This window comes from Urocampus carinirostris, chromosome 1 (genome assembly GCF_059441175.1).
Source record: "Urocampus carinirostris isolate Australia breed hairy pipefish chromosome 1, RoL_Ucar_1.0, whole genome shotgun sequence".
In the NCBI taxonomy this organism is placed as follows: Eukaryota; Metazoa; Chordata; class Actinopteri; order Syngnathiformes; family Syngnathidae; genus Urocampus; species Urocampus carinirostris.
In genome coordinates this window covers 52473616-52544713 of record NC_142349.1, presented here as the reverse complement: position 1 = coordinate 52544713, position 71098 = coordinate 52473616, and the positions used below count along the sequence as shown (strand labels likewise).

Genomic DNA, 71098 nt, shown 5'->3' with positions numbered 1-71098 from the left:
CTGGGGAGTGGTAAAGGATACAGATTTCTCCATTAATTCAGCTGAGGCGAGTAGGGAGGGGCTCCTTATTTAACTATTTTTTGCATGTGTTTGACTCTATAAACACAGAATCTTAAATTAAAAACGGAACTCTCATAATTTTTCCCATTTTTTTAGTAATCTGTGCTACAAAGAAGGTTGTTTTCAGTAAAAAACGAGGATTTTGATAACAATTCAAGGAAAACCTATTCTAAAATGAGATGTTTCTTGCAGTTTAGCACTTACCTGAACTGATTTAGCGCAACCAATTGTATGCCACTATCCAGAGAAGGACTGGGAATCGTGCACTTCCATGAACGAATTGGATCATCTGGAAACAAACGTTTAATCTGACGATTTTATCAAACTTTCGATAAAGAATAAATGAACAGCCTTTTATTGTCGTTATACAAGTATAACAAAATTGTAGGGGTGCTCCTTTCAATGCAAGTAAAACAAATTAAAAAGCTAAAACGTGCAAAAGGGAAAAAAAACATTAAAAAAATGAATATATTGATGTTACATAATATGTATGTGCATATTCATAGTGGCAGTTGTACAGAACATTATGCTCATGAACGCTGTAGATGGGAGTTCAGGATGGTAATGGCTCCCGGAAAGAAGTTGTTCCTTATTCTATTGACCAAAAGGCTACTCTGCATTATTTCTCCAGATTGTGCTAGATGTGGGCTGTGGCTCTGGAATCCTGTCTTTCTTTGCGGTCCAGGCAGGAGCAAAGAAGGTCTATGCTGTGGAAGCAAGCACAATGGCTCAACATGCTGAGGTACATACTGAAGAAATATTAAAAAAAGAAAAAAAATACAGTGGGACCTCGCGGTTCCACGTTCGCAGGTTCAGAGCTTTGCGGGTCTAAAAATAATAATAATATTAATAATAATAATAATTAAAAATAATAATAATAATTTTAAGCATTTTTTGAAGGGTCGTCACTACTTCGCGGATTTTCACTTTTCGCGGGTGGTTTTGGTCCCCATTAACCACGATAACCGAGGGATTACTGTAGTGATATGACTTTAAACTGCAATATGTCACACTCAAAAGCGGGTAAACTGTTGAGGTGTCCTTAAAAAGTTGAAAGTAGAATATTTTCTATGATTAAGTATGTGTTAACAATGCCCATCAGAGTTCAAAAAGTCTTTATAATTTTTTTCCCACCTCACCTATCTGGTTTCTTCCGACTTGTCAAGTCAAGTCACATTTATTTTTATAGCTCTTATTCACCAAATGTCTTGAGGGACTACACAGACCACAATTCAATAATCCCCTGATCTGAAACCAGTATGCGGTTAAGGAAAGACTAAAAAAAACCTCAGCATGAAAGGTATGAGCCGAAGGACTTGAGACACTGCAAAAATATTGTTTATGTACACATTAAAAGGTTTTGATCCCAACACAGATCCCTGTGCAACCCCACATTAAATACAGAGATTGTTTGAGCACAAATGTCCCATGCTAACATATTGTTCCCTGCCTGGTAGGTAACTTTGTAACCAATTTCCAGCTTTTCCCCGAATTCCATATTTTTCTAACGTACCTATTTAAATTGCCTATTCAAATGCCTTTTAAGATGTACAAAAATACGCTTTTAACTGAGCAGTTAATAATGGTTCCAACATCTATTTCGCCAATATGTCCTCTTCAGGTGCTGGTTAACAGTAACCGTCTTGGAGAGCATGTTATTGTTGTACCAGGAAAGGTGGAGGAGGTGACGCTTCCAGAACAAGTTGACATTATCATATCAGAGCCCATGGGTTATATGCTTTTCAATGAGCGGATGCTGGAAAGTTACTTGCATGCCAAGAAATTCCTCAAACCCAACGGTAAGCTATATTTTAATAGCAAAATATTTGATCAGTTTATGTTTTTGTTTGACATGACGATATAGTACATTTCAAATTATCTGTATGTTTTTCTCTATTTTGTTGTTGGCAGGTAAAATGTTTCCTACCATCGGGGATGTTCACCTTGCTCCGTTCACTGATGAACAGCTTTACATGGAACAATTCACAAAAGCCAATTTCTGGTGAGGTGAAAATTTAGTAGCAAAACATATAGTAATCAGTGGTTCCCAACGTGTTGTGGTTGGAAGGCAAACAAAGACATTTCAGTCTGAATATAAAATATCACAAGGTCGTTCATCTGGGCAAGTTTTAAAAAAATATATTTTTAACATACCCCAGACACCAAAATTCGGGTGAAACGATATTGAAATTTGGTTCCCCTAAGAATTTAATTAACTCTGAGAACTAAAATTGAAATGATACAAAATGTGCAAAAAACGTTTAGTTATTAACCACAGATAACACTATAAAATGTGGATTCAACCATTATTTAAAATCAACCTCTATTAACATTTTGGTTGATTGTCTTTACATTGAAAATAGTCTAAGGACTCAACATTAATTAAACACGAAATCATAATCAGGGTTCATGTTTGGTTTAATTTAAATTGAAATAGTCTGTTTTCGAATTTTAATTCACCATTATATTATTCAGAATCTGCATGTAATTATTATTATTATTATTATTATGTAGGTTTAAGCTTTTTTATCCCATACAGTATATCATATAGTTGCAGTTTCAATAATAATTTTTCTGGTTCATTTTTTGCATACCATCACAGTGACAATCTTAAGGAAATAATCTTAATTTAAAAGTTGTCTAAATTGTTACGTGCACATGCATTTTAGGGATGCAAGATAACTGTTCTTTCCTGCCGATACCGATATCATCACCAAAAAAAACAAAACAAAAGTAATTCCCAACAACCCCTAAGGTATCAACACAAACTTCTTTATCAACCGCCAAAAGCTAGAACCGGTCAGCAAATATGTAGGTGGGGTGCGAGTTTGACATATCCTTAAAAAATTGATGCTAGAGCGTTTTTCCTTTAGAATGTGATAACAATGCCCAACTGAGTTAAAAGAGCCCTTATGCTTTGTTTTTCATGTCAGCTATCTTCTTTTATCTTACTTTTATTAGGTGTGGCTGGGGCGGAGGAAACCCAGAAAAAGATGAAATGGGCAGTTTATTTGATCACGTCTAATAAATACACGCAATTCCTGTTACTCTGCTGCCATCTTCTGGCTTAAAGTGATTGTTCTGATTGATTGCAGCCTTAAGTTTTCAAATGCCACCGTCTACCGTATAAATTTCTTGAAGCAGTGCTATTAAAAGAGGGGTCAGGATCAGAAATGAGAATAAAACCCATCCATAGAGACAAGACTATTACGGTGAAATAAAAAAAATCAGATTCATTAAGCTCTTGTCACCTCCATATTTTACGCTTGCGAGTCATGGACTCCTACAGCAAAGATGGAAAGGAAAATCCAGGGCATGGAGATATGATGCTACAGGAAACTTCCAAGGCATCAATTACAAGCCTGTGTGACAAACAAAACAGTGAGCAACACCATTCGGGGACACATTGGACCCTACAAAGAACTGTTAACAATTCTGCATTGATGAAAACTGCAGTGGTACGGTCATGTCACAAGATCATCAGACCTGGCCATGATAATTCTCCTGGGCACTGTCCAAGGGGGCCGACGAAGAGGAAGACAAAAACGAACTGAACTGACAACATCAAGGAGTGGATAGGTGCCAACTTTGTCACGACCTAAACTCAGACCAGGAGGGTTAAGAGATTGTGAACTGCTAACCAATAAATTCCTCTGGAGACCAATAATGATAACTTAAATTTGCTTCTTAGAATTGCAGAATACGTAATGGACTTTAAAAAAATAATAATAATTTAGAAAAATAGTGTTAATATCCCATCCTTGTTTTCTTTCTTTCTTAGGTACCAACCTTCCTTTCATGGTGTAGATCTCTCTGCATTGCGGGGAGCAGCAGTGGATGAATATTTCCGCCAGCCAATTGTGGTATGTTTACAATGGATCTTCAATGTTTAGACTCCAGTGTGGTACCTTTTCGGGTCATTATAGTAGTAATTGAATGCTCACACAAAATGCACCGAAAAATGCCATATTAAATTACATGTGGAATCACTAAGACACTCGAGATGCTGTCATGCAGTTTTGTAGGTTCTGGTTTTTCCCCCCACACTATTTATGGGCCACGTAAGCGAAAAGGAAATGGACGCCATTCCACCAACATACACAATACATTGATTGACTAAGACATATGATGAATGGTATGCAGTGCAATTATTTGGCTTACTACCTCGAGATGTTGTATTTTTTTGTTCACACAAGATAAGGTTCGAAGAGAAAAATAACAGAGTTGGGTGAGGAGACGTTGTTGAACTGAAGTTTAAAGTATTGTGGATGCATTTTGCATGCATCTCTTTAAACCACTTAGTTAGAGATACCATTTGATGTTACAAATTATTTTGCATGAAGCCATGCTCCGAACATTTCATGTTAAGAAATTCAAAGTTAAAAAACTATTGATACACGTATTTAAATCTGAATAATATAATAGCTAATTCTACTCACGTATGTAGTTTTTTTTTAAGTTGTTCAATTCGCTTATTTATAGCTTTATTGATCAGATTTTTTCAAGTGCATTGTGACAATAATCAAATGAAAAGTAGTGAAATAACATTTAGAAGCAAAACAATTCCTAAATAAGTCGCAAGATATATTTTTCACAGTTTTGTGCGCTTGTTAAGAGTGGTGATGGCCTTTTTACAGTGGTTATGGATATTAATTTATGGCTAAGCTCAGTTTTCCATCCCTAGGACACCTTTGATATCCGTATCCTGATGGCCAAGTCAGCAAAATACACAGTCAACTTTCTGGAAGCCAGAGAAGAAGATCTGTATAGGTATGTGTTTATGCCTTTTTGGTTCTGGGTGTGCATGAAGTTAAAAAGGATGCTTCAAAAATAAGTTGCAACTCAAATCGCTATCCTTGAAGTGAGGGTAAGAGTCAACCTCAACCCCTAACCCTGCCAAAATTTTGTTTTTAAATATACAACATGAAACTTAAACTTTTTGCTTATCTTGATTTTTTTTTTTTTAAATCCAATAATGTTATGGAATTTTACATTTGTATTAAGGTGAACATTTTGTTAATTCTTATGTAAAAAATAATTTGCACTACGTACTCAGTGTTCTCGTTTGCCCGCGTCCCTGCATCCTATATGCATCATTTTTGCTGGGGACGCATAGTCTCAAATCAACGTGTGTCCCCAGGACGCAACTTTTTTGACACAAAATTGTCATTACTACCCAATTAAATTTTTTTAAACAGATTTACCGCACTCCAAACTTTTCGTCAGGCAGATCCGACAGATGTTGTTTTGGTCTCGCTGTTCGAGTTTTCGTCTGCACGCCGATCTCGAGTTGTGTGGTGAAAAGTCCGTCTCTTTTTAGAGGAACGGCTTTTTCAGCTCAACTCATTCAAGAGAGCCTGTTTTCAAACGCCTCTCTTGCTTTGATGCATTATATTACAAATTATTATGCTGTATAAAGAAGTTAAGAAAAAAAGCAAGTATAAAAGGAGAAAATCAAAAAAAGACAGGTTTGTGGTTATCCCTTTAATCGGTATATTACCGACAATAATTTGATGCAGAAAATGAATTAATAATTTGATGATTAAAACTGAATGAATATATAGATTTTTATTATGTATTTGTCACCGATTTACAATTTCAACCTCGATCACACTGAATTTTGGGGACCCATAGATCTCTGTTGGGATCCATAGATTTTTGAGCATGTGAGTCCTCACTCATCACTTTTCAGAGGTAAAATGAACACCGCGTACTATATATTATTTAATCCAATTGTTTTAATAAAACAAAAAAAACAAAAATCTATAATACTGAACCAAAAACAAAACAGCAGTCTTTATTCTTATTTTTGAAATACTTAAGATTTTTTTTTTAAATTTATTACAGTGTGAAATGCCTAATTGTGAATTTTTCAAATGTGACCCGGCTCACTTTTATACAGTCTTTTAGCCGTTACATGTCCGAGCTTTTACAACCGCGGACTGATCATCCAGTGACGGTAAAAACCTGCTTGCAGATGTGGCCCGCTGGCCTTGGCTTTTGTGCCTTCAAGGGACAGGGTGTATATTTTAGCGCCTCTTAGTGATAAAAATAACTTTATTAGTTAAGAAAAGAACACTGTTGATTTGCATAATAAGCAAAATTTTATGAACTAACGTACAACTTACATTTTTTAAATACTTATCGAGAAGTTAGCATTTATTTTACATAACATGAGCCTCACCTCAAGAAAGCTAAGATTATTGTCCGCCATCTTGCTGCTACAGGTACCCGTAATTCTTGTGGCTGTGCAAAAAAATCATATGTAAAATGGTGTGTTTCGATCACTTTTGAGACTCTGTAGTTAGTATTTTTCCTCTAGTGCTTTTAGCACTCATTTTCGGTTGCGCTATACCTTACAGTGACAACAAGTGGTCTATTAATACTTATTGTGCTTAGTGAGCTATTTCTTCTTTTCTTAATTGTGACACTTTCCACCAATAGTAGAACTTAACCTACATATTATTTCAGACGATTCTGCTCAGCAATTTTTAGGTTTCAAGTGGTTTCTTTTCAAGTTATAAACTTTTTGCCTCTCTTTAACTCCATATATGTGAGTGAGACATGATGCTGGTTTAATAAATGTTTTTTTAACTGTATTTTTTACTATTTCCCTCTTCTTTTAGGATAGAGATCCCTTTTAAGTTCCACATGATGCACTCAGGCCTTGTCCATGGTCTGGCTTTTTGGTTTGATGTGGCATTTATAGGATCAGCGTGAGTCTCATACCTCATTATACCTACACATTCTAAAATTTGCCATGGTCTTTGGTGAAAGACATCGTTAGCTTTAATTTGTATGTCATGTTGTCGTTATTTATCTATTTAATTCAACTACATTTGTTATAGAAGCTTATGACTTGTTTTCTCCTCATAGTATGACAGTTTGGCTGTCCACCGCACCTACAGAACCTCTTACTCACTGGTATCAGGTACGCTGTTTGCTGCAGTCTCCTCTCTTCACAAAGGCAGGGGATACGTTGTCTGGCACTGCAGTTCTCGTGGCCAACAAGAGGTATGGTTGCCGTCTGCTAATAAGGAAAAAAGCAACACAGAAATTGGGTGGTGTGCATATATTTAATGTACAGTTGTTAGTTACTGAGGGATGGGTACCTTTTTCATTTGATTCATCACTCTTCCATTCTGGGTAGCTGTGAATCAATACTGCTATGACTTTTATGTGCTTTTCTTCACTACTCAGTCTCATGAAAAAGGAGGTTTTACATGCTCGCTCCGAAATTTAATTACATTCTTAATTCATTTTGCGATATCTTTTTTGCTTTTTCCCAAAAACTCAATATCAACTTGAGACAAAAGTGTCCAAAGCAAGCAAATGGGTAATCATGCTAGAACATTTCAGGGACTTAAAAAGAAATGGTGAGACTGGAGAAATATTTTTAGAAAATCCCAATGGCACCATATTAACAGATCCATCAAAGAAAATCAATAGCAACCTAAATAAATACAACAGAAGATCCAAGTCTTACAAAATAGGAGCGCTCGCCCCAATTCGCCAACCCAATCAATTACCGTACTTTCCGCACTATAAGGCGCACCTACAAGTCTTAATTTTTTTCAAAAGCTGACCATGCGCCTTATAATACAGTGCGCCTTATATATGGCTCAACATTAAATCGCAAGGTCTCGCAACAGCCGCCGACTCAATTTTCCCCCGAACGTGGAGTAGTCCGCGGTGTATGCTGGGATTTATATACCGGCGTTTCATTGGCTAACCAATGTGTCAATCATCATTTGAATCGATCACTATTGGCTAAAGTTATTCGGAGCATCAGATAGGCTAGAGGGCCGAAACAAACCCTGCAATTGGCCGAAAAAGATGTGTCAATCATCCGTTAAATCGATCACTATTGGCTGAAGTTATTCGGAGCCTCGGATTGGCTAGAGCGCCAAACTAAACCCTGCAATTGGCCGAAAAAGATGTGTCAATCATCCGTTAAATCGATCGCTATTGGCTGAAGTTACTAGGAGCCTCGGATTGGCTAGAGGGCCAAAACAAACCCTGCAATTGGCCGAAAAAGATGTGTCAATCATCCGTTAAATCGATCGCTATTGGCTGAAGTTATTCGGAGCCTCGGATTGGCTAGATGGCCAAAACAAACCCTGCAATTGGCCGAGTTTAGCAATGGCGTAGCAAGCTTAGCAAGCTTGCTAAAGTACGCCATAAAGAAACATGTTTCATTAGTCTGTATTTGTACGGTAAATATTTTACTCTCCTGGATTTACTTCACTCACGGTTGTAAGAAGACCATGATTGCGTATCATTATTGAACGTGAGAACTTAGGTGAGCTATGCGGCTTTATATTTTCCCGGTATCTTGTTTTAGAACGATCTTGATGTTGCTGTGATGAGTTGAGTGAATTAAACTCAATTCCAAGTGTTTATTGTCATATGCACAGTGAAGTTGCGAGTGAAAAAGAAAATAGAAACTAAGAAATGTGTGGCATTTCTTGAATCCCAAGACTTTCCGAATGATATTTGAAATGATGCATTTGAGTAACATCGTACAGACACCGCATCCGCACGTGTCTACGACACTTATTTGCTTCTTTGCAAGCTTTGGGAATGTTAAGGGGGTAATCAGTTTGACTGAATCATCTGACTGTTTTGTCGACGTTCCCATTGTAGCGCCTTATAATCCGGTGCGCCTTATCTATGGAAGATATAGGACCAAAAACTATTTTTTGGGGGTGCGCCCTATAACCCGGTGCGCCCTATAGTGCGGAAAATACGGTATTTAATTATTACAGGAAAAAGAAATTGTCCAAAGACGAGACTAATCACATTGATCATGTAGAAATCTAATGACAGCCTTTTGTTTTATCCCCCTTTTTTTTCTCCATAAATGTTGAAATGGCCAAACAAACGATGACAACAAATCAAAAGGAAATAAAACATGTACAAAAATTGTTTTTTTCTCTTACCCAGAGGAGGGAGGTAGAGAGCCAAAGAAATGATGATAATGACGGTTTGGATTTAAAAAATGTAGGCTCTTACCTCTTCATATAGCACACTCTGTAATCAGTCAGGACCCAGCAAAGGAGCTCACTTTTGAAACAAAAGCAAATAAACTCGGTGCGTTGTTGATTTTGGTTAGCAGCAATCAATCAATGTCTGAAGTTAAATGCAAAACTTATACCTTATTTCTTGTGCTTGGGCTGCGTGTATTGATGTTCTTAAAGTGACTGATGTTTTGCGATGTTTGCAAAAATCCGTAGAACTATACGTTGCGTTTTTTTCATAGTTTGGCCGATGGGGTGCGACGTATACTCCAGATGCGACTAATATATGGTTTTTCTTTCTTAATTGTCCATTTTTTGGCTGATGCAATTTATACTCAGGTGCAATTTATAATCTGTAAAATACAATAATTAATAAAAAAATATGCACCGGGGATGCGAAAATTGCAACACAATATGGTGAGAGAACACGGTCATTCAACAAGTGGGAAAATAATTTAAGTATCATACATAATGGCTTCCTTTGTTTTGTACGTAAAGTTTATAGGTGTATCTGTATTAACTGTTTTCTTAAAAAATCTATTTCAACAGACAAAGTTATGACATCAGTATCGCTGCACAGGTTGACCAAACTGGTTCAAAGTCCAGCAACCTCTTGGATTTAAAAAACCCGTTTTTCAGGTGAGATTTAACAAAATGTATCTAAATGAGCAGCCTAACGTTGAAAATTGACTCTGTGGGAGTTTCTTCCGAGGGTTTTGAAGCAGAGTCTTCAAAAGGGGTTTTAAAAAAAGTTTTTTTCTCTACCCTCCCTAAAAATCGTTCCGAATTAATAATTGAAATAAATAACTGTTCATTGTCAATTATAGTTAAATAAATGGAAATACAAAGCCACATGATTCTGCAAAACGCAATATGGTCATGCCGAGCAGGCATAGAGTGTCAGTTATGCACAGCTGCCATTACAGTACCCTCTAAGCTGCGCGCGTGCACAATTGCGCACTGCCCAGTCCTCAGCACACAAGAAAATCTATCCAGCGCTTAAAAATCAGGGCTTGAAATTGCAAAATAAATTCCCTAGAAAATTGGCCAGGATTACAGTGCATGCAGGTTAGAACAATGTGTGGTTCCTCTGTGTGTTTTAGACCAGGTCATTTCAACATAATATCAACATGAGATTGAGTAAACTAATGTAAGCGCGCATGTTAACTGAAGCTGAAGAGAAGAGGGTGGGGGTGGGGAGACTTGAGAATAGTAGGTGATAAAGGAGATTATCCTTGGTGTTGAACTGGTGGATGCACCCTGTATGTAACATTCAGTAAGTTTCTGCATTTGCATAATGTGTTAAACATGTTTGTTTTTGCTTGATGGTTAAAAAACAACTTGACGTTTTAGCTTCTGTTGTGTTGTCAAACCCAACATGAGTCTGACTGTTAACATTTACATGAAATATTCTCTCCTTTTTCAGCTTATCGGTTGCTGAAAAATCTGGTGTTACATTCAAATTTATATCAAGTCAATGTATTTGCCAGCACTACTTTCACTAAAAAGCGTGACTAAAAATACCTCTGTATTGTACAATCGACTAAATAAATCCACAAAATGTTAGCATTATGTAAATATACTTTTTAAAAAACGGAAATGCCATGTCAAAGTTGTTGTAAAAAACAACATGTTTGTAGGCTGTGCAACCTTTCCAATAGTTCATTAACTAATTCATGTCATGATAATGATTTGGTTGCCGCGCGCAGGGTTGATGTTGCTCACATTGTTCCAAGCAATGCTTAGACTTTGTGTGATTGCTCAGACCTGTGGAAGCTGAGAGGAAACATTACAACCATGTAAAAGTATTTTGCTATACTTGTATAATATTTTTTAATGGCAGATGCCACAGTCAAGTCGCTGGAATTTAGCATGTTTTGGAGATTTCATAATATTACTGTATTTAAAAATGCTATTCTTATTTGAGGTGTTCAAATTTTTCAGCTTATTTTGATACTTGTCTTCCATAAGTGTTCTGTTTTGCCAAAGTGCATATGTGTGGTTACAGATACACGGGTACCGCCCCAAATCCTCCTCCCGGGTCTCATTACAACTCCCCCTCGGAAAATATCTGGAACACAGGTGTGGGCTACAGCATGAGTCAAGGGATGTCCTTATCAGGTAAATAACTGACATGAAGGTATGATGTCAAAATACCGTATTTTCTGTACTATAAGGCGCACCGGATTATAAAACGCACCCCCAAAAATAGTCTTTTGTGAAATATATTTTCATAACGCGCACCTGACTATAAGGCGCATGACGGTAAAACTAATAATGGCGTAAAAAAATCATCAGAAATGACTGAAAACATATTTCATAGAACATAAAAATCCTCCTGAGCTCTTGTTCTACCACTGAAATAATTTAATTAATGGCATTAAGTATTGTATATTTCCATTTTATTTAATGTAAATTTTGGCCTATAAAGCATGCTGGATTTTAAGATACACCTGCAAATTTCTGACAATTTTAAGTTTTTTAGGTTTGCCTCATAGTTAATAATAAAAAAGGCAAATAGTTTAGTGATTTCATTCCTGGGAACACTGCTCCAAAATGTCCTCTCAATTTCTAAGGATGAAGCTATTGCTAATATTGTTCTAATACAATATTAAAAATGTTGGTGGTGCAGTGCTCTATTGCCACGATAAATTATGTCTCAAAAAATTTGTGGAGTTCTGGTACCATGGTTGAGAATTAAAACCAAACAGGCTCAAAACAAAGCAATAGCAGAGAAAGATCTTGTTAAATCCAGAACAACTAAGATTGTCTATACACTCAAACATGATTCACGCCTGTGCTAGAGGCTCATAGCTCCTTTCATAGTTTATTGGCAAAGTTTGCATAACATTTAAATATTTAACAGATTTCACCTCCAATATCGCAGTTGTTAATTGGGGAGCAGTATATTTTCCTATCTTGACCAGCACACATTGGCCGTCGAGACTGCAGCAATGAGAGAAAATACATGAAAATGCTGATCACAACATGGTCATCAACTGTCCACAATTCCAGTTGCAAGGTCAACCTAATTGCACGCAAAATGAGCAAATTGGGCGTAGCCATGTTTTGACCTCATATAAATTTGGACGGTTGCAAATGGAGCCACGAAGAAGGAGTCCAATTAAAAAAGACAATTAAAAAACACAAGTACACACCCCGCCATGAATGCGACTTACATGAATGTCACTTCTCACGTGATCCGCCCTGTAGCAATGCAGGAGTCTGTCACTTGGAGCCCAGAAGGGATAACAGCTGGAACATTAACCCTTTCTGGTCGTCAAACAATCAACTGCACCCCCATGAGATACACTTTTGTTAAGTTTGAGGGTGTAAGGCAGGGGTGTCCAAACCTTACGGAAAGTGGGCCTGGTTATGTAAGCTGGAAATGTGTAAGGGCTATTCAGCCTTGCACTCTTTGAATAGTCTTTTATACATTTACCTGCTGTCAAAGGCTTGCAGTGCTTGGCGATCAGCGTTGCTACCGATTAGCTCGCTTTCGTAGCATTTTTATTAAACTCGCAGGGTCTCGTGAAAAAGTGCTGTTGTTCTGTTATCACAGCTTCCAATTGCTTCACCTTTTCAGGGCATTCGACTTCAGTTAGATTTTTGTAGTTGGCATGTTTTGACTGACCTCTTGATATTATATTCTTTCAAAACAGCAACAGTCTTTTTGCAAACTATTTAAACGCCGTTGTTTAGGATTCTCCAAGTTCCACTCGTCCAGAAATCTGTGGTCCTTTGTCAACTTTTGTTTTCCTACTTACAGTCGGCATTTTGGAAATGGGGTGGGCTAAATTGTCACAGAAAGCCAAGGGCAAGGTGGCCAAAGGGCTTCTGCCTTCATCTGGTAAAATAGTGATTTTTTTTTTTATTTTTTTTTTTTTTATTTTTTTTTTTTGTACAAATTGATTTTATTCTGTGTTTAACATTAGACCGATTTCATGACAGAGGCCGCGGACTAGTAAAACTTTGATCATGGGCCGTAACTGGCCCCCGGGCTGTACTTTGGTTTTGCCTGGTGTAAGGAGACAGAATCTTCATCAGCCAAATTCATTGCACGCATCTGATATTGCTAATTTTGGAAAGCAGTGGTAAAACTGTCAGTGTTAAACTTTGACATCTGGAACCGAACACGCATGTTGATGCAAATTGTAGACAAACAAAAAAATGTGAGAATTATTATTAAAATAAATATTTACGGCCCAAATGAAAACTGCAATTTGGGGAGCATGGTACCAAGCACAGTAAACCTTATGTAGCATGTGGCAAAGGCCTCATTGAGACTCAGTCAACAGGTCAAAAAAACACGGGTTTTGTAAAACCATAAGATGTAGTGACACAATTTGGGCATACTTTTTTTCTGAAATTCATAATATAATTGTGAATTTCCCTATGGGGATGAATAAAGTATCCATCTATCTATCTAAAAGATTCTAAAATGACCTGAACGCGATAATCAAGTGTTCCAATCATAAATATATTTTAAAAGCACCAACTTTAATGTAAACATTTTGCAGAGTCACTGGAATGTGAAAGCCCTTTAGGACATTGTTTCGCCCTATGGCTTCATGTGGTGTAAAAATCAGAAATGTTTATTTGTAGCATTCGTTTATATAATACAAAATGCTGTAATCGTTGGGGTGGGACAAATAATATCAACTGCTGTCATTGCTCATGTGGTGACGGTGAGGGGGTTGGACAGGGAGAGATAGGACGATCGTGTGGGAGGGAGAGAAATTTGAAGTGGTGTATTTGTATGGGACACAGGCTCTGGCATTATTATTATTTAATAGTTTTTTCAAATCATCAAACGTCACACGGTGAAACAAAATGTGCTACAGAACTAGCTTTTGTCTTGAGAGCGGGTTTAGCGCTTTTGTCAAATTTTGTCTTAAAATATGGAGTGGCTCTTTCCCCACCCAACATATCGAAATATTTTGCTTTTGTGGCTATTTTGGTCAAAAAAGTTCCAGATCCCTGATGTAATCGCTCATGTGTCTTACTCAGCAGCCCATTAAAAAGGGAGCGTGTCAACCAAGGGTTGTTGTCCTGTTCTAAACACACACAGTCTATAAATTTGGCTTCTTTGTCAATACCAATTTATTTTCACATTCAAGCTTCTCTTTCTTAGTATTGTAGCAAACTTTCATCTGGTGTATCTACTTCCTGTTCTGCTGGATGAACTTGTAGTTCTGCAATTAACGTACAGTGAGCAGCAGCTTTTGCTGCAACATCTGCCAATCTGGTTATTCAAGAAGCTATACATTGGCACACAGACAACTTTTTGGGTAATTGAATAGATATGATTTAATTTTGTAAATTTGTATGCGTCAGTGGTTTTCCAGTGCCTATTGTGTAAACAAGAGGCTGTTTGTGTAGATGGTGACTTTTATTTTTGGTAAATTCTCACGCTCTTGCAAAAGCCCTTAAAAGGGTTCGTATTGATGCTTGAAATATTTGAAAATTCTTGAATTTTAATGTTGTGTTTTCAATGATTAAAATGTACTTACATTTTAAGTGAAGTGCTTGTAAATGTTGACATTTGTGCTTAAAAATTATGCCGACACAGCTTCGCTTTGCCATCGCATTTCTTCTTACACTGCAGCTGACATTTGTACGGAAATTGTCCAATAAAGCGTCATCGCCCCCTACGGGTCGTGCCCAATAGAAGACGTGCATGCTACGCCTAGCAGGGCACTACAAAATGTGTATTAGTGAAAGAATTATGTATCAATTCTGGGCCATGTAAAAAACCTAAAGTAGCATTTCCCAGTGGTAAATCATACAGAAAATAAATTCCTGCAACTGTCTTATTTGATCAACACCTAATGGAGAGAGATTTGTCTCCAAAACAAATATTTGCGATATTGGTATTGATAACTATGTAGTGAACATGTTTACCAGATCAGATGTGGACTAAAACTTAAAAAATAAATGAATAACATTACAATAGATGTTACAAGTTATATAGCTTGTAGACTGGTCTCTGTTGTAAGTGAATCAGGAAATGGTGCAATGAAATTATATGGGACAGCAACATTGTGCAAAAATAAGAGTAAAGAAGTAAAATGTGCATATACATTTTATATACGTAAGATTTTTTCTTAATCTTCTTGTGTGCTTATTTATGGTGGTGGTGGCTGCTCTTGAGGAATGTGTCACCTAGCCGGTTAGCTCTTGTGTTAGGGATCTGAAGATTTTGCCAGAGTGAAGGAGGTCAATTGTTGTGGCCCGGGTGAGAAGATTCCTCGAAAATGTTGGCTTTGCTGTTGTAGTGCAAGCTGGCAATATTCTTTAAAATGGACAGAAAGCAGCCTATGATTTTCTGGACTGTGTTGATGACTCTTTGTAAGGTTGTTGCGTCTGCTACCACGCTCCCAACAGACCACACCGTGATAGCATATGCCATCATGCTCTCTCTGCTGTGGCTCTGTCGAAGGACACCAGCAGACAAGGAGAAGTCATCAGATATGTGCATGCCCAGGAGTTTGAAGCAGTAGAATCCGTACACTGTCTCCATTCGTGATGAGCGGTGGTGGGTCCATGCTTATCCTCCTGAAGTTTAGTTCATTGGATTTCATGTGTTAAGTACGAGTTTATTTTTCAAAAACCGTCACTGTCTGCATCTCCTCCCTGTAAGCTGCCTCATCTACATAAGAGATAAGGGCGATTATGGTAGTGTTGTCCGAGAACTTGACAATTTTGTTTGTGAGGTTTGTTGGTGAACAGCAGAGGGTTCGGATGGTTCTAAGTGTTAGGCGTGAGAGAGACGTAGAGGCCAAATTTTACGGATTGGGTGGTTTGGAAAAAAGTCCATAGTCCAGCGGCAGATTGAGAAAAGCCCTTGATTAGAACTTTCTTGTACTTATGGCAACATGCATTAATCAAGTCAAGTTCATTTATTTCTATAATCTTTAATCAAAAATGTCTCAAAGGACTGCACAGGCTACAATTACACTATCCCCTGATGCGGCAGGGAAAAACTCAAACCTCAGAATACATAAAAATAAGAAACCTTGAGAAGGGGCCATACAAGAGGTAATCCCCCCCCCTTCCAGGATGACCAAGCTGCAATCGATGTTGCATTGGGTAACAATACATAAATCTGAGTCAACATCAACAATGAAAAAGGTAATATGTAAAATTGTTGAAGAAGTCCAAGATAGCAACCCTTTAACATACAACAACTTTTAAAAATAGAACAAAATTAAAAGCTGAGTTTGGCTGTGCTTTATTTAAGTATTTAAGACAAAGTATCATATTTTCTAGACTATAGGTCGCACCAGAGTATAAACCGCATCAGCCAAAAATGCATAATTAAGAAGGAAAAACCATATATAAGTCTCATTCGGAGTATACGTCGCGCTCCTGGCCAAACTATGAAAAAACTGACTTACAGTCCGGAAAATGCGGTACTACCTGGTGTGGGCATGGTAAAACACACAGATAAAACAATCACAAAAGTTGTGTGGGACAAAAAACTTACTTTTTTCACCTGTATTCATCGTCATTCAAACCCACTGAAATCTTCCTCCTCTTTTTCTGAAATGAACAGCTGTTTAATACCAATAGTGTCAGGTCCACATTCTCCACTTTCCATTCAAACAAAACATATATTTGTATCAATGCCCCTACCTCACCAAAGCATTATTTTTAAGTATTGACGAAAAGACGCGGCATTCATTTTACAAATACCTGGTGATCCCCATGATCAGGGACCAAGTGGTGAATTTGCCGAGACCTATTGTTATCCCCCCGAATTTTATTATTTTCCAAAATGAGTTTTTCTGGGACGATACATATTCAATAACATCAAATTTTACAGTCTCATCGGGACCTGCACAAATGTATGCATTATGTAGTTGATATGGAAAGGTACAATAATAATCAATTTCTGATGGTGTTATTGAATCAGGTATCAACTCACTCAAGCATGTGAAAGTTAAATGAAGCAGAGATTTGAAGAGTTGGGTCAAAATTATGAGTTGAGTCAATGTTTAATTACAATTATTGTTTTGAACAAGTTCATATGCATATTAGTAATTTCGATCCCCATAAATATGTTTACAAATTCCAATATGATTTGAAACGAACGTCTTTGTTTGCTGCAGGAAAAAAACAAAAGGTAGTAATCCACCATTTGTAATATTTTGGAGGGGATTCTATGTATAATGCACTCAAATTTCCACTCATTTCTGGTTGTGAAAGATTTCAACGATTACATTGGGTAAGAAGGAATGCAAAAAATATATTTCTAATTCAAAACCCCAGTTTTGGATAGACTCACTGACTTATTGGAAGACTTTCTGCTTGCTTATTTTTTAAAAAGCAGAAACTGTGATGCCATCAGTGCGCACTCTAGTGCGACTGATATTTTTTTCTGTGTTAATATTGGTGATTGCTGTGTTTCTTATCATCCTATCCAGGAATGCCTGCAGCTTATGACCTTAGTACAGTCATTGCCAGTGGCCCATCAGTCTCTCACAACAACCTTATCCCGCTAGGTACGTCTTTCTACGTGTTTTGTCACTGTGCAACGCTAGACAGCATTGTCACATATTTGACAAGCCTCCCATACTAAAGAATTCTTCACTGAGTGTATCATCTATGAAGCAAAGATAAACAATTGTGGTGTCATTCTGGTAAATAGGTGCCAGCGAAGACACTTGATTAACACTTAAACCTCTGATCTCGGATGGGAGAAGCCTGCAAAATTTTGCAACCGGTAATTAATGTCTAGGAAGATGAGAATGTTTTTAACGCATCTTCATTGTTTTAAAACATAAATACAATCAAGCAGGCTGATGTAAATGAAAAGATTTGAGAATAAACAGATCACTTCTATAAAACTGTTGGCTGCTACGAGACAAAGCAAAATCAGAAATACTGTCTATTGAGAAGTGTTGTGATTCATCACAATTTGTTCAATATTTTGATTGTTACTCTTCAATTGGTAAAATGGAAAAACAATTACTTCAACGGTGGGGTTGAACTGAGTGGTTTTTTTTTACTTCTGACATGGGACTACTTGAATAGGTAATGGCCAAGGCAATGTCAGTATGCTTGACAGGAAATAGTGTCAACAAAGCGACAGATCTAACTTTAAAATACACTCAATGTACAATATCAAGTCAAATCATGTTTATTTAAATAGCCCTTAATCACAAGGAGTCTCTAAGGGTTGCACAGACCACAGATTATTGCAAACCACAGACTATTATTACACCATCATCTGATCTAAAACCTATACGAGGGCAAGAAAAAACTCAAAAACTTCAACATGAGGAAAATGAAGAAACGTCACACCAAAAGTTAATAAAACCTCAGGAACAAATGCCCCGCAATGCTTTTCTGTTTGTTATTTAGGATATCTTTATTCTGACAACACAAACTTTTGCAACTGAACTTATTTCTGCAATCATGTTTGAGGGCAAATTTTACAGCCTTAACAATTTTGTGAGGGTTATCTGTATATATGTGCATGTTTATAAGAGTGTGCGCGCCGTTTGCAATTCACTAATTATTGTGGTATATAGTGTAATTCACGCCATTTTCTGCTCTTTTCTATCACACTGTGCCACTTTTCATGCTTATTTCAAGCCTTGCACTCATCTGCATGCTTCTCCAGAAGCAACCTGTATTTTGGTTACATGGGCTGGTTACAAAGATAGTACATTTCCTTTAAAGGCATGCTGACTTTTATTACTTCTTTACTCAGTGAGATTGCGAAAATACGCCACTTAAGAGGTGTTCCCATCTTAAATGGTCACGTAATTTCAAACATGTGATCAACAGTTGAAGCATCTCTGAAAATGATTCATGGCGGCCGACAGTGGCGTCGATCGCGAACTGCATCCGGCTAATAGCGCCTCATCCGCACGGGGCTTTACAGCCAACGTGTCAATAAAAAACAAGTGAAGTAAATGGACTGTGAGCTTGCTCTCATTCCAGGAGCCCTGACATAGTAACATCAGTCTGAATTGGCTGTTTAGAAAAAGCCTGAAGCGCTGCAGTTGTGTAGACCACAGTTTTACTAAGACTTGAAGGCAGTCATGCCACAATTTTCTAATAGATTGTAGAAGCCAGCCCATGTCCAAAGTCCAATGTTCAAATTTTTATTGGCCGGTGGCCTATGTCTTAAAATTCATCATATGTGACCTGCCAGTAATGTAGATAGCAGAATAAAATACATTTTTACAAACAAATAAAATAATTAGCCCTTTGGCCACTTTGCCCTTGGCTTTCAGTGAGAATTTTAGCCCATCCCATTTCCAACATGGCGACCTAATGACCAAAAGGAAAGTTGACTGCCATGGCCGCCGCTTCCAGGACAAGTGGATTTATTTTTTCACCAAAATCCGAAACAACTGCGTTGGCCTAATTTGCCAAGAGACTGTAGTTTCCCAAAAATACAATATCAAAGAGGCGCAGCCAGGCGAAACATGCAGACTACAAAAAGCTAACTGGAAATTAAAAAAGCTAACTGGAAAAGGGTAAAGCAACTGGAAGCTGTTTTAACGGCACAGCAGCGCTTTTTCTCGAGACTCCGTGAGTCAATTGAAAATGCTGCAAAGGCGAGCTACGAGGGCGCCACGCTGATCGCCAAGCACCGCAAACCTTTGACGGAGGGTGAATTATTCATGACTGTTCAAAGAATTGCAGGCTGAATAGTCAAACCCTCACACATTTTCAGTTTACGAACTCTAGGCCCGCTTTCTAAGAAGTTTGGACACCCCTGACTTAGGCTAACATTTCTGCTCATACCTCCCAAGGACATAGAAACTGACAGTGCAGAGAGAACCTATGACGTTTGATGTCGTTTTAGCACAGAGAATGAGGACTTAGATGGGTTCAATTGAATGACGATTACCAGTAAATTTTGTTCAAGCTATATTTTTGAGCTTGATTCCTCTACGTTCTTTGCCATGCCTTTGCCTATTGATAATTTTTTTTAAAAAGTTTATTTTTGTCATCAATACTTAATAAATCTTAACTCAACTTAGTTTGTGTGTGTGCGCTGTTAGTGCAAGGTGATGTAGAGAACGCAATGGATTTAACAGACACCAGGATACCAGTAAAGGGTGAAGAGTTGGCACTAATGGGTTAAGTATTGGTGTTAAGGATTGTGTATGAAGCCTGTTTAACCTGGAGTGCTATGTTGAATTTCGTTGCATACAATGTTTAATGACAAAGACTGTTCAATTCAAATACAACAATGCCCACATAGTAAGACTATGCTTTTTAGTGCAGATTGTCTTATTGCCGTGAAAATATGGTATTTTGAAACTGAGTATGTCTCCATTCAAGTATTCAGGTTGTGTTGGCCCTTTGATTTTCGGGTTACTTTTGCATGTGTATGCATTCCAATGATCCTATTGTGTGTGTGTGTGCACATTACTGCCGCTAAGACAAGGGATGAATGCTAACACGCTAAATAAGCCTAATGTGTATTGGTTAAATCTTCCAAGACATTTTCATTTTATTTTCTGTCGAGTAGGCCTTACTTGGATTTTGTTGTTTTCAATATGAGGTCCCTTTTCAAACACCACATTGTCGGCGTCTCCACCTCTGAGATTACAAAAGTCTAACTTGAGACGGAACCATATCAAAGAAGGGAACGCTATTTTCAGGGGGGTTGCACCCTTTTTATCAAGGGTTTCCAACTCTTTTTAGCTCAGGGGGCAGCATGGTAGAAAAACCTATTCACACGGGGTCCGGTTTTGTAAATTCATGACGTGAAAAATTGTGCCTTATCTAAAAGGCTTTGGACTCTTTCCAGAAGCTCACAATTAAATGAGGACTGCAGTTTATTTAACACGGCAAAACTCATGATATGATATGATATGATATAAAGATGCTAAGGCTTTCTTTTTAGTACTGCAAAGTCACCCGGGTGGAATTTCCCCACCAACATTTTTTTAAATATTTTTCGTATTGCCTCAAGCGGCGAGTTTCTTCAATGTTCTCTGGTTGGTTATCCATAGTCAAATACACTCATTGGGTGCTCTGCGACTGGCAGGCATTCTGAACTGCAAGTCATTGTTTGACACATTGCAGCTTATTTTTCTCTTGTGCTTCTCTCAGCAACATTTTGCCGGGCCCCATAGAATAATGTGGCGTGCCATGAGTTTGACACTTGTGCCCAATGTAGGGTTTGTCGGGTGCTTAAAACCGTTGAAAATGCTTTTATATTAATGTGTTTTCAAGGTCAGGAAAATGCTTACATTTAAATGAAGAATTTTTTGATGACGTTGATAGGCCCACTCTAGTGGCTTGTCACCGCCCCCTACAGGATGCACCAAGAGAACAGCTCTGTTTAGTAAACCGGCTCTTTGGCTCGGCTTACTGAAAAGAGTCTAGTCTTTCAGCTCCCAACGGCTGCTCAGATTTTTTTTCAATTATTGAAATGATGTATTATAAATAATAATAAAACATTATGCCCCAAATTATTTAGTAATTAGTAATTTTCTGTTTTGCAAGGGACCCCTGGACACAAAATACAAACCTGTTTCAGCTTTTTACACGCTACAACAACAACACAAATCCCTTGAAAACAATAAAATAAAAATATAAAGTTCAGTGCTATAAATAAATAATAAAATGACCAAAAAATAACTTTACAATTCTATTTTACCCATTCAGAGGGAGATCCTCTGAAAACCACGCAAACAATATTAATTTGATTAAGTACAACAAAAAGCAAAAGACCAGCAGTCTTTAAGATTAAAAGAGCAATTAATATAATTAAATAAAGTCAAAATTTGGCTCATTTTTCTGTTTTTAATACATGCAGTACTTTCTCTTTTCGTCTTTAGTATTGAATTCAATTATTGCCCAAAACCTTTTGAGCCCTTTCCGTGTTTGTAAACAAGTGTGATGTAGCCAAGCTGCGCGAGCAATATTGAAGCAGAATGGTAGAATTCATGTCAGTTTATAGCAGCCCATGGACACAAAATGGGCTTTCAACGAAAAAAACCTTATTTTGAACCGCACTCTCATTTAAAGGGCCCTGAAATATGAAAAAATGGCCGCAAAAGTGCTTGAAAAGTGCATGAATTTGGCCATGAAATAGATGTACGAACCCTGCCTTATGTTAAATGTTTTGATCTCACAGCAAGTCCTGATTTTTCTCTTTTCTTTTTCATGGGATGAAGTGAACACGGGCGTCGTGAACCACACCCCCTCCAGGATGGGCTCCATCATGAGCACAGGAATTGTCCAGGGTATGTCCAGTTAACACAGTACAGAAACCTCCATTTGGTAAGCGAGGGAATTGACCTCACAAACAGTCCGAAATACTTTAAAATGTGATGATCTGTTCTCTCTTCAGGAACGACAACCAACCAATCAGGTCCTTGTAGCAGTGGCGCATATTATCCGGTCACCAACCAGTTCACCATGGGGGGAGCGGCAATCTCAATGGCCTCTCCCATGGTAATCCCCAGTAATACTATGCATTACGGCAGTTAAGACGAATACTTGGCAAAGACCCCGAAAGTCTGCCGATCTCTGCATGATGAAGACTTCCTTGTAAATAAAAAAAAAAAAAATGGGGCTCCTGAACTCCGACCCTTGGACAACAGCCAATACCAAAACTAGTGCTTTCCTGGCACTCGACTTGTTCAACGTCAATCTATTACCGTACAAAGAACTTGTCGTATCCGTCCGACTCATTTTTTTTTTATTTTTTTTTATCGCCGGATGTTTTTTTTTTTTTGGGTGGGGGGGGGGGTGTTTGATTCTCTGTGTCAATGTGCACCAATATATGGTGAGCTGCAGCGGTTTTGTCACCACACTCAAATCATTGAATTCCTAATTCTCTTCCCTTGTCATCATGTGTCTCTGGTGTCCCTAATAGGATGAAAAGAGTTCTCTACCACCAGATGGATTGTACTCCGATATGTTTTTTCAATTATATTTTGGGAGGGAGGGGGACTCATTTTTGTGTCATGTCAGCTAAAGATTACAAGGACAATTTCTCAACCTAGGTGTATAAACATATCATGTTTAATTGAGATGTCTCTCGTATGCTCATCATCCAATTTTATGTCATCAATGTGTTTCCTGTCTTTCATAAAAGTAGTCTTGCACCCCACGATCACAAGTTCAACATCTGTACTGAGCCATGACATAAATATGCACTTCTTATTTTCTCTTCCATTATTTTCAAAGAAGTATCCCATTTATACTGCAAACAGGTAAGTGCTTGCAAGATATCCAAATGGTTTTCATTTCTTTTGCACAGTGGCTTCTTAAAAACGCAAATCAGTGGTACAAATAGGTGGATTTATTTGGCAAGGTTTAACTTATCTATATCAAGCCTCTATATAAGCCTCAAGCTACTTTTTTTCTATCAATTATCTCAAAGGCTACCCAGTTTGTTATGAATTTCTAAAATAGCAACTTGGCTAGATGGCTTGCTAAAATAGCTAAATACTAGCTTGTTGGTTAGCTAGAAGGGCAAATAAACAGGTACAAAGCTAAAAAGGAGCTAGATAGCTACCTAAAAGAGTTAAAACGTCTAAATCGTTGAAGAAAAAGCTAGATAGCTAGCTAGAAATGAGCTCAACATTTACCTTGATGAGTAAAAGGGTCAAATATTAGCTCGATAACAAGCAAATTAATGTGAAAAGCTAGCTGGGTAGCTTGCTAAATAGCTAAAAGGGTAGCTTGATACTTAGCTAGAAAGGTAAACAGGTAAAAAAAAAACTAATGGGGAGCTAGATAGATAGCTAAAATGGTTAATAAACCATCAAAATAGGCGGATAGAACGCTAAAAACTAAGCTAGGTAGCTAGAAGGGAGTCCAAAATTTAGCTTGATGACTAGTAAAAGGATGAAATGTTAGATCAATAACATGCCAAAAAATGTAAAAAGCTAGTTGCTAAATAGCTAAAAAGGTAGCTTGACACTTAGCTAGAAAGGTAAACAGGTAAAAAAAAAACTAATGGGGAGCTACATAGATAGCTAAAATGGTTAATAAACCATCAAAATAGGCGGATAGAACGCTAAAAACTAAGCTAGGTAGCTAGAAGGGAGTCCAAAATTTAGCTTGATGACTAGTAAAAGGATGAAATGTTAGATCAATAACATGCCAAAAAAAAATGTAAAACGCTAGCTTGATCGCTTGCTAAATAGCTAAAAAGGTAGCTTGATACTTAGCTAGAAAGGTAAACAGGTGAAAAAACTAATGGGGAGCTAGATAAATTGCGAAAATGGTTAATAAACCATCGAAACAGGCGGATAGAACGCTCAAAACTAAGCTAGATAGCTAGAAGGGAGTCCAAAATTTAGCCTGATAACTAGTAAAAGGATGAAATGTTAGATCCAAAAAAAGTTGTTAGCTGGATAGCATGCAAAAAACACGTAAGAAGCTAGCTATATAGCTTGCTAAAAAGGAAGTTGTCGAGCTAAAAAAAGTAGCCAGATAGCTACCTTTTCAGAAACTGAACATTTTTTGCTCATTCACTTTCAAAAACCCATAAATTGGAATTTGGTTTGTTGTATGTCCTCTAAAATAATTGATTAACAAATATATCTATTCATCTTTTTATTAGATGAATTTACTCTCAACACTCTTAACTGCTTAAAAATAATTATCAATACTTGAATAGATTTTTTGTTCATGAAGCCCATAAGCTTGAATCTTTTTCAATTTCTAAAATAACGTATTTACTATGTGGTTACTTTGTTATTACCAGGTTGTTTAAAAATAGGGTCAAATAGACTCACTCAGCCAACAAAAACAAATGACTAGAAAATCACATTGACCCAGCACTAGTGAGCTATTTTCAGAACAGGTCTGCGGGCACCATGTTGGCGACCCCCTGTTCAATACGATAGGAGGGGCCTTTTTGGGGGATGAATTCCAACACCAAAAACATGCATTTCAATGGAGCCCATCCCAGCCATCAGTGGGCAGGGGACACCCTGAACTGGTTGCCAGCCAATCGCAGGGCACACAGGGACAGACAACTCATTCGCTCATTCACACCTATGGACAATTTGGACCGGCCAATTCACCTGAAATGCATGTTTTTGGAACGTGGGAGGAAACCGGAGTGCCCGGAGGAAACCCACGCAAGCACGGGGAGAACATACAAACTCCGCACAGGAAGTCTGGAGCTGGATTTGAACCCACGACAAGTTCCCATGACACAAGCGCTAACCACTGCCCCGCCGTGCTGCTTTTCATTGACGTAGTCTTGTACGTAAATTGGTTGACATTGCATTGGGACTGGGCCTACTGTTGTTTGCTAGGACGCGTGAAATTCCACGCAAATCTCCGCGTAGTCAAGAATGCTCACAGTCGCTGCTTTGGTCTAATTGTCGATTTAATAACAAGTGGTAGGACACATGCGACAGGAGTTCCTGTTTACTCGTGCCACTAGTAGATTAAAAGCGCAATGAAAAGACAAAAAGTAAAACTCAAGTAAAAAAGGAGAACAATTTGTATCATTTTTTTCTGTTTTTGTCTTTTTCTCTATTGTCCTTTTTTGTTGTATTCACCCCTACTTTTTATTCACATTTTCTTTTATTGTCTCTTTTTAAATTCCTCCTTCCCTTTTTCTTTACTATTCCTTTGATAAAACAAACATTTTCCCTTCTCAAAAAGCTGGATTATTAAATAGGGGTCCTAACGGGTGTGACCGTTAGGGGGCGGTGACCCTTCACAAGACAACGCCATGACGAGCCACCAAAACTGGCACCCATCCATCCATTATCTGCAGCACTTATCCTCAGTAGGGTCGCGGAGGTGCTGGAGCCCATCCCAGCTGTCTTCAGGCAGTGGGCAGAGGACACCCTGAACCGGTTGCCAGCCAGTCGCAGGGCACACAGGGACAGACAACTCACTCGCTCATGCAGACCTAGGGACAATTTGGACCGGCCAATTAACCTTGACATGCATGTTTTTAGAATGTTGGAGGAAACTGGAGTGCCTGGGAGAAACCCACACAAGTACAGGGAGATCATGCAAACTCTGCACAGAAAGGCTGGTAGCTGGATTTAAACCCATGACCCCAGAACTGTGCCTGATGCACTTACCACTCAACTGCCGTGCAGTACTGGGATATCGGCATTGAATTAATCTAATGAACTCACTCATTGGCAAGTATGCATTTGCAGGCCATTTGTTAAATGATTGCAAAAATTTAAAGTAAATAAAACACTTATATAGATTTTGCAGATTTTAGAGACAAATCAGGGTAAAAGAAAGATGCAGACATGAAATGTTGCAACTAAATTTTGTATTGCCTTAAACCAGGGATCTAAAACTTGCCACATGGGAGCCAATTGCAGCCCCTAAAATGACAGTTTGAGGGCCCTACCTTAATCCTCAATATGAAAGTTAAAGGCACAGTGTGTATTTTTTGACAGCTACATTGTGTTGTGCAACTTGTTTTCCAGAAAACCTTTAATCTATTTGTCCTTTACGTTCTCTCTCTCTCTCTCTCTCTATATATATATATAATGTGCAGCACGGTTGCGCAGTGGTTAGCATGTCCATGGCAAACTTCCGAGGTCATGGGATCAAATCCTGTGCAGTTTGCATGTCCTCCCTGTGCTTGCATAGGTTTCCCCCAGGCACTCCGCATATATATATATACACAGTATAACCAATTTTACAAATTAAAGACCAAATTCAGCACTTTTGCTGTAAATTCTGCCCTCATGTTGCTGCCATCTATATTGTTGTTCCTATTCAAGCCACGCCCCCTAGACACACTGCTTACCATTCGCTACTCTTGACAACCAAATATGTATGTTTGTATAAATTGACAACCAGATCACTATAGAAATATGACAAAAAATGACTACAGTAACGACTAAAACTACAATATTGCTCCCAAAATGTTACATATACTACAAGAATATCCTCCACTGAATAACACTAATACTAGAATACAAAACACTACATAAATATGAATCAAATGATATAACAGGGACCCATATTACCTTGCTTAAATTGTGCTTGAAAACCAATGGGATAAAATGAAAGATGGAGCCCTGTCGAAGATGGGCCGTCGACCAAATATTTCACCCCTACGAGTACTCCAACCCCCAATGGTTACCCACCTTTGCTTCAAAAGATGCTTAGCCTTACCGATAGAAATGACGCGTTTCAACAGATCTGTGCACGGTACCTGTATGTGCTGATTGTGGGGTTCCTTTCCCAATGAATTGGGCCCCTTCATGGCTTGATTCTCTGAGGACATTCCTTTTCTTACAAAAGTGCAACAATCCATTAGGAGTTGGAGGCTCCACAATAGAAACTCACGACACAAAGTAGAACTGTTTCAACACTTTTTATTGAAAATAAAGGTTTGACGGAAGCCTCAAGCAATGCTTCCAGCATTTGATGCAATCCTGGGCCAAAGATCAGCACATTCCTTGGCGACTGGGCCAGTAATGGCAGAACCTGGGGGGCACAAAAACGTTTGAAAAATTCACAATACTCAAAAGTTCTGCTGGAATGCATAATCTTTGAATACAACATGAATGTTAATGTTTAATGTCAAATACTCTGCAAAAAATGATTTGCCAAGACAGTCAAATGATGTAGAATGTAAATATCATGTTTAAGGATACTTATTTTACCAGATACAAGGGACAAACCAGACTTTTTCCACAGAGACCCTCGGCTACTTTGTGCTTTGGATATCGCTGGCTCACCCTTGCGGATTTGGAATTCAGTTATCTTCATCATTGACATCAACGTATAGTTTATTGTGGTCCGAGTGAGCACGGGGTATGCGTTTGAATTGGGTGGGCGTGACCGTCTGCGTGCGCGACTGATCGGCCGGTGTATGCCGTCAGTTAAACAAGGAGCGAGCGCCCGAGTCATTATCCCCAAACAAAATGAGCCGGGAAGCATGACGACCGCTAGCTTATAACAATTTGTTCAGTGAATAGAAACTTATCAATTTTATTGGACCGAGGAAAGAAGAGCGCAACGAAATGTCGATCACCAGCGGGATCTATTGAGGATGATCATCAGGTTCCAGAGGGCACCGCTGTGGACCCCGTCTCTTGCCAACGCCAGGTCCATTAGGCAAAAAACGGATGACCAGGAGCTACGACTCATGGGAAACCACTACATTCCGGACAGTTGTATTTTAACTACTGCAGAGACCTGGCTCGATTCGTGGACACGTAATGCTAGCGTGCAGCTAGCCAGACGCTCTTTAAATTGCTTTCTTACACTGAAAGCCCTCCAATTTCGTTTTACTTTGGAATAAAGACAAAACTGATTCAGTATGAGGTTTTTTTCCTTTGAGATCGATTAGATGTTATTTTGTTACAGTAGTATACTCTCAGCCAGTAATTACGCCATCTTAAAATAAGTTTGCCCCTTCACGGATTTTCTCTTTTCGAGGGCGGTTCTGGTCCCTATTAACCACGATAACCGAGGGAGCTCCATATTCCCAAAACATCAAGCAAATAATACATTTTTCTGCAAGGAGTCAAATGAAATGAAATGTGGTTTGTATCAAATTCCTTCAAAATAACACACCTTTCATCTCCCCTTTATTATTTACAATGACGCCCGCATTGTCCTCAAAGTAGAGAAAGACTCCATCTTTTCGCCGATAGGACTTTCGCTGCCTGATCACGACTGCAGGATGCACTGCGGAGAGGGGAAATGGTTGTTAGTATAAGAGAGGCACAGGTTTCAGGATACTCCAAGTTGCCAGTCAGCCATATGGAGGATTTATGACCTTTAGCTAGAAACAACTGAGAATTATTAAGAGACGCTTGATCAAACTTTACACAATAAAGTTCTTTTAGATATTAAACACCTGATATGGTAGACATACTACATAAAACCAACAAAAAACAATCCAAGCAGTTCTGGATTTGACAGAGGCAGACAAAGAGCAAGTCTGCCTGGAATTGGAAATGTGCACCTTGTATTTTCTAACAATTTTGGTGTTCTGACTAAAGCAGTACTTTTTTTGTGACGGCTCAAAAAAAAAAGCTAAAGTCCAATTCGGTATAGTGATCAAATTATAATAATTTCAAACAGTTCATTATTACTGTCAAGGCAAAAACCTTCACACTCGCACAATTCCAATTAATCTCTTTATCATTCCCATTTGTAAAAAGGTGAAGCTCCACACTATTTAAGACGGCATTAGGTCAGGAGGTAGAAGGGACGTCTTTGGATCAAGAGATTGCAGGTTCGATTCCCGGCTCCTCCGTGTTATACAGGGAGTGCAGAATTATTAGGCAAGTTGTATTTTTGAGGATGAATTTTATTATTGAACAACAACCATGTTCTTAATGAACCCAAAAGTCTCATTAATATCAAAGCTGAATATTTTGGAAGTTGGAGTGGGGCTTTTTTAGTTTTAGCTATTTTAGGAGGATATCTGTGTGTGCAGGTGACTATTACTGTGCATAATTATTAGGCAACTTAACAAAAAACAAATGTATACCCATTTCAATTATTTATTTTCATCAGGGAAACCAATATAACAGCTCAACATTCACAAATATACATTTCTGACATTCAAAAACAAAACAAAAACAAATCAGTGACCAATATAGCCACCTTTCTTTGCAAGGACACTCAAAAGCCTGCCATCCATGGATTCTGTCAGTGCTTTGATCTGTTCACGATCAACATTGCGTGCAGCAGCAACCACAGCCTCCCAGACACTGTTCAGAGAGGTGTACTGTTTTCCCTCCTTGTAAATCTCACATTTGATGAGGGACCACAGGTTCTCTATGGGGTTCAGATCAGGTGAACAGGAGGCCATGTCATTAGTTTTTCTTCGTTTGGACCCTTTCTTGCCAGCCACGCTGTGGAGTACTTGGATGCGTGTGATGGAGCGTTGTCCTGCATGAAAATCATGTTTTTCTTGAAGGATGCGGACTTCTTCCTGTACCACTGCTTGAAGAAGGTGTCTTCCAGAAACTGGCAGTAGGACTGGGAGTTGAGCTTGAGTCCATCCTCAACCCGAAAAGGCCCCACAAGCTCATCTTTGATGATACCAGCCCATACCAGTACCCCACCTCCACCTTGCTGGCGTCTGAGGCGTACTGGAGCTCTCTGCCCTTTACCGATCCAGCCACGGGCCCATCCATCTGGCCCATCAAGACTCACTCTCATTTCATCAGTCCATAAAACCTTAGAAAAATCCGTCTTGAGATTTTTCTTGGCCCAGTCTTGACGTTTCAGCTTGTGTGTCTTGTTCAGTGGTGGTCGTTTTTCAGCATTTCTTACCTTGGCCATGTCTCTGAGTATTGCACACCTTGTGCTTTTGGGAACTCCAGCGATGTTGCAGCTCTGAAATATGGCAAAACTGGTGGCAAGTGGCATCTTGGCAGTTGTACGCTTGACTTTTCTCAGTTCACGGGCAGTTATTTTGCGCCTTGGTTTTTCTACACGCTTCTTGCGACCCTGTTGACTATTTTGAATGTAACGCTTGATTGTTCGATGATCACGCTTCAGAAGCTTGGCAATTTTAAGAGTGCTGCATCCCTCTGCAAGATATCTCACTATTTTTGACTTTTCAGAGCCTGTCAAGTCCCTCTTATGACCCATTTTGCCAAAGGAAAGGAAGTTGCCTAATAATTATGCACACCTGATATAGGGTGTTGATGTCATTAGACCACACCCCTTCTCATTACAGAGATGCACATCACCTGATATGCTTAATTGGTAGTAGGCTTTCGAGCCTATACAGCTTGGAGTAAGACAACATGCATAAAGAGGATGATGTGGTCAAAATACTCATTTGCCTAATAATTCTGCACTCCCTGTATGTTGAAGTGTCCGAAGGCAAGACACCGAATCCCTAATGCCCTCAATAAGCACCTTGCATGGCTGCTATTGGTGTGTGTGTGTGTATGGGTAAGTGTGTGGGAGGTCTTCATTGACTTGAAAAGCCCTGTAAATGCAGACCATTTACCACTTAATTGAATATTAGTAGTGTAAAAGAGGCCTGTGGGTCCACAGCGGTATCACTTTTGATAATGTCCTCTTTACAATGTTATTCTTTTGATTTTACTATATGAAAAAATAAGCGCTCTGTATCGTCCACATTTTACATATGATTCAAAATTCAAATGTGCTTATTCAAGACATTACACCGTAGTCCATTTTTTCATTTCCATTAATATTTCTACCCCAAATCCACAGTACAGTACTGTTTATCCTTTCCTACTTTTCAGGAAAATTTAGTACTTTTCTGTACCATGTTATGGTTTTCCAGTGCTGTTTGTATTTTTTGCATTACTTCCAGTACTTTTTTCATACTTTTCAAAACTTAGTCATACTGGTATACTTCCTGTACCTTTCTGCATAAGATCCATATATATACACGGAATGACATGACTAGCTTCCAAGTCAGCATATTAATGTTTTTACTGAACTTCAACAACTAAACTATACCCCCCAAAAATGTGTTTATGATTTATTGCCTTTAACTTGATATCCTGTAACAATACTCAAATTATGTTAATAGTGGAGTAATTTCTAGTCAGGTTAAGAAAAAAATGGAATCAGGTGTAACAGCGACCACAAAGTTTTGCGTGGGGGGGAAGATTCCATATAGTATCCTTAATCGTTCAGCCATAACTTGTTCAAATTCTTTTAAACATTATAGCAACAACTTCGAGTGAAAAAAAAATCTCAGGCAATCCATGAAGCTGCAGCACTCTGATTGGACATAAAGTGGTCCAACCTTTAAACCATCACAGCTACTATGTTATAATATGGTTAAACCAATGTGAAATTTATGTGCCGAAATCCCCAGAACCCACCATTAACATCCTCAAACCTATAATCAAATCCGCATTTTGATTATTAAAATATGTGAGATAAGAATTAGACAGCAACATTGAGGATTTTGTTCTGCTCATTGGTAGCAATTGTGTGGCTGACAAAGGTAAAAATTAAAACACTCAATGTTCACCATCTTGCTACATGAACTCACCCTTTTTCCTTAATTCAGGCTTTCCTTTCTTGACTGTAGCCATGACCATGTCGCCTACTCCAGCAGCAGGCAGGCGGTTAAGACGTCCTTTGATGCCCTTCACGGAGATGATGTAAAGGTTCTTGGCGCCTTAAAAAAAAAAGCATAGGATTAAATTGAGGATTTCAGAGTATGCTTAAATTCAGCAGGAAAAAAAAAGGCATATGGTCGTTCCATAAACATTTTGAGTGCACCCACGCTTCATTCTTCTTTAGTTACCTATGAGTATGTTTGTAGTAATGTATTTTGAGAAGGGATGTTTGGGTTTGTGCCCTAATCAGCAATATTAAAAAATATAATGCTCGCAAATATTTCTGTTGATTTGGAATGATCCCTGGATGTATTTTTTTTTATATTGAAAAACAGAAAATAAAGAACTATCACAATATCAATAAAACTTATGTTGTGAGACTGTAGGCAATGGTGCCTGTAAGCTTCCATGGATCGGAGCAATCACAAAAAGTCTGAGCGTCGCTTGGGTCAACAGTGAGCAAAATAAATCCCAAGTGTGGAAACCAAATCATTAGCAGACCAAAACCTAAAAGCAAATCAAGTGATAATCTGCTAGTTTACCGGCAACATTAGTTTTTCAAATTTGAATGAATAGAGTAAAGCAATATTGGAATGGTTGCACGGCCCACACAAGTCAGGTATATTTACATCAACTATAGCACGAGACATACATCTCTATAAACGAAACTTTTGTTATATACTGGTAGAGGTAAGATCTTAGACCCAGGCAGAGTTCGGGCTGAAAATGTCGACCGTTAAGCTGGGCGGGAATCTATCTCGCCGTTTTTCTTCCGTGGGTGCACAGCATTAACTAACTTTTACTCAAGTAACTAGATGACTGTTTTACTTCTACTCGAGTAACATTTTCCCGAAGTAACAGTACTTTCACCAGGGCAACACACGTTGGAGCCAAACTTCGATTATACAGTTATAAAGAACATTCTTACCAAATTATCAGTTTAACTCCAAAATCTCTAAAATCATTTTCCCTAATTTTTGTCAAAGTAGGAAATGCACCACTTTCTATTCCTACATCCTTTCCGTTTCTCATCAATAGCTTGCAAGATTTACAAATTTTCTCCTTATTACCTGCATATTTCACTTATTTGCAGCTAGTAATCTGCAGATTAATTGTATTTTCTGTTCCAAAACGCTACTGCCAAGTGATTAAACAAACCTTATTCATTCATGTGACAACGTAGAAATTGTCTTCAAGTATTGCAAGTGTGGCAACAACTCTAAAAGCTGGCCACTTTTGGGGAGCGTAATTTGATATGGCTATAGCCAGGATGGGCTCAGATGTAAAAGGTGCCAAAATCCATTATCTGAATTCAACAATCAGTCTCTACTTTTTATCATAGTGGAGTGTGGTGGATTTTGCAACTAAGCTTTCAGCTCCATACTGAATTAGTGATGTGTCTTTCATGAATGAACCAGCCCTTATGTAAGCGGTCTCTTGTAAGCACAATTTGTGAAGGCTCAGGTCAAGTAGCCATGATTATGACATCTGGCCCTTGCCACAAGACAGGTTATCAGAATGCGGTGGTGGCGCCTCGCCCCTGTGCGCCATTAGCTCGGGAAGTGCAGACTGAGCGAGAGGCATAGAGGGAGGGTGCAGTTTACCACAAAGCCAGTAGTGTATTACCTTGTTTAACGGCTATCAGCGTGATGGATTTGGTGCATTACGTCTCCTAGCCAATCAACCTAACTAGCTGGCGATTGGATGCCAACTCAGGATCTAATTGGCTAAATCAACCGTTTCAGTTTCATTTTTTCAGTCTAATGGGAGTCTGCAGATCTGCTCCTGCAGGCCTTGGGGTAGATTTCTGAGCAAAGCAACAAGTAATAGCTGTAATGTAATTGGTGAAATGCCTAAATATAAAAGTCAAGTCAAGTCATTTTTATTTGTATAGCCCTAAATCACGAAGAGTCTCAAAGGGCTTCACAGATTGTTACACTATATTACACAAACTATTTTCAACCGACAAGAGGAGTAGGTTATTCGTATGCAATGGAGTAGAAGTGAGTTTTAAGCTTAGATTTAAACATTTCCACTGAGGTTGCAGATTGAATCTCAGGGGGAAGAGCATTCCACAGCACCGGTGCCCGGATGGAGAACGCTCTCGAACCAGCAGAAGACTTCTTTGCTCTCCACTTGTGCCACCATCACAGAGTTCCGTGCCGGCTCCTGTGGCAGTCCCAGACCCCCGGTGTCCGGCCTGATCCCCTGCACTGGCTGAAGGCTGCCTGTGCTTACTGGACCTCTTGGCCTTGGCCTGTAGGCAGCGCTGGTGCAAAGCGAGGGTCTGCTGCCTCTCCAGTTCCAGGCTCTCCAGCGCAGCAGCTTCATAGCGGCTCTCGCAGCTGTTGTGATGCTGTCGGATGAGCTCGAATCTCCGCCGCAGCCGCTCCATCACAACGGTGTGCCGCGGTGTAACAAAATCCGCCATCATAAATACAAAAAAAAAAACGCGTGCGGGCTCAGGTTGGGTCCATAAAACGCCAACTGTAGCCGGCGGTCTTCTCTTTATTTTGATGGCTGGGGGCCTCCTAACATCCCCTCTTACGTCTGCCTGACCTTCGGCCCTTAAAGAGGAAGCCGGACTGGCGTCTCCATGAGTCTTGCTAAGGGCTTTTGGTCATAGCCGCCCAGCCCGTGAAGATGCAAAGCCGGGTGAAAGGTTTGGGATGAACCTCAGTCCGGCTCCTTTACCTTTAAATATTCTATACGAGCAATAACAATGACATGGCCGTAGGCTGTTTTAGGTACACCGGCACTTTCTCCTGTGATGGATCAATGTATATACCGGGTTATTTATGATAATTTAGGCTTGTGGTGTTCTGCACCGAACTTAATGCAGCTATGCACCAAACGTAGTTTAAATGATAGGATTAAAAAGTATTTTTAAATGATTTAACGTGGAGAAACATTGAACGCAACTGGATTATACATGGCACTCATTGTTTTACATGGAACTTTGACGTAGCTGTGCTCAAAAAGTAGTTTCGGTGTTCGGGTAATGACAATAAATGTTCCCTTTCTGGATCTGAATCGCAACAACCATGAAACGTCACATTCCCGTTGAAATGTATATTTGCGTCCAGAAAGATGCCCAGCTGTGAAGAACGTGACGCCTAGCTAAACGACTATAGCATTAGCAATATTTGTGTTGCGTCGCATGCTAACAAATTCCACCACTCGCTCAAGTTGCACGGGAGACGCACGACAACAATATTAAACAAAAGAAGATAAACAAAGACTACGCCCGAGCAAGTCGGCTACCTCACGAGGCAAGAGTCGGGTTTTTAAGAGGGAGAGTTCATGTCGATTTGCAGTAAGGCAACTAAACTCTTTGAATGTTAGCCGGGTGCTAAAGTAACGAGCGGTAAAGTAGGCTAAGCTAAGCTGGGCTCGGGCGACTCTTTTCAGCGGACTTTGTTGTTGGCCAAGTTGTTAGGCCTTCCCAGCTTCCAGCGGCGCCCCGTTCCCTTCGGGCACTAGGGCAACATTGTCCATGAGAGGCACCAGGACTTACTATAAAAGCTGTGTGGTTTACGGACTCTGTTTACCGCATATGTTGAGACAACAGCTGATCCTGGGCCCGCCCGGGCGCTTGCTTAACTGCCTCCGTCCGTGTAGCTGAGGATAGCTCGACTCGGGAGTCCACCCGTTTCCCTGCCCTACTTCCTACCTGATGGATCTGCTAGCTCCTAAACAAGCCATACTCGTAGCGGGGTCGTTGTCAATTTGTCGCCAGAGGTAGCCAGTACTAGTTACGGGTTATGGATAGTTGTCGCTCCCGTAAAGCTGGTCTATTGTTTTCCAGTGGACGGGCAGGTTTACGCCGCCATTTTGGTCACTTCTGGAAGCAGTGCAACCAGGGGAAATCAATAAAAGAAAGTTGACTGAAAATTTGATATGATTTATTGGTATTGATAAAATATAATTAACATAATTCAAGTAGTTTTTGGTCCGGCAGAGAAGGCCTTGCAGGCCCAGCACCGATATATCATCAATTCATGCATACCAGTGTTGTCAGCACAATTGATGACTGCTCCCACTGGAAGACCCAACGAGATTCGGAACTTTGCTCCGGACGAACCTCCACGTCCTGTAAATAGAAACTGATTTTAACACTCTTGTGAGTTACCTTAATAGGGAAACTTCTTTCATCGGTCCATTTTGTTTCTGATTACTTGGTTTTAAAAAGGAACTGATTTGTAGTGCAAGTAATTATCATTTACTTTCTGCAGCGGATTAGAACATTCCAGTAACACAAAACTGACAGTTTCAAACATTTTATTGAAAGGGCATTTGTCATCAAAAGATTCCTGAGACAATTATGGTTTAAATAATTTATATACATTTAAACAAAATTCAGCCACACCGAAAAAGGGTCGCACAGAATCAACCTGTAACCGGCACAGCTTCTTTCACTCACGCGACGGGGCATGGCTCGCTACTATACACAGTGCATGAAGATTAAACAAATAGGTATGCCCAGATGTTTTGCATATGTTTGAACACGCTTCTGCTTCATTTTATGAAACACGGGATATCTAGCGGTGAAATTGGGTGTTAAATCTGACATTTTCATAAAAATAGCACTACGGTCAACACGTTAAATCTTTACAGAAATATTCATTTTGAACTAGGTGTGTGTGTGTGGTATTTTGTGAGTTAACATAAACTGTAGTGGAAATATTCTTTTATTCTATAAAATACAGTTTAGGAAAAAGCTAGAAGTGTCAAAATATTAGTGGAGGTAAAAGAAAAAAAACTAAAACCCAATCATACTTAATTGCAATCAAATCATAAGGTACCTACGAAAACATTCGTACTCCCAATTGCTGTATTTAATTCTATCACCTGATGGAAATGTAGGTGTTTCTCATTACAAAAAATATATATATGTAAACATGTCAAGTTATGACAATTAAACTCTTGAGTTAAATGTGTAAAAAGTATCACCTCAAATAAATAAAAATAATTGTTATCTAATCATGATGCACCAAAAGTATTTACACCCCTAAAACTTGTTTCATGATCCAAATTATTTGGTTGCCAAAGATTCCCATCCCCAAGATTGTTTAGCACCCTCACACATTGAATAAGGTGCAGTTGTACAGTGTATGATTATGTGAGTGTAAATTATGCGAAGGCCTTTATTTTTACTTTTACACAACACACAAGTGCTTCAAATACAGATTGGCAAACATTCCTGGACTTAAAACAATATTAAAATCGTAACACTGAAGTGGCACCATCTAAGTTGTACATTTAAGTTCTATGATGATAGTTAATACGCAGAGAGGAAACTTTAGAGGAAAAAATAAAACATTCATGCTACAGTTTTAAGAGATGTCCAGTACAGAAAAGTAACAGGATTTGATAGACCAGAGTTTTTCAACCAGTGTGCACTAGTGTGCCTTGAGACCTTGTCCAGTGTGCCGCTGGAATTTGCCCAATTTTGTCTTTCAAAAAAATAAGCGCCATTATTCAGTATTTCTGCTATCTTCAGACAAGAAACTGTAATAGTTATACATATCAGTAGGTGACAGATTTTAATATACTTTTTATATACTAAAATTGCACATTAAAAAATAAATAATCCAAATCATTGTTTTTTTGAGTATCATTTTCTTCTTTTTATATACTATTTATATCCATGTGAGGTAGTACAGTCAAATATTTGAAATAACTTCATTTTCAAACATTTTCGATGGATGGAAGTTTTTTTTACATAAATAAAAGTGTACCCTCGTTCAAAAAGGGTTGAAAAACACGAATAAGACTGTTCAAAGAGTGCCAACTGAATAGTCAGCCCTCACACATATTCATCTAACCAAAATCCATTTTTTTTGGGACACCCCTGGTTTACAGTGAAAGTAGTAATAAACTCATATTATCTTAATAACTTAATGAAGAGAGGGGAAATAGACAGTACATTCGTCAAATGTGATAATTGTGTGTGGCAATCGTCTCCAGAAATTCCCATACGTGACAGCTGTACTTTGAATACGTTTTGCTGAATTTATACAAACTCGAGTTAAGAACTTGAAGTGTCCCTGTCAATAAGGTTAAAGCAGTTGGTAACCTATTTTTGAGACCCCACCTTAGTCAAAATACTCATGTTTTAGATACAATGGATGCAATTGCGATAGTCTTTCGACGTTATGCATTCCTACATTCACACTGCAGCAATATATTGGAAGTTTAGTTTACACAGGTTAACCGAAATTGCCCGTTTATAATGTTACAATATCTTTTGACCACCAATAGAGTTCTCATTATGAGACTATCATGACTTACCAAACCAGTAAAACACTGCGATTATAACGAACGTAAATCCTAACCACTGATAAAAAAAAAAACGCTGCAAAAGCTAACAAATTTGACAGGGTACACGAAACCGATAAAGTGCGATGCAAAGGGAAACAGTAAACGGACGATTAATATGGATTGAAGTACGAATATTTCTTACCTCTCTTCGACATGGTTGCAGTTGGGAAAAGGAAAGAGGAAGGGGATTATGGGAAATGTACTATTCTTCATCCGGTACTTGCCGGAAACCCATGTTGCGTTCAGAAATCAGGGAAAGCAGACTTAAAGGATTTATAAATCCAGATGTATAAGGTGAGCCACTCTGTCGAAATAAGTAACAATATTTTATTTTTAGCAACAGGCCAGTAACTGAGGAGAAAAAAAAACAATTAAAATCATGCCTCACCCGACCCCTCTTTTTTTTCTTAAAATATCCTCTTAACACTGATTTACATTTCTAAATAGTATAAATGTAGTGTTAAATTTCCAGTGCATTTTTTTAGTAAAATTTGTAATTGTTCATTGATTGTTGTTTTAAGAGATTGTTCGTTTTTTGATAAAAAAAAGTATATTCCCCTTTTTGTATTTTTTAATATTTTCTGCGATAACATCACGATTTGACACTGACAAAAAAGATACCCGAATGAAAATCGCATGTGAAATTAAAAGTTAATTTATTTTCAATGGACCCACATTGCTTTAACAGGGACGATGACCCGACCAATGTGGCCGCCACGTAGGCACGCTTGTTATCTGCCTGCTAAAGTGCACTGACGTTTCTAGTCTTCTGCACATATCTGTGACCACAGTACAACATGGTTTGCTTGCGCATGCGCAAATACAGTCGTACGCCAATTTTGTCTCATTAACCTGTACATTCTTTTTTGTCATGCAATAGTCAAATACAAATGCAAAGTTAACACATTTTAGGGGGGGCGGGGGGGGGGGTTAAGGGTTATCGTTCTATCTTCGTTATTCATTATCCATTATCCGTTATCGGTCAGTTCATAATGCGCTACAAAGCCTAGGAGCCGGGACACTTAGGCCCAATCCCATTTCTCTCACTCGGCCCTGAGAACCCTCCAGTGAGGTCCCTCGATAGAGGAGTGTCCTCCGCGAGTTGAGTGCAAAGTGGAGATTGTTTGGACAAGACTTGCAAGGTTCCACCCCTGTCCAGGAGATGGCGGTAATATTAATTGGCTGTAGACCTCAGTGACGTATTGGTCTACGTCACATGTAAACAACTCGAGTCTCAACCTGTAGTGTGTCAGTTGGAGAGTTCGTGCAACGTTAAAAATGCCCGCTACTGCTGTGTTATTACCGATTGCCTGAAAGCTCATCATCTTTTCCGTGTCTCCAATCAACGGAGGAGAAATGTGCTATACTGAAGACAGCTTCGGCGCTATAAAGTGCTGATTCATCTTTACAAGGTACGTACACTCATTAAAAAAATGACCCGTTCGGTCAAATACAGTAAGAGTTAACATACAATGCACGTTCACATAATACCCTATGTTTGTGTAGACATAAATGGCAATCTACTTATTAGTATTTTAATGCCATTTTATGACATATAGTAGGGGTCTTGAATCTGTGACATGACGAAACGTAAACAAACACAAGAACAGTCCACCTGACCCTTTAGCTGACATAATATCGTCACCAAATTTCCCTGTACGACCCAAAAACCTTAGTTCATAAGGAATTTAATTCAAAAGACTTGTCATTGAATATAAAAAGGTCATTTCAACATTTTTTCATGATGCTTACATCACAGTTAAAGCGGTCTTTTTCTTTTCTATGCCCACATTTATGTCTAAATTGTTTGTTATCTATTGTGTTCCAGAGTGGCTGTCCCATAAGCGTGGACAGGTTGGACAGGAATGTTCCCATCCTGTGCTTATGGTTGGATGTGGAGTCAGAACTCATTCAGGACTTAAGGTTGAGCAAGAAGGTTATGTGGGCCCTGCAGGAGCTGCTAAAGAGTGAACAGGGCCATGGCTGGAGGTCCTGATCTACGTGTACTGGCTGGTCCACGCTCTGTCCTACCGTGTGGTGTCACGGGTCTTCAGGGTTCCCAGGTCCACCGTACAAAGAATTGTCCACAGTTAATATGGAATAAATTGCCCAAAAGCCATATTTTAGGCTCTGGAAGTCAGACCCACATTTGCATTATGTGCTTTTCTGCATTACTATTCAATAAACATCTTCATTTTGAGTAACACCTTGGTGGTTTATTTCATAATGATGTGAGATACTGTGTGTGAACTATGTGACTGTTGGACAGAAAACAACTACAAATCACTCCAGCTTAAATAATAGTTTACTTTCAGAAAAACAAACTCACATTGGGCCAAAATACATAATAGTAAATAGATAATGTGTCACAAATTTTAACAAAAATATACCAATACTTCCATAAAGCTGGAAACACAAACTGGAACTTCATTGAGTTCTTAATAAAAAAAAAAAAAAATCCTTTTATAAAACAAAGGGAAACATTGCAGAGATGTCACTGTTCTGGAAATTTGTCCACGAGCTTCCCAAAAAGGACGGGAACCGCTCAGTTTTGGCCACAGTTTCTTCGAGCCTTTTCCTCGCTCCGGCATACTCCGCTTTCAAAAAGTCAAGGAGTGTATCGTGCTTCCTTTTTTTTCTGGGTGATTTGGGGTTTGGCGCCGGATTAGAAGGTGCCAACGACGTGCCCGGTGGTGTGGATGGCGTGGTAGCTGTGATGGTGACCAGCTCTTCCACGGGACGTTCTACAGTGGCCTTTAGGTTGGGTGGAAAAAACAAGAATTACTTAATGCTGATGTATTGTACAAAACAACTGTGTATAGGATGCTCAACAAGTTGATATGAGACAGGAAATTATAGGATGTGTTCTGGATAATTATTTGATAGTGAATAGATACAAAAAAATGACATGTTATTCTTATGGCTGTAAGAGCCTTCTATTGGCCAGCATCACATATGCTTTAGAATTGTCTCCACATTTGGACAACATTTTGAGAAGGTAATTAGTTTACTTAATATGTGTTTACAGAGAAGGCAGTGGACTGTGTGATAGTAATTTGTTTCAACTGTACTTCCACGTGAAATTCGGAGACATTACTCATAATGCATGATGAAAACTAATGCATTCTGATCTCACATGAAAGAATCATATTGTAAATAAAACACGACACCCGAAATTGTGTGCAGTAAACAAGGGCTTATGTCCAGAACGGTATTCTGACTATGCTCCATGTAGATGTATAAGCACGACTCGTTTAAGATAAAAACAGGGATGGGCTGAACCGTGATTTTCTGCACAGTTATCCTACTTTACAGTTTGTAGCGTGAAGATTTTTTTTGCCAGCTCCCTTGGTAGATTAGTGCACTTCGTAAAGTAGCGATTTTGCAATGTTCGTGTTTTAACGCGAAAATACGATTTTCTATTGCATTTACGTCTAACTAAGATACCTCAATACATTTTGTTGCAAATACATGCGTGGTTGTGGAAAACTACTTACATTTGTGCGGTTCCCTTTCGGGCATGTTTGTTGATATTGAGAATTCGTAAAGCCTTCTGGGTAGTCACTTCGCTGCCAAGTGAGGTCGAGAGCCCCCTCGGTCTTGAAGTGGTTACGACATGGTTTGAGGGCACTTCTGCCTCGGTCTTGAGAGTATCGGGACACACCCCATTTTCACGTGAACGCGCAAACCGAGTGACTAGGGCACATAGCGAGTGAAAGTGCGAAGAATGGGACTCAGCCTTACTCTCAGCCAAGAGGCCAAGCTAAGGTCCTAGCCCTAAAGCCTTGCTGCGATCATTGCGAATGCACCGTTCCCGGAGGTTTGGTTTGAACAAATTTATTGACACTAAAAACAGAAAACAATCATGACAATCTCAACAGCAATTAAGCACATTCACAATATTATATTCCAATATTACGTTTTTAACAGCAAACACAAAGTGAGGTTTGAACAAACCTTCTCGAAAATCAAACATATTCACAATTTCATTATATAACATCTTTGTTAGTGTCAATAGATCCGTCCAGGCCAAAGTCGATTGTCCTCGGTCTGAGGTACTGCAATAATATAAGGTCATTTTTAATTCAATGACAGGTGGAGATTCTTAAGTACATTATATATCCCTTGGACATTTGGAGTGTTCATCAAACTCAAAGATTCAACCTGGGCACCCGGGGTGTCTGGCTGGTTAGAAAAAAAATGTTCATTTAACTTAAAGTTAAGACAGGACTGTTCCAATCCCATCGAAGGATGCGTCGACAGCCAGAATAAACGGCGCATCAAAATCTGGGTGGGCCAGAGTGACACCTGTCACGAGGTCATGCTTCAGTGTTTCAAATGCGTTCTGGCATGCATCGGACCAATCAGCAGGCGTCAGCTTCACTTGACCTTTCCTCACTAGTTTGCGCACCAGGGCCATACACAGCTTTCTTGGACGAATTCGCTGAACTTTTGTCTGAACTAGTAACCTATGCAGACAAAATTTTAATTATGGGGGACTTTAACATACATATGAACTCCCCACTCAGTTTACTCACTGTTGCGTCTCAGTCTCTCTTGATACATTTGGTTTTAACCAACTCGTTGATTTGCCAACTCATAAAGATGGAAACACGCTCGACTTGGTTCTGACTCGAGGAGTTTCAACCTCAAACATGACGGTGTTACCGTGTACTACAGTTATCTCGGATCATTATCTAGTTACATTCGAGGTGCTAGCTAAATGTAGTACTAAAAAAGCTGAAGGGAATTTGTCCAGTTTTAGTGATCTGTCACTTGATCTCAAACAGGTGGTGAATGCGGCCAAACCGACAACTTGCCAGTTCGACCCGCTCCCAGGTTCACTTATTAAAGGTCTTTTTGGCGTCCTTGGACCTTTAGTTCTAAATATTATAAGCATATCACTCTCCTCAGGTGTAGTTCCAGCATCTTTTAAGTCCGCCGTTATTAAACCCACACTGAAACGACCCAACCTTGATCCAGAAATCTTATGTAATTATAGACCTGTGTCAAACCTACCTTTCCTTTCTAAAGTACTTGAATAAGTAGTGGCACAGCAGCTGAATGATTTCATATCCGAGAATAACCTTTTTGAATCTATGCAATCAGGATTCAGGGCTAAACACTCTACTGAGACAGCTCTGATCAAGGTAACAAATGATCTCCTGCTGGCAATGGATTCTGGCGCTTCATCACTTTTGCTGCTGCTGTATCTTAGTGCTGCTTTTGACACAGTGCACTACGATTTCCTACAAGAACGGTTGGAAAAATGGATTGGTCTCTCAGGAACCGTCCTCTCATGGTTCAGATCCTACCTCTCAGATAGGACGCACTGTGTTAAATATGGCGAAATGACATCTGAGCCCTTTAGTGTTGCCTGTGGTGTTCCGCAGGGTTCAGTGCTTGGCCCCCTTCTTTTCTGCATTTACATGGTTCCATTAGGTGATATTATTCACAAGTACAATATCAGTTTCCACTGCTACGCAGACGACACTCAACTATATCTTCCGTTGGAGGAATCTGCCACACTAAACTGTGGAAATTTGGAGGCGAGCCTCATTGAGATAAAAGAGTGGATGTCACTCAATTTCGTATTTGAATTATAATCTCCGCATCCAACTGAGACAGCATAGGGCGTATTTTAGCAATGTTGCGACAATGGAAAAAAGCTGTTCTAGTAATATTCTTAACATGTGTTTGAAAGGACAGATAGGGGTCAAATATGACACCTTAATATTTGACTGAGTCACTCTGGGTGATATTACATTTGTCAATGTTTAGAGCCGTTTTTGAGAACAAGTCACAGCATTGAGATGGACCAATAGTTAAAAATTTAGTCTTTTCAGGGTTGAGGCGAAATAACTTGAATGGCATCCATCTTTCCAAATTTCCACAATTTAATGGGGAGGTTTCACCATTGGAAGACACAGTCGAGTGTCATCTGCATAGCAATGGAAACTGAAATGATACTTGTGAATAATATAACCTAATGGAATCCTATAAATGCTGACAATAAGGGGACCAAGTACTGAGCCCTGTGGAACGACACAGGTAACACCAAAGGGTTAAGAACTTGACTCACTGTATTTAACAAAATGCATCCTGGATCTGAACCATGAAAGGACAGTTCCTGAGAGACTGATAAATTGTCTAGCCGATCTAGTAAGATATCATGGTCCACAGGCAGCACTGGGGTCCAGCAGCAGCAACAGTAATGAAGCACTTTAGACGTTGCAAAGGAAAAAGCCCTAAGGTACCTCGATATTGACCACCAAATTAGTCCTGGTTCAATTGGTTTGTATGACTTAACCCTAGTATGATATTTTCACAACATGTCTCTGTTTTCTTCAAGTCTCATGTTCATGGTGTATACAATGTGATCTTTCTTCATTTTTCGTTATACTCTAATTTAAAAAATGTCAGGACTTACAATAGGATCTCTGTTTTTTTAAATTTTCAATTTTTTTTGAATGAATGCCTTATTCAAAGCAATCCAGACTATTTTACATGTTTCCCTTCATAAGAGATATAGTAACTCCACCTTATCACTAGTCCGTTTTTCTCTGCAACCTTCATTTCTTTATTTTTCATGTAGGTGAGCTTTAGCATGCAAAGTTCTCCGATATGATGTCGTGGTGGCTGTTTCCAATAATATGCTTCATTCTCTTACTCTTACTCGTCATCATAATTCGAGTCGCCGGGCGACGCTACAATGTTTTTGATGAGAAGTGCCTTAGAAGCCCAGGACCCTTCGAGAATGATGATAAAAAGAGAGCAGACAGGCTCAAGAGAGGTAAAAGACATTTTTTTTACATTTGCAAATGTAACACTATTTTCAGTTTTTCTTTTTTGTTGTACATCTCAAAGGCAATTGATAACAAACAACCCTAACCCTACCCTAACCCTAATCCGAACCTTAACCCTACTCTAACCCTAACCCTAGTCCCAAGCCTAAAACGTAACCTTACCATAACCCTAACACTAACCCTAACCATAAAAATAAACCTAACTCTAACCCTAACCCTAGCCCTAGCCCATAACCCTAACACGAAACCTACCCTAACCCTAATATATCTATCTATCTATCTCTCTATATATATATATATATATATATATATATATATACATTAATCTGTGGCTTTTTAAATAAATTAGCCTTAATCCAATGTAGATAATTTTTTTCACTATGAGAATTAACGTTTAAAAACATCTATAAATATATATTTAATCCAAATGGTCTTGAGAATAGGCAGCATGGCAGCACAGTGGTTAGCGCGTGTGCGGCACAGTTCTGAGGTCATGATATCGAACCTTCCTGTGTGGAGTTTGCATGTTCTCCCCGTGCTCGCGTGAGTTTCCTCCGGGCACTCCGGTTTTCTCCCACATTCCAAAAACATGCATATCAGGTGAATTGGCCGGTCCAAATTGTCCTTAGGTGTGAATGAGCGAGTGTATTGTCCTTCTCTGTGCCCTGCGATTGGTGGTCAACCAGTTCAGGGTGTCCCCTGCCCACTGCCCGAAGATAGCTGGGCTGGGATGGGCTCCAGCACCCCTGCGACCCTACTGAGGATAAGCGGTACAGATAATGGATGGATGTCTGGTCTTGAGAATTCTTCCAGTTTATAACATTTATCGAACCGTAACCTGTGAACCCTACAGGATTTCGAATGGAACGGGTTCCCAATGCTCTGGATGCAGTGGTAATAGGGAGCGGCATGGGTGGTTTGACGGTTGCGGCTCTATTATCAAAGGCTGGAAAGAGAGTACTTGTCCTGGAGCAACACAGTCTGGCGGGTGGCTGCACTCATACCTTCCAAAATAAGGGATTCGAGTTTGATGTTGGTAAGTTGATTTCTTTCTAAGTCCTTTACTGTAGATTCATTGGGTTTAGTTTAAGCTTTCTCTATCTTGGTTCTCATGGACCAGATTCCTGGGGGTTTCTTGTTTTGTCCTCCAACACTGCACAATCATCACACTGCAATAATATGTTCTACCAACACCAAAGAAAAAAATACTTAAAATGAGCAAAACATTCTACCATCGGCGGATATGATACAATAACTGTGTCTTGCTTTCTATGCAAAATGAATCCAGGAGAATTTTTTGGAATTATTGTGCTTTTATCTGGTTGCTTGTAATTTTTTTTGTGTAGGAGGCGCTAAAAAGTTTTATAACACTGCAAAAACAACAAATTTAGATATTGCTAATGACTTTATGTAAAATAAATGTGCCAAATTTCATGAGTATTCATGAATGTTTAGGCTTTCAAAACCCATATTGCTTATTGAATTTTGTGTTGCCAGGGATACAAAGTTTCAGGAAAAACCCTTTTGACTACAAAAAACATAATGGCAAATTACGGTATATGGCCCTTTTTTTTTTTTCAAGAGAGCCATACCATATATTTTAATAACGGTTTCAAAAGAAAGTGGAAGCTTGGTCCTTTTTAAAAATGTCCAAAATACTGCAAACAAACACACTGACGTATTTCCCTTCGGTGCAGACAGCGGTGGCAGAGAGAATTGCGCTTATTGCATAGCTCAACCTACCGCTCACCCAATCAAATTGCTCTGTGTGCTTGGCTGGTGTTTCTGGCTGTTAACAGTTTTTCTGTGGGTTTTCATCAAGAGTGTCTCAACAGTAAACATATATTGTCAAAAGAGCATCCATAAAAAGGATTTCTTATCAACGTAAAGCCAAAACCGGGTCTGTTGGTGTGACACCTTGATTGTAAACTGTAGTGTTGACTGTGCTCTGTATATAACAAACGGCTAACATCGCTGTTGTTATGTAAATTATGCAAGCATTTAACTGAACTCCGCTCTTGTCGGAAATAGAACCTGCCGGAAGAATTAACAGGATTTTAGTCCTCTGCCATATGTACTTCAGGAAACCCCTGCACTCGGGGTACAGGGAGTAAATTATAGCTTATGTTCCGAAAAGAGAGTAATACCACCACCCTTTTTTCAGGGCACACAATGAGCACTCTTACAAATTTAGAAGAAGCCTCATTTAACAACTCGTTTGGTTTCGACCAGGTCTCAACGAAGACTATTAAGTTAAGATTGTGAAGGTAATCAATCGTGGTGTGTATGGTAGGTAGTGGAACGCTCTCAACTACAAAAACTGTGGATTGCACAAATCTAGCATGACCCTGGTTAATTCTAGCATTGCAGCTCCACCCATATGAATACAAACTCATTAGCCCACCGTGACCAGAGGCGTGTTCAGGAGAGTGAGTGATTGCTATCGCGAGCTATCGCTAGCTTCTGAACGGCCAGTGATTATTGAGCGCTCGCGTGCCCGAGTAATCACGGGAGAAAGACCGCTTACTTTGATTTCCAACATGGCGCTGAAGTGAGCACGAAAGAGTGGGTCACTGTAGGTCGGGACAATGTCCTCCACATAGTTTGTGATGCGGCCAGTCCCCAAAGCCTCTTCTTGACTGTTAGATGCACTCCCTTCCACTGCGTTTAGGATAACCTTAACTGTGTCAATATGCGAACTGTCGCTCATATCAGCCGACTCGCTCAAAGCAAGCTGTAGAACGAAATCCATTGTACTGTCGTCGGCCATTTTGGATCAGTAAGGCAATCACAGTGAGCGATTACAACCGTTCAGCAGTGCGCGGCAAGCGATTAACAAGAGACTACATGTCTCTGGCCTGCGCTTGTGTACACTGTCATGGAAGGCTTAATCAGATTCAGATCTACTTTATTGTCATTCTAGTACACGTGTATACAGAACGAAATGTCGATACATCTGACCCGCACAGTTTCCTCGAATGTACAGATATAAGTAAAAGTTGTATTGTATTATGGCTACGTATAGTATTTTACCATAGTGCCGATAGTGCAAGAGGAGTAGCTAACCAGATGTGCAAAATGGGCATTCAGGTTAACAAGTCAGGTAAACAGTAACATTAACACTGTAACAATAACGCTGTAAGTACAATAGTGCAGAGAGCAAATGTGCAAGGAGTGGCAAGCTATAAAGAACTGCCAGTAGTGCAAAAAGTCAGATTAGCAGCCGTTAAGATTTAGGTTAACTATATGTTAGATTGACCATTTAACAGTCTAATGGCCAGGGGGACTAGACTACTGCGGAACCTGGTGGTCCTGCACCGCACACTGCAGTACCTCTTCCCAGAGGCTAGCAGAGTGAACAGTCCATGATGGGGGTGAGAGGGGTCCCCGATAATGTTCTTAGCATGGGATAGGCAGCGCTTCTGGCCAATGTCCTGAATGGAGGGAAGTGTAGTCCCGATTATTTTCTCTGCTGTCCTCGTTACCCTCCTCACACTACCCCAGTCGGTAGCGCTGCAGCCTCCACACCACACAGAGATACAGCTGGTCAGGATACTCTCTATGGTGCCCCTGTAGAATGTGATGAGGGAGGGTGGGGGCAGGTGGGCTCTCCTCATCCTCTGCAGGAAGTACAGGCGCTGCTGTGCCCTCTTAACCAGTGATGCAGTGTTCACGGACCAGGTGAGTTTGTTTGTAATGTGCACCCCTAGGAACTTGATACTGCTGACAACCTCCACAGCCTTGTTGTTGATGCAAAGTGGGGCATGGTTGGGCTGGTTTTTCCTAAAGTCGACAATGATCTCTTTAGTTTTGTCAACATTCAGGACCAGGCTGTTGTCCCTGCACCAGGCCACCAACTGCTCCACCTCCTTTCTGTAGGCCAGGTCGTTGTCGTCCCTGATGAGGCCCACCACTGTTGTGTCGTCAGCATACTTCACGATGTGGTTTGTGGCGGACCTAGGGACGCAGTCGTGTGTCATCAAGGTGAACAGCAAGGGGCTCAGGACACAGCCTTGGGGGGAGCCCGTGCTGAGGTAGATGACATCTGAGATGTTCTGACCTATCCGCACTGATTGGGGTCTGTCACCGAGGAAGTCCAGCAGCCAGTTCCGCAGGGGGGTGTTGAAACCCAGGAGTCTCATTTTGTCTACCAGATGTTGGGGGATGATGGTGTTGAATGCTGAACTGAAGTCCAGGAACAGCATCCGCACATGGGTGTTCTTCTCCTCTAGGTGTGTCAGGCTCAGGTGAAGCGCAGAGGAGATGGCATCCCTGGTGGAGCGGTTTGTCCGGTAGGCAAACTGAAAGGGGTCGAATGAGGAGGGGAGACTGGAGGTGATGTGCTCTATAACCATTCTCTCAAAGCACTTCATTATGATAGGAGTCAGTGCAACGGGCCGGTAATCGTTGAATGATAAGATCAATAAGATAATAATCAATAAGAGTGATCGCACCTTCCTTTTCAGCAGGTCAGGCTGGCTAAAGAAAGAGGGCCAATTATCTACAAACCTGATTCCCTGCTGGCTACAAAAAACTAGACAGCCACCGGTTAAACAAGAATAATCCGCTCAACCTTTCATAATCGCGAAGAGCCAGAGACAATTATTTTCAATTCATCTTTTTTGAAAAATGAAAAGTCCTAGCTATTTCTTTATTGTATTCGCCGATTGCCTCATCTTAGTATCACTTGGGCATGAGTTATTAGCACCATCCTAGAGTTTACGTTTACATGTCAGCTCCTTTAAATTAGCCTCAGTGATTGTTGATCCGGCCCAAGGAAGACGAATTACTGTGGCTGGAGTTACAGGTTATGTTATGAGATTTAAGCTGCAACCTCAGCGGAACTATTTAAATATAGGCTTAACACACACTTACATTCAGAGACCTTGGATGCACAGGAGCTGGCAACCGGAGAACAACTAGAGAGCTGTCAGAAGAGGCGGAAAAAGGACAGCTTCTGGCTGTGGCTGCGGAGGAATGACAGGAACTGGGGTCCTTCAAGCAACACCTAGGGCATCAGTAGGGTTGGCAGGGAGATTTCCCAGCCAGGATGTCCTGGGGTTAAATGAGCGAAACATCAATGACCGGTGGTCCCCAGCTGATGACCAAGTCAGGCCAGAGTGTTCAGGGCATACGAGCATTCCAAAGGCGCCGGAGGAGGCGCGTCAGGCAGAAATGCCCAGCATGAAGACAACCATCCTGTATTTCCATTTGATAGCTTCTGAATTGCCCTAAACTGTCAACCAGACATTCTGTTATTACCTATATGTGATGTTGATGTCTGAGTATTGTCTGTGAAGCCTTTTGAGACTTCTTGTGATAATCATCTCCTCACTATAGATTTTACAGTAAGGAGATGATAGACTGTATTTTATACAGAAAAATTTTCACCCAGGGCAACACGGTGGTTAGCGCGTGTGCAGATTCCTCCTTCGTACAATACAGTTGAGTTATCTGCGTAGCAATGGAAACTAATATTATACTTGCGAATAATATCACCCAATGGAAGTATGTAAATTCTGAAAAGGAGGAGGCAAAGTATAAACCCTGCGGAACGCCACAGGTAACACTAAAGGGCTCAGGTGTTATTTCACCATATTTAACACAATCTAACCCAGGGGTGTCAAACTCATTTTAACTCGGGGGCCACACAATAGAACAAAAATTCTTTCGGGGGCCGGACTAGTAGATTAAAGAGAAAGAAATAAGAGAAAGAGGGAGGGAAAGGGGGGAGAGGGTGGGACAAAGAAAGAAAAAGAGAGAGAGGGAGAGAGTGTGAGGAACAAAAGATAAAATGTTGTGAGAGAGGGGGGAAAGAAAGGGAACGGAAGAAAGAAATCCAAAGAGAAATAGAAAGACAGAAGGAGAGAAAAGAGAAAAAGCGCAAAGGGTATGAAGAGAGAAAGAGAAAAGAGAGAAAAGGAAAAAAGGAAGTTAAAGTAAAAGAGGTTAAAAAACACAGAGAGAGAAAGAGACAAAGAGCAACAAAGGAAGAGAAAAAGAGACACAGAGAGTGAAAAAGACAGAGACAGTGGGAGAAAAGGGGTGGAAAAGAGAGAGAGAGATAAATAAATACAAGTACAGTGTCCTTGTGAGGGGCACCTGGAATTTGGCAACATCAAGTTGACATATTTCAACCTGCAGCTTGTTTTTCTCTTGCGCTTCTCTGAGTGTTGTCTCGCGGGCCGAATTCAATCCCTTAGCGGGCCTGATCTGGCCCGCGGGCCGCCTGTTTGACGCATGTGATCTAACCTATCTGAGAGGTAGTCTGTACAGCCTTTTGAGACTCCTTGTGACTAAGTGCTATACAAATAAAAATGACTTGACATGACTATAAACATTATAAAAGAAATAAGTTCAGTGGATCAGAATATAAAGGCTAAAATACTTTTCCCAATTTCTAATAATATTTCAATGATAATGAGTGCAATAAGATTTGCAGCAACAAATATTCCCAAACACATCATGTGTGATTTGTGCAAGTGGTTAAGGAAGAGGATGGGATACAAGTGCGCCTGACTTACTCACGCAGAGTAGCAGAGGGAGGGGGAATATGTGTACAAAGATCCGCCCACCCCTACTGCTCAACCAATGAAATTGCTCTGGAATCTTGGCTGGCGTTTTAGAATGTTTACAAATTATTCCGTGGGTTTTTACTCTTTAAATGTCTCAACAGTGAACATTCATTTGTTAGTGAGCTTCCATAATAGGATTCCATAGCAAATTAGAGCGAAAACGGGATGTCTCAGTATACAACCGTGACTTTGAATCGTAGCTTAGACTGTAGTCTATATATACCGCATTCAATCTCTGCTCAGATGCGTTGCTTCGGCTTCGCATATACTAAAATTGGAACGATACAGAGAAGATTAGCATGGCCCCTGCGCAAGGATGACACGCAAATTCGTGAAGCGTTCCTCATTTTCTTAACCTGAAAGTTACATGTTTTTAAATGAACGTTACAATTGTCAACATATGAATGCCTTTACCAATTTTCATTCTTGAACACATAAAAACCTCAACGTGAGGAAAATGAAGGAACCTTGAGAAGCGACGGCACATGAGGTGATTCCCCTTCCAGGATAACATATTTTATACTGAATATTTTTCACCCAGTATAAAATATGTCACTTGATTAAAATAGTGGGCGGTCAGTCTGACATTTGATCATTTCCGACACACGTTCGAGTTGCAGAGAACTATATGCTAAGGAGTTTGCCGATTTACTCCGGCAGGAAAGTGATTTTTATTTGTTAGGACATAGTGCCATATCCTCTATGACAACAATGACGTCAAATAACTATCAGACATCCATCCATTATCTGCACCGCTTATCCTCAGTAGGGTCACGGGGGTGCTGGAGCCCATCCCAGCTGTCTCCGAGCAGTGGACAGGGGACACCCTGAACTGGTTGCCAGCCAGTCGCAGGGCACACTGAGACGGACAATTTGCTCGCTCATTCACTTCTAGGGACATTTTGGATTTGCCAATTAATCTAACATGCATGTTTATGGAATGTGGGAGGAAACCAGAGTGCCCAGAGGAAACCCACGCAAGCTTGGGGAGAACATGCAGACTCCACACAGGAAGGTTGGTAGCTGGATTTGAACCCATGACCTCAGAACTGTGCCGCACACGTGCTAACCGCCGTGCTGCCCCATATCGGACATCTTATACTTATTTTATCTATCTCATGGATGACCTATATTTCATCCGGACAATGTCTGTGTAGTGTTTGTCAATGCTATATCCCTCACAGACTTGGTCATCCTTTTTATTTATTTTTTTATTTTCTATTTTCTATTATATTGGATCGAGGAAGCAGGTTTGTTATGAATGTGGTCTCCTATGGAGGTGACGAATTTAGAGATAAGATATTGTTGCCCTGAAAGAACATCTTGGAACTCAACCAACGGTTTTTGTGCTTTGTTGATGGATTCCAAGATGGCAATATCCTGGATCTTTTTGGGCAGCAGTAGCTCAGGAGATAGAGCGCTCATCCTGGGACCAAGATGTTACATGTTTGATTCTTGTCTCTTTCGGGTTAAATGCATGGTATGGCTCACGCTGACATCGGTTTGCGAGTAAATGGGTAAGTGTGAAGCACATTGTAAAGCGCTTTGGGAGGTCCTCAGTTGAAAAATGCTAAATAAATGCAGACAATTTATACTTAAATTATTTTACATTCGATTAGTTTTTTAACTGCTTGTCAATGCAACATTCACTGCAGCCTAGTCATCCTGGAAGAAGGATTACCTCATGTGCGATCCTTTCTGAAGGTTTCTTCATATTTCTCATGGTGAGGTTTTGAGTTGGGTCTTTTGAGTTTTTCCTTTCCCTCGTGTTTTAAATGTAAATGGTCTGCATTTATATAGCGCTTTTCAAGTCACTGAAGCCCTCCCAAAGCGCTTTACAATGTGCTTCACACGTTCCCTTTTTACACACACTAACTAACAGGTAATGGAGTTACCTATAACTAAAGTGCGGTGAAGTGGGACTACAACATGGGCTGAATTTGGGATGCTCTTTAACTGGTCCCCTTGAAAAGGGTGAACTGCTCAAGGAGAACAGAACATGGTTAACAACAAGCCATACCAGGACCATTGCCAGACATGAGTCTCAGGGACGGGTATCAAATGCACAGGGGGGCACAACTCACATGTGATCAGTCGGAAGCTAGGTGGACAAGCAAAACAGTGTCCTTGCAGCCATGTTGGCCTTCTCCACAAATGTCAGGCAGTGGTGTGATCTAAAGAAAAATGTGAACACTTATCTCTTATCTTATGTCATTAGAAATACATACCACAAACCTTTTGAGTTGTTCGAGATGAAACCTTTGTACCAAAAGTCCAGATATAGTACCTATCTTCATTTATCTCGTAGACTTGAGGACCGAGCGACACGATCTGCAGCCAATTTCAATGAACAGAAAGTCGACCCTAATTACTTAATTATTTTTTTACAAGGCATACATTATCTTGGCCAGCTTCATGAGAACAGTTTGCTGAAGGTTGCCCTGGATCAGATCACAGAGGGGCAATTACAGTTTACTCGTCTACAGCAGCACTTTGATACCTTGATCTTGGGCCAACCTGGTAGACACAGGTATTTACTTTTTTTTTCAAGTATTTCATTCATTCTTTTTCATATTTGAGTTGGAAGTATTTAATAATTTACCATCAAATTACACATCATTTCATTTTTATTTCCCCAGGGAGTATCATATACATGCAGGGAAGCTTGAAATGGCAGCCAACCTGAAGAAGCAGTTCCCAGGCGAGGAAAATGCTATTGATGAGTTTTTTAGATTAATGAAGGTAAAGTAAGATGATGTAATCCGTAATAAGGGGATAAATTATAGTTTCACAAAAGGGGGGGGGGGGTTGTGAGGGTCAAACAGAGTTGCCGGACACAACCGAATGTTTGATCTTACATTACACAGTCCAGCGTTTTTCCGAATTGCTCAGTCCACAATTTAGTAGATTTGGGAGTCCACAATTGAAAGGATTTGGGAGTAAAGTCGCCGTCGACGATAAAGCTCCGTTGGGGTAGTGCAAGCTGATGTTTAGCAGCGGGCAGGAGATATAGCGCTATGCTAACGTTAGCATCTGGTGAAACTGTTAGCGGTGGAAAGTATACAGCAAACACAAAGACCACAGTTAACTCTCCCGGTACATAGCTAGAAACTCCATATCGAGTGAGCATTGTGTGTCAATGGTTCCGCTATTATTGTAGCGCGTAGTCTCCAACCCCTGTTTTTACCGGAGTCTTCGTCTCGTTCGAACCGGTGATGTAATGCGGCGTCGGGAAAGCCAAGACTCCGTGATGGCAAAAAAAAGTCCTCCAATTCCGGACGTTGTTGGTGGCGATCCGCAGCTCAATTCACTCATTGTGGACGGATGGATCTGGCGTTGGTTGAACATGCTTGGGAGCGCTGGTCTGTGTGGTCGCCTTCTTAGCTTAGCTCAGCCTTTTCTCCGTCGTTGTCATTGTCGGCAGGCGGCAAATCTTCCAGGGAGATCCGGTGGTCTCTGTATATCCCTCGGGATGTAGTGGATATTATTGTAAATGCGAAGGGAGTCGAAGGGAAAATAAGAGGGATCAGGGGACACTGAAAAACAAAAGACGAACTGGAGCCCGAGCCGCAGCGTCTACCCGACGCGCCGCCATCTTGACTAGGATGTATCTAGCATACTGTAATCGAGGCCTGTGCAGCGCTTTGAGACGCTCTGTGATTAAGGGATATATAAATAAACGTAACTTGACTTTCGGTACTCCTTGCGGTGGATTGAGTAACCACATCAAGAATGCTTAGGATTACAGCAGGTTCACAAAAACTTTGATTTTGTCTGTTGAGTTTACATCAAAATAAGGCGAGAAGACAACAATGGGTTTTAAACTTGAAAGAAGAGCCGGGAGAAGTGCTTTCAGATAATAAAAATCCCATCCCTTCCTAAAGCTCTACTCTCAGCCCTGTTTTTTAAAATTAAAAACTAAAGGTTACAAAAAACAAATCAGCCCTAAATGGTGTGGATATCAAAGAACAACAACAATATTGATGTAACAGTCAAAACAACTAACAAGAATGAGTCGGAATGAGTAAATCGCCTCACATGAAATCTCCTTTGCACTCCCCCAATAGTAACTAACTGATCATTGTCAAACACTTCTGAGGGTGGAACAATGTTTTTGGGAATGATACGTTTTACATGTCCTACAAAAATATTAACTATGAGAATGAATATTAAATAATTATAATCTATGAATATTTATTCCTTTTTGCAGTTAGCCTCACGGCGGACACCACTTATTGCATCCTTGAAGATGATTCCATATTGGCTCGTCAACTTCCTTGTGTGGACTGGTCTATTAAATCACATATCTACCGTGTTTCGCCTGGCAACCACAAATCACTCTGAAATAATGTCCAGTCTCACAGAAAACAAAGACCTCCAGGCTTTATCGGCGTACCTTTTCTATGGTAGCAGATATTCCCCAGTTTGTTAAGGAAGTAGATTGACTCATTCATAATTGCAAACTTTGTTCTTCTTAAAGGTGTGCCTCCAAAAGAGTCAAGCTTTCTCATTAATGCACTTCTTCTTCATCATTACAAACGCGGTGCATACTATCCAAGAGGAGGAGCAAGTGAGTTTGCGTTTCACATCGTTCCTGTCATTCAGCAGAGTGGAGGTGATGTGCTGGTAAGGGCGCCAGTGCATCGAATACTGCTAAACCAGAAGGGGGAAGCTAGCGGTGAGTTCTTGAATATTCTTTTGAGATCATTCTTTTTTATGGTGTATACCTTTCAAATATTAATTAAACTGACTGGGGGAAGACCTCTTCCCCAAAGCCACCAACACACAAAACCGCAGTAGTGAAACACAGTTTCAAAGTGCAATGTCCCTGTTCTAAGTGCAATACCCCGGTTTAGTGCAATATACCAGTTCTTACTTTAGATGCTCTTGACTTCACTTGAAAACAGAAGAATTAAATTATTTGCAAAAGAAGTATTTTATTGCAGAAAAGTTCTTTACTTTATTTATTCGTGTACTGTTAAAGGTTTTACATTGAACTGTAATTTCCATAACTTGCAACGAACGTTTTTTCACTTGTCCCCTTGACAGTTTAAAGTGCAATATCCTTGTTCAAGTGCATTTACCGGTTGTCTATAGTTCTTATTGCAGATATAAAATCTTTATATTAAAGTTGAAGAAAGAAAGACCTTATTACACTTTCTCTACAAAAAAATGCTATTAAAATGTTATCAAAAAATACTGCATTTATTATGTCAAAATATGTTAGGTGGATTTTTTTTTTCTAATTTGTTTATTTATTGAGCTATATCATGTGTGATAGGGGTGACTGTGCTCAAAGGACAAAATGAGATTGAAATCCACGCTCCAATCGTCATATCCAATGCTGGAATCTTCAACACTTTCCAAAAGTTTCTTCCACAGCACGTACAAGAAAAATCAGGTGATCGCTCATGTACTGTGCCTTGCAAAACTATTAGCCCCCATGAACTTTTTTAAACATTGCCATATTACCAGCTCAGTAGCCTAGATGGTAAGGCGCCCGCTTTGAGACTGGGAGGTCGGTGGTTCGCGCCCCGGCCGAGTCATTCCTAAGACTTAAAAAGTGGTCGGCGGCGCCCTCTGTTGGCTGCGGCTGCATCGGCTCGCTACAACGGGTCAGGTGCAATCGACATTTCGTTCTGTGTACATTGTTACACAGAATGTCAATACAAGGAAATTATTATTATTATTATTATTATTTCAGGCTTTAAACTAAAAAAGGCTCAAAAAGGACTTAATCTTTTAATAACAAGTGAGAAATCGTGAAAGGAAATCAAATGTAACGATTGCCCATTGACCTCACCTGTGCCCGCTCGTTTGGCGCCAGCTGCTGCTCATTGCCTGATTGGCTCTTCTATTTAAACTCAGTGCTCTCATTCACTCCTTGTCAGTCCGTCAACGAACCTCTGCACTTGCAAGGCAAGCATTTTGACTCTGCGGTATCTTGCTCGTGTATCCAGTATCCGGTATCCATCCCGTCTGTCCCGTCCTGTCCGGTATCTTGCTCATGTATCCAGTATCCGGTATCAATCCCTTCTGTCCCGTCCTGCCCGGTATCTTGCTCGTGCATCCTGTGTTCGGTATCGATCCCGTCCGTCCAGTATCTTGCTCGTGCATCCTACATCTGGTATCAATTCCATCTGTCCCGTCCTGTCCGGTATCTTGCTCGTGCATCCTGTAACAGGTATCGGTCCCGTCTGTCCCGTCCTGTCCGGTTCCTGCTCGTGTATCCTGTATCTGTTATCGATCCCGTCTGTTCTGTCCGGTATCCTGCTCGCCTGCCTCTGGCTTCCTGTTTTCCCGCGCCTGACTTCTCTGCCCCATTAGCATTTGTTTTCCCGCGCATTACTGCTTCACTTCCGTAAAATATAGCTTGGTGTGAAAACCTTACACGTTTGGGTCCACCGTCTGTTCGGGTTCTGACACCGAATGTATTCAAGATTTTACATTGTTGCTAAAAATTAAAGAATTGAAAAGTAGGGGTTTCCCCCTTTTTCTTGATACTTTACACAACCTCTTTTTTGTATGTCTCAATAAGTTTTGCACAAGTTTTGAAACCGACATATTTGCCCATTCTTCCTCACAGAACAGCTCAGATATTTTGGAGACCCCAGCATGTTTTTTAAATAAATTTGCCACTTAGCGGGGCCGAAAGTTAAGAAGTCTCAGTAAGTTTGCAGTGGTTTTATGGTCTCTCTATATTAAAATTATTGCTCGCACAGTGTTACCCTAGATGTGTAAATATTGGGAAAAAAATTGTTTCCCATTCCTGCTTTGAATAGTTCCACAACTTTTTGGTCCTCATAATGCCGTCTGTTCTCCACTGTCTCAATTTAACAGACCTCTGAGCCTATTATTAAGCGGCTGCATTTAAACTATGACTTAATGTCACTCCATTGTATTTTGTTTGTCAATGTTAGTTAATTAGGTCGACTTTGGATAATTTCGAAGTCATCAGGGAACTTCTGGAGTCAATTTGCTCAGCTGAGTGAACAGGGGGGCAATTTTAACACCTACTTTTGAGTTCTTAATGGTAAATGATAAATGTCGAAATTATTTGGTTTCATATATTAATAACTCCTCCTTGATCTGCTACCTTATCGTGGTGGAGGAGTTTGTGTGTCCCAATGATCCTAGGAGCTATGTTGTCGGGGGCTTTAAGCCCCTGGTAGGGTCACCCATGGCAAACAGGTCCTAGGTGAGTGGCCAGACAAAACGCAGATCAGAAGACCCCTAATGATGAGAGAAAACTTTGGTCCTCGATTTCCCTCGCCCGGACGCGGGTTACCGGGGCCCCCTTCTGGAGCCAGGCCTGGAGGTGGGGTCCGCTGGCGAGCGCCTGGTGGCCGGACCCTTACCCACGGGGGCCGGCCGGGCACAGCCCGAAGGGACGACGTGGGACCCTCTTCCCATGGGCTCACCACCTGTAGGAGGGGCCAAAGGGGTCGGGTGCGCAGAGAGCTGGGTAGCAGCCAAGGGAGGGGTCCTTGGCGCGACGATCCCCGGCTACAGAAACTGGCTTTTGGGACATGGAACGTTACCTCTCTGGCAGGGAAGGAGCCCGAGTTGGTGCGTGAGGTTGAGAAATTCCGACTAGATATAGTCGGACTCACCTCTACGCACGGCTTGGGCTCTGGTACCAGTCCTCTCGAGAGGGGTTGGACTCTCTTCCACTCTGGAGTTGCCCGTGGTGAGAGGCGCAGAGCCGGTGTGGGCATATTAATTGCTCCACGGCTCGGCGCCTGTACGTTGGGGTTCACCCCGGTAGACGAGAGGGTAGCCTCCCTCCGCCTTCGGGTGGGGGGACGGGTCCTGACTGTTGTTTGTGCTTATGCACCAAATAGCAGTTCGGAGTACCCAACCTTCTTGGGGTCCTTAGAGGGTGTGCTTGAGAGCGCGCCCCCTGGGGACTCCCTCGTACTGCTGGGAGACTTCAACGCTCACGTGGGCAATGACAGTGAGACCTGGAAGGGCGTGATTGGGAAGAACGGCCCCCCTGACCTGAACCCGAGTGGTGTTTCGTTATTGGACTTCTGTGCTCGTCATGGTCTGTCCATAATGAACACCATTTTCAGACATAAGGGTGTCCATATGTGCACTTGGCACCAGGACACCCTAGGCCGTAGTTCGATGATCGACTTTGTCATCGTTTCGTCGGACCTGCGGCCGCATGTTCTGGACACTCGGGTGAAGAGAGGGGCGGAGCTGTCAACTGATCACCACCTGGTGGTGAGTTGGCTTCGATGGTGGGGGAAGATGCCGGCCCGACCCGGCAGACCCAAGCGTGTTGTGAGGGTCTGTTGGGAACGGCTGGCAGAATCTCCTGTCAGAAGAAGTTTCAATTCACAACTCCGGCAGAACTTCGCCCATGTCCCGAGGGAGGCGGGGGACATTGAGTCCGAGTGGACCATGTTCCGCGCCTCCATTGTCGAGGCGGCTGATCGGAGCTGTGGCCGCAAGGTAGTCGGTGCCTGCCGCGGTGGCAACCCTCAGACCCGTTGGTGGTCACCGGCGGTGAGGGATGCCGTCAAGCTGAAGAAGGAGTCTTATCGGGCCTTCCTGGCCTGTGGGACTCTGGAAGCAGCTGGCAGGTATCGGCTGGCCAAGCGGAATGCGGCTTTGGCGGTTGCCGAGGCAAAAACTCGGGCATGGGAGGAGTTTGGCGAGGCCATGGAAGCCGACTTCCGAACGGCTTCGAGGAAATTCTGGTCCACCATCCGACGTCTTAGGGGGAGGAAGCGGTGTGCCATCGACACTGTGTATAGTGCCGATGGGGCGCTGCTGACCTCGACCCGGGACGTTGTGAATCGGTGGGCGGAGTACTTCGAAGACCTCCTCAATTCCACCGGCACGTCTTCCTCTGGGGAAGCAGAGCCTGAGGACTCTGGGTTGGGCTCTCGTATCACTGGGGTTGAAGTCACCGAGGTTGTCAAAAAACTCCTCGGTGGCAGGGCCCCGGGGGTCGATGAGATCCGCCCAGACTTCATTAAGGCTCTGGATGTTGTGGGCGTGTCATGGTTGACGCGCCTCTGCAACATCGCGTGGACATCGGGGACAGTGCCTCTGGACTGGCAGACTGGGGTGGTGGTTCCCGTCTTTAAGAAGGGGGACCGGAGAGTGTGTTCCAACTACAGGGGAATCACACTTCTCAGCCTCCCTGGTAAGGTCTATTCAGGGGTACTGGAGAGGAGGGTCCGCCAGGAAGTCGAATCTCGGATTCAGGAGGAACAGTGTGGTTTTCGTCCTGGCCGTGGAACACTGGACCAGCTCTATACACTCTTCAGGGTCTTTGAGGGTGCATGGGAATTTGCCTGTCCGGTCTACATGTGTTTTGTGGACTTGGAGAAGGCATTCGACCGTGTTCCTCGGGAGGCCCTGTGGGGGGTGCTTCGGGAGTATGGGGTACCGCACAGTCTTATCCGGGCTGTGCGGTCCCTGTATGCCCGGTGCCAGAGTCTGGTCCGCATTGCCGGCAATAAGTCGGATTCGTTCCCGGTGAGGGTTGGGCTCCGCCAGGGCTGCCCTTTGTCACCGATTCTGTTCATAACTTTTATGGACAGAATTTCTAGGCGCAGCCTTGGCGGGGATGGAGTCCGGTTTGGGGGCCTCAGCATTGCGTCACTGCTTTTTGCAGATGACGTGGTGCTGTTGGCTTCCTCAGCCCGTGATCTTCAGCTCTCGCTGGAGCGATTCGCAACCGAGTGTGAAGCGGCCGGGATGGGGATCAGCACCTCCAAGTCCGAGGCCATGGTTCTCAGTCGGAAAAGGGTGGTATGCTCCCTCCGTGTCGGGGAGGAGGTCTTGCCCCAAGTGGAGGAGTTCAAGTATCTTGGGGTCTTGTTCACGGGTGAGGGTAGGATGGAACGGGAGATCGACAGACGGGTCGGTGCAGCGTCTGCCGTCATTCGGACCCTGTACCGGTCTGTCGTGGTGAAGAGGGAGCTGAGCCGAAAGGCAAAGCTCTCGATCTACCAGTCCATCTACGTTCCTACCCTCACCTATGGTCATGAACTTTGGGTCATGACCGAAAGAACTCGATCCCGGATACAAGCGGCCGAAATGAGTTTCCTCCGCAGGGTGGCTGGGTTCTCCCTTAGAGATAGGGTGAGAAGCTCAGTCATCCGGGAGGGACTCGGAGTAGAGCCACTGCTCCTCCGCGTTGAGAGGAGCCAGTTGAGGTGGCTCGGGCATCTAATAAGGATGCCTCCTGGACGCCTCCCTCGGGAGGTGTTCCGGGCATGTCCCACCGGCAGGAGGCCCCGGGGGCGGCCCAGGACACGTTGGAGAGACTATGGCTGAGTCCCATTCTTCGCACTTTCACTCGCTATGTGCCCTAGTCACTCGGTTTGCGCGTTCACGTGAAAATGGGGTGTGTCCCGATACTCTCAAGACCGAGGCAGAAGTGCCCTCAAACCATGTCGTAGCCACTTCAAGACCGAGGGGGCTCTCGACCTCACTTGGCGGCGAAGTGACTACCCAGAAGGCTTTGCGAATTCTCAATATCAACAAACATGCCCGGAAAGGAACCGCACAAATGTAAGTAGTTTTCCACAACCACGCATGTATTTGCAACAAAATGTATTGAGATATCTTAGTTAGACGTAAATGCAATAGAAAATCGTATTTTCGCGTTAAAACACGAACATTGCAAAATCGCTACTTTACGAAGTGCACTAATCTACCAAGGGAGCTGGCAAAAAAAAAATCTTCACGCTACAAACTTTAAAGTAGGATAACTGGGCAGAAAATCACGGTTCAGCCCATCCCTGTTTTTATCTTAAACGAGTCGTCCTTTTACATCTACTGTACATGGCCAGTCGCTAAAGGAGCATAGTCAGAATACCGTTCTGGACATAAGCGCTTGTTTACTGCACACAATTTCGGGTGTCGTGTTTTATTTACAATATGATTCTTTCATGTGAGATCAGAATGCATTAGTTTTCATCATGCATTATGAGTAATGTCTCCGAATTTCACGTGGAAATACAGTTGAAACAAACTACTATCACATAGTCCACTGCCTTCTCTGTAAACACATATTAAGTAAACTAATTACCTTCTCAAAATGTTGTCCAAATGTGGAGACAATTCTAAAGCATATGTGATGCTGGCCAATAGAAGGCTTATACAGCCATAAGAATAACATGTCAATTTTGTGTATCTATTCACTATCAAATAATTATCCAGAACACATCCTATAATTTCCTGTCTCACATCAACTTGCTGAGCATCCTATACTCAGTTGTTTTTGTACAATACATCAGCATTAAGTAATTCTTGTTTTTTCCACCCAACCTAAAGGCCACTGTAGAACGTCCCGTGGAAGAGCTGGTCACCATCACAGCTACCACGCCATCCACACCACCGGGCACGTCGTTGGCACCTTCTAATCCGGCGCCAAACCCCAAATCACCCAGAAAAAAAAGGAAGCACGATACACTCCTTGACTTTTTGAAAGCGGAGTCTGCCGGAGTGAGGAAAAGGCTCGAAGAAACTGTGGCCAAAACTGAGCGGTTCCCGTCCTTTTTGGGAAGCTCGTGGACAAATTTCCAGAACAGTGACATCTCTGCAATGTTTCCCTTTGTTTTATAAAAGGATAATATTGTTTTTTTTATTAAGAACTCAATGAAGTTCCAGTTTGTGTTTTCCAGCTTCATGGAAGTATTGGTATATTTTTGTTAAAATTTGTGACACATTATTTACTATTATGTATTTTGGCCCAATGTGAGTTTGTTTTTCTGAAAGTAAACTATTATTTAAGCTGGAGTGATTTGTAGTTGTTTTCTGTCCAACAGTCACATAGTTCACACACAGTATCTCACATCATTATGAAATAAACCACCAAGGTGTTACTCAAAATGAAGATGTTTATTGAATAGTAATGCAGAAAAGCACATAATGCAAATGTGGGTCTGACTTAAAGAGCCTAAATATGGCTTTTGGGCAATTTATTCCATATTAACTGTGGACAATTCTTTGTACGGTGGACCTGGGAACCCTGGAGACCCGTGACACCACACGGTAGGACAGAGCGTGGGCCAGCCAGTACACGTAGATCAGGACCTCCAGCCACGGCCCTGTTCCCTCTTTAGCAGCTCATGCAGGGCCCACATAACCTTCTTGCTCAACCTTAAGTCCTGAATGAGTTCTGACTCCACATCCAACCATAAGCACAGGATGGGAACATTCCTGTCCAACCTGTCCACGCTTATGGGACAGCCACTCTGGAACACAATAGATAACAATTTAGACATAAAAGTGGGCATAGAAAAGAAAAAGACCGCTTTAACTGTGATGTAAGCATCATGAAAAAATGTTGAAATGACCTTTTTTATATCCAATGACAACTCTTTTGAATTAAATTCCTTATGAACTAAGGTTTTTGGGTCGTACAGGGAAGTTTGGTGACGATATTATGTCAGCTTAAGGGTCAGGTGGACTGTTCTTGTGTTTGTTTACTTTTCGTCATGTCACACATTCAAAACCCCTACTATATGTCATAAAATGGCATTAAGATACTAATAAGTAGATTGCCATTTATGTCTACACAAACATAGGGTATTATGTGAACGTGCATTGTATGTTAACTCTTACTGTATTTGACCGAACGGGTCATTTTTTTTAATGAGTGTACGTACCTTGTAAAGATGAATCAGCACTACATAGCGCCGAAGCTGTCTTCAGTATAGCACATTTCTCCTCCGTTGATTGGAGACACGGAAAAGATGATGAGCTTTCAGGCAATCGGTAATAACACAGCTGTAGCGGGCATTTTTAACGTTGCACGAACTCTCCAACTGACACACTACGTTGAGACTCGAGTTGTTTACATGTGACGTAGGCCTATACGTCACTAAGGTCTACAGCCAATTAATATTACCGCCATCTCCTGGACAGGGGTGGAACCTTGCAAGTCTTGTCCAAACCTTTTCCGCTTTGCACTTCACTCGCGGAGGGCACTCCTCTTCGAGGGACCTCACTGGAGGGTCCTCAGGGCCGAGTGAGAGAAATGGGATTGGGCCTATGTCTCTCGGCTGGCTTGGGAACGCCTCGGGATCCCGTCGGATGAGCTGGAGGAAGTGGCTGGGGATAGGGACGTCTGGGCTTCCCTTTTGGCGCTGCTGCCTCCGCGACCCGACCTCGGATAAGCGGAAGACAATGGATGGATGGATGGATATTAATTTCTATAAATATATATATATATATATATATATATATATATATATATATATATATATATATTTTTTTTTAGTGTTTAAAACCTGAAATGTTGCAATATTACAAAAACTTCTTGAGGAGCCAATACTTTTGCTAGGCACTGTATGAAAAGTTGGAAATTAAATGTTTTTTTATTTTTATTTTCTTAAATTATTTGCTGATTATGTTTGCGCAGAGATCCACTCATTGCTGAAAATGGTGCGCCACGGCATGGGTTCCTTCTTGGTCTTTGTTGGTCTGGATGGAACCAAAGAAGAGCTAGGAATTGTTTCCACCAATTTTTGGATGTATAAAGACAACAACTTGGACACACTGTAAGTGAATTTTTGTCTCCAATTTCCATTTAAAATGCACTCTAACCCTGGCAATATGTTTGTCATAAAATGTATCACTGAATGAGGCTTATAAAACAGTTATATTAATACTAAAAAATGAACATGACAAAAATGAGTGTGTATTACCGTAATATTTAGCTTAGTATCTTTCATTAAACCAAGATCTTTCAAGTAATAAAAATGTTTTGGATTTTTGCAAAATTATTAACACAAACACCTGCCTTATTTCTAGTCTAATTATGTTAATGTGCTTAATTTTAGACAATATTCCTTAAAATCACCCTTATTTAACTCATTGAGTGCCACAGACATTAAAAGACTTTTGATGTCATCCGTGCTAGGTGCCAACAAAGTGAAAAGACATTTTTTGGCAGGATAAAGAGGGCTTTGTGTATTGAACGGGCGTGACTGTCTATTTGAGTGAGACTGTGATTGGCTGGTGTATGCTGTCAGTCAGACAGCCGGGGTGGGTGGGCGAAAGTACAAGTCAACGTGTTTGAACCAAAACAACTTGGGAAGCATGGCGACCACTAGTTTTTGGCGGCTTGTTACATTGAAATCAATCGGAGGAAAATCAGAAGAGCACAATGCAATGGTGACCAACAGTGGGTGCTCCATGTTCTATTAGCAGTTTTAGTAGAGCAACCGAGGCGACGTCGGAAGATGACCTCAAAGCAAGGCTGCAGGTCCCCATTACTGCATATATACGGCTCGCGAACCATATATGGCTCTTTCCGTGAGTGCATACAGCTCGGAAATAAAATTTGGCTGATGCATAATTTTCTGTGCCGTTCCAAAATCAGGTGTTCAAAAGCAGGTTATGGTACATGCGAAGCAGACGCAACAAATGATAAGTTCCTGGTCCAGTCCAATGTATATATAGGACACATTTTATACTACAGTTTACAGTGTCACACTAACATACCCGGATTCATCAGTAGGTCCCTAAGAAACCCTTTAAATGGAAGCTCGTTAAACTTTGTATGTTCACTGATGTGATAATTTATGATGGAGACTCACAGAGCAAACTGCAAATACCTGACAATGCCAGCGAACCATTAAGAGAAATTTGATTGGGTGAGTGGTGGATCTCTGCCCACCCCTTTCTCTGTCTCTCTTTAGCTTAGAGCATTCCGCGCCGAAGGTAAATATGACAACTTCCTTAACGTTTACAGTATTTTGTGACATTTTTACAAAAGAACTTTACTTGCACCTTTGAAACCATTATTTAGGACAAAAACGACAGTCAAAATGAGCCTAAACAAATTTTAAATGGTATTTTTATATTGATATGGGACACAGGTAGGGCAGCACGGCGGCGCAGTGGTTAGCGCTTGTGCGGCACAGTTCATGTCTCGGGAACCTGTCGTGGGTTCAAATCCAGCTCCAGACTTCCTGTGCGGAGTTTGTATGTTCTCCCCGTGCTTGCGTGGGTTTCCTCCGGGCACTCCGGTTTCCTCCCACGTTCCAAAAACATGCATTTCAGGTGAACTGGCCGGTCTAAATTGTCCCTAGGTGTGAATGAGCGAATGAGCTGTCTGTCCCTGTGTGCCTTGCGACTGGCTGGCAACCAGTTCAGGGTGTCCCCTGCCCACTGCCCGGAGATGGCTGGGATGGGCTCCAGCCCCCCCGCGACCCTAATGAGGATAAGCGGTATGGCTAATGAGATGAGATGAGATGGGACACAGGTTCTGTTATTATTATCATTTCATAGATTTAATCAAATCATCAAATGACACATAGTGAAATAAAATCTTTTGAAGAATTAGATTTTGACTGGGGGGCAGGTTTAGTGATTTTGTTGAATTTAGTCTTAAAATATATGACGTGGCTGTTGCAAATTTTTTTTTAAATATTTTTTTCCAGACCCCTGCTCTATAGCATAGTGATTTTAAAGACAAATATACTTTCACACGTTTTGATGGATTTAAAAATGTAAATGGTCTGCATTTACAGTATATAGCAGTTTTCAAGTCATTGAAGAACTCCCAAAGCACTTTACAATGTGCGTCACACTTTTCCCTTTCACACACTAACTAACCAATAGCAGCGTCAGCCATGCAAGGCAACTACCTGCTGTCTGGGGCATTAGGGATTCAGTGTCTTGCCCGAGGACACTTCGACATATAACACAGAGTAGCCGGGAATCGAACCTGCGACCTGTTGATCCCCAGACGAGTGCTTTACCTCCTGAGCTAATTTTTGATTAAGTCATTCAACTTGATGAGACCCTGTTAAACAGTAATTACAATATTTCTATCAATGTCCTCAAACCTTTTCGCCATCATACGTAATTTAAAAAAATTGACATTCTTGGTTAGTGCTGTTACTATTACTATCGGTGTTACTAACCAACAAGTATGGAATTAAAATGTAGCAAGTATATATGTTTATATGGCTAAATAATACATCTTACAGTTGTCATTTGGTTTTGATTTGGTATTACATGGTGTATATGTGTGTGGCTGTCTTTAAAATATGTGAAAAGAATGGAACACTATTCTTCGCTGAGCAGAGAGGAGGTACTGGGAAACATTCCGATGATGTTCATCACCTTTCCATCTGCAAAAGACCCGACATCTAACATTCGACAACCAGGTAACTCCCTGTTAATACAGAGTTTTTTTCCAACATTCATCAAATGGGTGACCCATTGTACCTAGCGGTTTTGTGCAGGACCACAAGTTATAAACAGCATCTTTGTTACTCCCAGAATATTTTTCATTAGTTTCCATCTTTTGCAAACGTTTTATTTCATTTTATTTATTATTTCAGAAGAAACAATCTGTTTCCATGAGTGAATGGAAATCTTCCTTTTATTGTTGTTGTATTTCATTCAGCACAAAGGTATTTCTTTAATTTAAGCGCACTACTTAAAAGTTGCCAATGTTAGATAGGTAGTGAACGTCCACCCTGCTGTAAGTAATAATATAAATCATGCTCCTTTTCAAAATGATGCTCACCTACTGTTATTGCTAGTCGATGGAAGAGGCCATTTAAATGCAAAAGGAGGTTACTACAGTACTTCGAGAGTAAATGCAAAACCTGTGTAAAGACTAAAGTAAACTAATCACTGGTCAGTTGCCCACAGACATCTGTTTTGATTTCAAATGAGGAATGACAGACAAAGGATGACATAAGAAGTATATTCTGGGCTTGTGAACAGGACAAAATCATGCCTAAAATAAGCATCGCAAATGGCTGATTACTGTTTTGAGAAGAAAGGGGCGTGGATTGACAAAAAACAAACTTAACTGAGATTGGATATTCCAGTCACAGTGAGGGAGCGACATCTTTACAAGAAACCTTTGTTAAGACCGGATGTAACTGGATTTTGTAGTTGGTATGATAAGATTATGGCAGACTTATCAGAACACCATTTATAAAACATTGTCAGGAAAAGTACAATAACTGAATTGATACCTTGAATCGTCAAATGAATACATCAAGTAAAGACATGATTCTAATATCTGGATAAACATGAAGTGCATTTTAAACAACTTATTCAAAAACGTGATAATCAAAGTAATGATGTGATGATTAAATAATAAAACTATTGTTCCTGGCAATTTTGACTACATATTCAGTGACACATTTTATAATCAACCAGTAGCTCTCCAGATGCCTGTTTTGCTGAACAGAACAGGAGGAAACACAAAAACGAGGGAGCAAAAATAAAAAAATCATGTCATTGCTATGACGTGTTGCAAACACTTGGTAAAATGACCAATTCATCATTATATTGTATAAAATCTGTCTGCCGTTGCCCCGAGCAGCCCATTTTCTACGATTCTTCACTCATGCTACTTCTAATGAAATGAAATGATCTGCATTTAAATAGCGCTTTTCAAGTCAAGACATCCCAAAGCGCTTTGATTGATTTCAAATTTGGCTTGTACTTTCCAAAACCAACTGCCCTTAAAAAAAAAATCATCACAAATTTTTGAAAAATTATGTAGCAGCGGTGCGGTCTCGTATTTTGCCTTTTGTGAGATTTTTTTCCACAAAAGTTAAATAACAAATTATATCTCCAGTCATTTGTGTATTTGTGCAAATTCTTCTCATGCTTGTCTCATGACTTGTCTGTTTAGGAAAATCCTGTATGACTCTGTTAACCATGGCTCGCTATGAGTGGTTTGAAGAATGGGAGGGGACAAAGCTTGGGAAGAGGGGACAGGATTACCTTGATCTGAAAACTGCTATGTCTGAGGAACTGCTGAAGTGGGCCATTACCATCTTCCCTCAATTAAAAGACAAGGTTTGTGCTACTTTAGTACAGCATGTTTATTTGTATTAGTGTGTTTTAAGATACCAATGCATATTTATAAAATTACTAAAAACAGAATTGCAACAATATTCTTCTCATAAGAAATTGATACACGTTATTGCCACATTTGCTTTTTCACATGAAGTCAGATCATTTTATTTATGTTACTCACCACAATCTTGCTCAGAGACATATTCTTCCCCAGGGCCAACATATCCTTAAATGAACGCACAAAACTGTGAAAACATAACTTCAACAGTTTTGGGTTTATTTCTCTTTTTTTTGTAGCCAAATGAAACTGTGTTTTCACAGTATAAATATACAATATGCATTATTGCACAAAACTGTGAAAAAATATATATATAATTTGATCACTGGCCTAAACTGGCTGGCCTTTGGTCATGACTGCTTAAGTCTATTAAAATAGTGATATCAAATGATGTAATGCATTTTTATGTTTGAATTACTTGTATTCATTTCAGGTGGTAATGATAGATGCGGCTACCCCTTTGACTAATTCTCATTATTTGGGTGCACCAAGAGGTGAGATGTATGGTGCTGAACACAATTTGGAGCGCTTCACCCCAGACACTGTTGCAAGGACAAGACCACAAACACCAATTAGCGGTCTTTACCTCACAGGTAGTTAAAGTAGAAGAACTACTTCATACAAGTAAGTGTTTCTCATTTTACAGCATCTAATATTGTCTTTGTTTACAGGCCAGGATGTGTTCTGTAATGGCATGGCTGGAGCTATGCATGGAGGATTACTCTGTGCCTCAGCAATCCTAAATCAGATCCTTTATATTGACCTTCTAGCGCTTAAGAATCGTCTTAAAAAAAGAAAGGCAAATCATAAGCCTAACTGAAAGCAATTCGACTTACTCAAAATCCGTAACAAAAACTATCCCAATGCAATGTATAATGTGTTATTGTTACATTGTATTCCACAACATCTAAATGAAAATAAAACGAATACGCTTGAACAAAAATGTTTTTTGAGCTTGAGTTTAAATGTTTAGAATTTTTGTAATTGAAATCTTTTCTGCCAAAAATCACCAAAAGTCAGGATTTGTACACCCTTTTCATGGCCAAATATAAGCACTTTTCAAGCACTTTCAAGGACATTTTTCTCCAAACTTCCAGTGCCTTCAAAGGAAGAAATCCAGCACTGTTCAAATGAATGTTTTTGTTGTTTTTGACTTTGATGACTAAAATGAAGTGTTCCTATCTAGGCTGCTATAAACTGACATGAATTCTGTCATTCTGCTTCAACAATGCATGCACAGCTTGGCTACGTCACACTAAAAAAAAGGGCTCTATAGGTGTTGGGTTATAATTGAGTTCAATACCGAAGACACAAGAAGAAACAAAGTCTCCCAGACCATAATTACTACATTAATGAAACATGCTTTCCCGTATTGGAACATCCTGAGTTTATACTAGGTGTCAATCTAATGTATAGTGCAAAGTCT

General features: G+C 40.6%; 3 protein-coding genes, 3 long non-coding RNA genes and 1 other non-coding gene across 12 annotated transcripts in view; 5 read left to right on the top strand and 2 right to left on the bottom strand.

Moving 5' to 3' along the window:
- carm1 (coactivator-associated arginine methyltransferase 1) overlaps positions 1 to 23231 on the top strand; it is a 37023-nt gene extending 13792 nt beyond the window's left edge. Inside the window, exons 5-16 of one of the 4 annotated variants that reach the window (XM_088344900.1) lie at positions 692 to 802; positions 1682 to 1859; positions 1972 to 2062; positions 3842 to 3923; positions 4745 to 4830; positions 6687 to 6776; positions 6937 to 7074; positions 9630 to 9719; positions 11089 to 11201; positions 17510 to 17587; positions 22238 to 22306; positions 22414 to 23231. In XM_088344900.1, coding sequence (XP_088201026.1) covers positions 692 to 802; positions 1682 to 1859; positions 1972 to 2062; positions 3842 to 3923; positions 4745 to 4830; positions 6687 to 6776; positions 6937 to 7074; positions 9630 to 9719; positions 11089 to 11201; positions 17510 to 17587; positions 22238 to 22306; positions 22414 to 22553 — 1266 coding nt within the window. In that variant the 3' untranslated portion in view covers positions 22554 to 23231. Of the gene's footprint in view, positions 1 to 691; positions 803 to 1681; positions 1860 to 1971; positions 2063 to 3841; positions 3924 to 4744; positions 4831 to 6686; positions 6777 to 6936; positions 7075 to 9629; positions 9720 to 11088; positions 11202 to 17509; positions 17588 to 22237; positions 22344 to 22413 lie in introns of all 4 variants that reach the window. The other 3 variants (XM_088344902.1, XM_088344901.1, XM_088344903.1) reach the window with 3 other exon arrangements.
- A 4143-nt stretch (positions 23232 to 27374) lies between these two features.
- On the bottom strand, positions 27375 to 38646 carry rpl23 (ribosomal protein L23). Its single transcript, XM_088344899.1, has 5 exons — positions 38565 to 38646; positions 36108 to 36191; positions 32029 to 32157; positions 28599 to 28712; positions 27375 to 27503 (listed from the first exon to the last, which is right to left on the bottom strand). The coding sequence occupies exons 1-5, from the start codon at positions 38575 to 38577 to the stop codon at positions 27421 to 27423; spliced, it is 423 nt and encodes a 140-aa protein (XP_088201025.1). The 5' UTR covers positions 38578 to 38646; the 3' UTR covers positions 27375 to 27420.
- A 16-nt stretch (positions 38647 to 38662) lies between these two features.
- LOC148375125 (all-trans-retinol 13,14-reductase-like) lies at positions 38663 to 70583 on the top strand. 3 transcript variants are annotated; one of them, XM_088344897.1, is made up of 13 exons: positions 38663 to 38716; positions 45018 to 45215; positions 46082 to 46264; positions 54195 to 54333; positions 54443 to 54545; positions 56014 to 56209; positions 56284 to 56481; positions 57085 to 57204; positions 65197 to 65335; positions 67845 to 67954; positions 69448 to 69614; positions 70106 to 70265; positions 70344 to 70583. In XM_088344897.1, the coding sequence occupies exons 2-13, from the start codon at positions 45047 to 45049 to the stop codon at positions 70490 to 70492; spliced, it is 1833 nt and encodes a 610-aa protein (XP_088201023.1). In that variant the 5' UTR covers positions 38663 to 38716; positions 45018 to 45046; the 3' UTR covers positions 70493 to 70583. The 3 variants fall into 3 exon arrangements, with proteins under 3 accessions (XP_088201023.1, XP_088201024.1, XP_088201022.1); XM_088344898.1 differs by having other exon boundaries at positions 38692 to 38716; positions 45117 to 45215; XM_088344896.1 differs by lacking the exon at positions 38663 to 38716 and having other exon boundaries at positions 44938 to 45215.
- LOC148375129 (uncharacterized) lies at positions 39371 to 40626 on the top strand. The gene is made up of 2 exons (XR_015853056.1): positions 39371 to 39834; positions 40251 to 40626. It is a non-coding gene; the product is annotated as an uncharacterized LOC148375129 (long non-coding RNA).
- LOC148375128 (U6 spliceosomal RNA) lies at positions 52049 to 52154 on the top strand. The gene has a single exon (XR_015849359.1). It is a non-coding gene; the product is annotated as a U6 spliceosomal RNA (small nuclear RNA).
- Positions 61833 to 63569, top strand: LOC148375127 (uncharacterized). Its single transcript, XR_015851453.1, has 2 exons — positions 61833 to 62339; positions 63105 to 63569. It is a non-coding gene; the product is annotated as an uncharacterized LOC148375127 (long non-coding RNA).
- On the bottom strand, positions 63653 to 64819 carry LOC148375126 (uncharacterized). The gene is made up of 2 exons (XR_015851454.1): positions 64442 to 64819; positions 63653 to 64027 (listed from the first exon to the last, which is right to left on the bottom strand). It is a non-coding gene; the product is annotated as an uncharacterized LOC148375126 (long non-coding RNA).
- Positions 70584 to 71098: the final 515 nt, after the last annotated feature.

What these genes read in the sequence shown, in the direction of transcription:
- rpl23 (XM_088344899.1), bottom strand. An exon ending in CAATTGTGCTGACAACACTG is followed by an intron (nt 32,158 to 36,107) that starts GTATGCATGAAT and finishes TTTTTTTTTAAG; the next exon opens with GCGCCAAGAACCTTTACATC. An exon ending in TAATAAAGGGGAGATGAAAG is followed by an intron (nt 27,504 to 28,598) that starts GTGTGTTATTTT and finishes TGTGCCCCCCAG; the next exon opens with GTTCTGCCATTACTGGCCCA.
- LOC148375125 (XM_088344897.1), top strand. Translation starts at nt 45,047, where the DNA reads ATGATGTCGTGGTGGCTGTTTCCAATAATATGCTTCATTCTCTTACTC. An exon ending in CCAGAAGGGGGAAGCTAGCG is followed by an intron (nt 56,482 to 57,084) that starts GTGAGTTCTTGA and finishes CATGTGTGATAG; the next exon opens with GGGTGACTGTGCTCAAAGGA. An exon ending in GACAACAACTTGGACACACT is followed by an intron (nt 65,336 to 67,844) that starts GTAAGTGAATTT and finishes ATATGTGAAAAG; the next exon opens with AATGGAACACTATTCTTCGC.